The following is a 71,690-nucleotide window of genomic DNA, read 5'->3' as shown; positions in this document are numbered from 1 at the left end:
AAGCCAAATCCTGGATTCGGTACATCCCTGCTCTAGAACAGGGTCAAACTCAACTTCTACCAAGGGCCAGGCATGTTTAGTTTATGGACTTGCTTTTAATTAAGAGAAAAAGTAAAATATCTTTGACTATTTTTTCTAGCTTTTTTGGACTTTCTTGTTAAAATTAGTCACTTTTTGCTACATTTCAGTTGCTTTTCTGTCACTCTTTCTACTTTTGTCACATTTCTGTTGACATAAAGCCCTACAGAAATCTGCAAAAACGTCCTTAGCCATCATATAATCAAGCAAAAATGTACAGCATGAATATGAAAATTCTGATTCTCAGAGTCGGTAAATCTGCCAAATTCTGCTTTGAGTGTCGCGTCTTTTTTGGTTTGGCGGGCCGACATTTCTCATGAACCTAAACTGAAATGCCCGGGGCTGGATCACAATCTGCCCGCTGGCCTTGATGGGCTCTAGAGACAGACTCTGAGTTGTAAATATCATACTTTTTATTTATTTACAGAGACTAAAGAGTGAGCAAGTGGGAGACAAATACTATTTTCACCATTTTAAATCACTATTTCATTATATTTTGAAGGATACAAAAACAGCTGGAATGGCTTACTAAATAGTCTCCGTAACATGTAACCCTGAAACATTCACATACACGTACACTTACATGTGAATTTTGAACCGCTGCTTCCTGTTTACACCTTCCTGTTTGTTATCATCTGGCAACAGTGAAACTCCACAGACATACTATCTTTGGTGTCATTCTAACAGCTTCGTTAGTTTGTACTTTGCATCGTTCTACACCAGACACAAGCAGTATTTGGTATCAAAAGGATTGCATAGTTCTGTCTGACGCACACATGTAGTCACACATAACATTTCCTATACAATATGACACATGCTTTTGGTGTGGTGGGGGAGATCTGGGTTTGATTCCCACTGCGATACATCAACCAATGTGTCCCTGAGCAAGACACTTAACCCCTAGTTGCTCCAGAGGCGTGTGACCTCTGACTTATATAGCAATTGTAAGTCGCTTTGGATAACAGCGTCAGCTAAAATGACATATAATGTAAATGTAAAACTAAAATGAAATCCAAAAAGTGAAAAATAAAATAAAAACAAATTGAAGATTAAAAACTATAATAAGCTTGATTGAGCCTGCAAAACTATTGTGTTGTGGTCAATATTTTGTTTTAGATATGTTTGAATCTCAGATTTCAGAGAAGTGTGCACAGACATCTCTACCTTAAAAGGTTACTACTGTTTCTTTCAACCCTATGTTCCTGTGTTTTTGTGTCTAAGTGACTGATGGGAACAACAATCTTTGACATTGGTCCAGTATTAAGAGAGATCGCTGCAGTCAGCAGCGGAGAAACAAGCTACAATGTAAGTTAATAGGACAATTGTCCAGCTTGTATTTATCTGACAGGCTCAGATTAATATTCTAAGTGTCTGACAACATTATGGAAAGGATTTCTAAGGAGGTCGACCTTTCTGTTCAAGAGTAAGATACTTTTTTTAAACATAAAAACATCTGCGAAATTGTGTTCGCTAAACCCACCAGACTCCATGTAAATAAACAGTCATTTTAGCATCGTAAAATACACTTCATTCAAAGTCGACAGAAACAAAATAAAACTATGAAAGGCCGTTTTGGGTCGTCTTTCCACTTTTCCAACCATCACAACTCTAGTTTTGGTTGAAATAAACATATAGTTTACCGATTTACATGTGAAAATATGTTGGCTCTATACACGCTAAAAGTATTGTTTTTTTAAATGGAGTCTGGTGGGTTTAGCTTTAGCGACCTCAGAGCCGTTTCTGGTTAAACAGAACGGTCTTAAAGGAGCTGCTCCCCCCGCGACCTGACACCGAATAAGCGGACGAAGATGGATGGATGGTCTTAAAGGGGTTTTAAGAAGGCCTATCTCTGTAGGGACCCTTTCCATAATGTTGTCAGACACTTAGAATATTAATCTGAGCCTGTCAGCGGCAAAATAACTTTTAGTGGACGCAAACTGACGATGCACATTTGCCCCGTAGGGTTACATTGCAGCCCGGTTACAGCGTTCACGCTTAATACTGGACCAATGTCAAAGATTGTTGTTCCTATCAGTCACTTCCACACAAAAACATAGGAACATAGGGTCCAGGTTGAAAAAAACGAAATTACCCTTCAAGGAGAGGAATGTTAAAACACCTCTCTAGTGAGAGTGATACAAGTCAGTATAGCCACTGTATGACATTTTAGGGGACAAAAACAAACAAAAAAAATTTGAGTGGAGGGGGACTTTAAGGAAAGAAACTGAATACTTCCTCCGCCTCTGGAGTGTCCTCTGCCGCCCATCAGTCCTCATCCTGACTGGTTACAGTCTCTTTTCCAGTGGGAGGGGTCTCCACAATTCCAGCATCCGTGCCTCCGTGATCCTCTGCTCGGACCTCGCCCTCCGTTTCTCCATCCGTTTTCTGCCTGCAGAGCTTGAAAGTACGCCTTCATGAGCCTTTCCTCCAATCGAGCTTTAGCTTGCTTTTCGCTTGTCATCCAAATCTCTCAGAGTTTCTTCAGCACGGACGGCGTGTGCTAGAAAGGTTGACAGGGGTCCCATCTCCCAGAACTGCAAATGTTTGCGTGCCTGGTCTTTGATTCGTTTATCCAGGCCCCGCAGGATATAGGAGCTTAGCATAGAGTCATACGGGGACGTGTTTGGGTCAGCTGCTGGCACCAATCCGCTGTTTTCTTCAAAGACCTTCGTCAATCTGATCAGATAGTCTTCCACCGTTTCGCCAGGCTTTTCCGTGCACTTTATCGCCTCCATTCTCACGATGGCTGGGAACGTTGTTTTAATTCTCTCGCAGAGCGCCTCTACATGTTCACGATATCCAGCGCCTGGTGTCCAGTCGTAACGCGTGTCTCTCTCTGGCCAGTCTCCTTGTACTTTGCCAAATTTCAGTTTCAAGTTGTGGATTAGGAGGCTCCGGATTTCTCTCAGACTCGGTTTGAATTGCTGCACAATCTGGGACAGTATTTCAACAAATGCAACCCCTCCTCGTTTGGCTATATCTGGCAGTTCATTGGCAATGAGGCGCAGCTCGTCTGGCGTCCAGACTTCGTTGGCATAAGGCACCTGAACTATTTGGATGATGCTGTGGGTTTTCTGTGTTCTTGTTGCTCCGTAGAAGACATCCATCGCCCCAGCTCCAATATCTCTCGGATTAGGCCCGTCAATACGGTACGCGGGGGTTGTCTGTGATCTTCTTGTCCCTGAATCTCGTGTCCCTGCTCTGTAGACATCCATCACACCAGCTCCAATCTCTCTCAGATCACGCTCCTCGATAATTTCGATGCCGTTGGTTGTTAGTGATCTTGTTGCCTGTGAATCTAGGGTCGAAGCTTCGTAGGGATCTATCTCCCTAGCTCCGGTTTCTTTCAGCTTGGGCACCTCAATTATTTTGTTGGTGGCGGGGGTTGTCTGTGACTTTCTTCTCCCGGAGACTGGGCCGACCAGCACGTCTTCTGCGGAGGGGGAGGCGGTGGCACTCTCGCGATGTGCTGGGGTCGGCTGACCTCGGACCTCCCGCTGTGGATTCACAGGCTGATGTGCGGCCGAGGCAGGGAGAAGATTCAGGTCTTTCTGTGGATGTGAGGGCTGAGGACACAGATTTGTTTCCCCCTGCGCCTTCTTGCGCCCCTTCTCTTGCCCGTCTCTGTCGTTCCTCTGTCTCCTCTTTCCACTTCTTAAATGGTTTCCAGTCTGCGCTGCCGTAACCCTTTTTCTCATAATCCTCCAGTTCCTCTTGCCGTATCTGTATCAGACGTACACTGAAACTACCATTCTCCGGAAATCCTATTCTTTCCTATTTATATTCTGAAGCTATATTCAGAGGGCTACATTTGTTCATATATCATTTGTAACTTGATTAATACAACAATAAGTCCATAAAAGCATAGAGAAAATGAATTTTTTTTTTATGTCTGTTGATATGTTTTCTGATTCATGGAGTGAAAAAAGACACTTAACCCCCGAGGTTTCTATATTTTGGAGGAGCTATTTAATTCCTGTCAGAGGTGTCAAGTTTAGCTGTTGGGAGGACTTTTCTCTCCCCGAAACAAAGGCATGCACACACTTGAAAATGAAAGCACCAAAAGTTGGAAAGAAACTCCCGCAGAACAGAAATATACTTTGCACGTCGATAACGTGAGACAGGAACAACAAGTGGCGTGGTCGACGGGAAGACAACACAAGGGTTACATGTTGTAATGACAACGAGAAGGATACAAACATAATCATTCCCTCCAATATCGCAATCGTCAAAACAATGGCAAATAGATATTTTCCTCATATTGTGCAGCAGTTACTGGCTAATGCAACCCCCTAAAACCTATTATATTTCCTTTACATGTCTTTATTTATGTAAAGGAAATATAATAGGTTTTTAGGGGGTTGCACTGGCCAGTTTTGATCCCCTGTCAGAACAATTATGAGACATCCTTTGTCTCCGATTAGTATTAAAACTGTTTGCATTATAACAAAACAAAACACTGTTTGCTGCTGTCGCCATCTGGTATCTGGGAGCCACTGTCCGTCCTTGTCTGGAGCACGGTGTGCGGTGAGGAAAGAACAGGCGCTCCTTGACTATTGAGATAACTGACGACGTCGACTCTTTATTACGACTATAGAGTTTTATCACATTCTATGTTGTATTACAAAAGCTGTTGTAGAAAGCTTATTGATCAGTCACTTTCTGTACTTATGCTGTGAGTGCTGTAAACTGACCCCACTTGCGAGTAAACAAAACTCTGATATAACTTCAGCGGTTTCCGTCTATCCTTTGATAATATAATTATTCCAACATCCCCCCTGTAACTATATATACCCAATCAGCAGAGACGTGTATGTTAACCCGTGGTAATGAAAAGGCACAGCGCTTGCGCACACAATAAGGGCTGCATCCCATGTCCCTTAAGGTCGTGACACTCTAACCCAATAGTCGGCCGTCGGACAGTCTGGCGAGGTCAGTGACTCGAGGAGCCGTCGGCCTTCATTTTGGCCGATTTGACATGTTGAAAGTTGACTTTCAACATGTCAACAGTACAAGTTTGACTCGGGTCCATTCACAAAAAGCAAGACAAAGGCAAGACTTACGCTTTAAGGAGCTTCAGCGTTGGCTTCACCTATCAGAGCCGGCAGCTTTATTATTTTTGCAGTCTGTGTTAATTATATTAATGTGAGTTATTACTTGAGGTGTTATACAATCATGTTACCATATCATCAAAGTATTATGATATGCAGACAAATTAGATTTGGTTTTATTTGCACCGGTTTGATTTAGTTTACCACAGTAATGTACTGTTGACTTTAGCAAACGAAACACACTGAAGAACATGAGGAAGGAAATGCAGAAATGTGGTAACTCCCCTCAGAGAAGCGGAAGAACATAGGTTATAGACAGATGTGTTTTGCTGATCTGAAAACAGATATTCTTCCTCTCGTGTGTTGATCTGTGAACATGGAGAAACTGACCGGGTGTTGGTTGCTGTTGGTGGCGCTGAACTTCGCTCTAGCTCAGGACAAGGTAACAACGAAATACTTCAGGGATGGCGGGGAGCTAACGTTGGATCTGAGGCCTCCTCCTCCTGAACCTCTCGGCGACATCCTGTGGAAGATTAACGGTAACCTGTTAGCTGAGTGGGTCAAAGATCAAGTTCCTGTGACTTATTACAGAACCTTTATAGGCCGCACAACCCTGGATGTAACCACTGGACGTTTGGTAATCAAAAACCTGACTAAAGCTGACACGGGTGTGTATTCAGTGGAAGTCAACCGCAAGGTCCAGAATGAGCGCTATAACGCTGTATGGATCCAAGAAGTCCCCCAGCCTGAGGTAGAGCCGAGACCGTTGACATGTTCCCCCGCTTCGGACAGTTGTACGCTGACCTGTGAAGCGGTCATCACAGACGCTGGACCCGTCACCTACAGCTGGAAGATGGGAGACGGAGAGTGGAAGGAGCCGGGAAAGGACGTGGACATCACCAAGAATAGGACATTAGATGTGAAGACCTTCACCTGCCGGATAAAGAACCCAGTCAGTGAGAGAGAAAGTCAACCCAAAAGAAACCCGCTCTTAGAGGAGGAGCGAGAAAGCTCTGGAGTTGGGGGGCTTGTGGCTGGCATCATTGTGACCCTCGCTGCGGTTGCGGCTGCGGTTGTAGCTGCGTTATGACATTTCAAGAAAGGCCTCTTCAAGACTCGAGGCGGCGGCCCTCATGCTCCAGGTGAAAATGGACCGCCAACTAATACTTCTGTTAAGGATACAGACAAGACAGAAGAAGAGAACAAGTTAATGAAGTCAGACGACGACGTAAAGGTTTAAGTGCTTAACTGTTTCTCATGGAAATATGATCTCCTACATCCTTTTTTTTTTTTTTTAAGCATTCAGCTGTGTTCATCATCGATTGTTACTTGACGCAGAGACCTTAACATACTGGCAAAGTCCAAAGCAAGGTTTCTTTTTTTATTGCTTTTAAAACAGCTTTGCATAAGTTCATGTTCAGTGCTGACTGATTTGAACAATATATCAAAGTTCAGTTTAGGCTTGATGTATTTACATTTGCCACAATGTTTCATCTTGTTTTGACTTCCTTATTAATACTGCTGAAGTTTGACGTGTAATATTAAAGGGGTGATTGAATGCAAAACTGATTTTACCTTGTCATAGTTGAATAACGACAGTTCGGTGGGTAAATAGGACATACATAGAAGCTCAAAATCCCATTGATCATCACATTTTGAAACTGCCTCTGAAAACCATAGACAGTATATAAGAATGGAGCAACAGATCCCGTGTCTCTGGACGGAGACCAGTGAAGGACATTAGAAGCTCTTTCCCGGTGATGGCTGAGCGTTACTGAGCAGCCTCCAACTGAGAGAGACGACGTAAATGTGACGTGAGCAACGTGTCTTACCAATTAGCCATCAATTTTGGTAAAACGGCCCATATTTGAGCTTTATATAGTTGATTTCTCGCTTAAAAAAGTCTCAGAAGTGAATTTAATAACGAAATAGCCCGACAAACAGTGCCGTTGCAGTGTCTGAAATATGAGACCTGCTGTCTCGTCGCCCATGTGTTTCTATGGGGTTCACTCAAACCAATCAGCGCGCAGCTCATCTAAATATTCATGAGCATACCATATTTGGAAGAAAAGCTCTTGTTCCAAATGGAGCCATATTCACAGGGTAGTTAAGGACCCATAAAATAGCATTCGGGCAATTTTCAGCCCAACCAATGTTACATACCCTATTAGGAGACCTTAAGGAACACTGTGGAATACCAGCAAATACAGTCTAGGAGTTGTAGAAATATTTAATTAACAAAATGTGTGGTTGTACTCATTACTAAAGACTTGTGTGTAGTCATTAAGGAAGTTGGTTACAAGTTCTCCAATTGAGACACATCTGTACTCTCCATACAAAGAAAGACTTGACGCACAGATGGTTTGCTTAAGCTTTTACTATAGTTTATACCATATATAGATAGTGTTGTTCATCACAGAGTAGCAGAAAAACAGGAACCGGATGTTATTGTGTTCGTTAGACCGAAAGAGGAAGACAAATAAAGTCTGAGGGAAAGGATAGATCTGAGCTCACAACTGGACAGAGACTTTGCTAACCAGAGCTCTGACTCCTTTGTCTGAAGCTAGGGATACATATGGCGTTTTTCCATTACATGGTACCTGCTCGCCTCACCTTTTTTGGTTTTCCATTATGAAAAAACGTCCCTGGTACCTGCCAACAGGTACTTGTTTTAGTACCATCTCCGTCGAGGTTCCAAGCGAGCTGAGCCGATACCAAAAGGTGACGTGAAAACCTGCAGACTACTGATTGGTCGGTACTGATTGAGAGAATCGTCACTAATCACTGCGTCATCATTGCTATAGCGACAGATGGGTGTGTCCTGAACAAACCCGCCATTTTTTAAATAGTTTAGCCAGCCGTGGGTTTTTTGTTGCTGCCTCCAGCTTCTTTTGAAACTAAACGTGTCTTCTGGCAAACGGCCACATGCCGAGAATCAAAAGCAACACACCTTCGACGTTCTGTGCGTGTGTCGCGTTAGGTAACGGCAGTTTCCTGCGGCGTCACTATGACGACCAGCCACGCTCGCCTCACGCATGAGACGGTACTTAATCTGTAATGGAAAAAGGAGGACGGGGCACCACGGCTGAGTCGAGCATGTACCACGTACTGGAAAAACACTATTTATAAGTCCCATAAAAGAAGGCGCGGAAATTAGTGAATTGGAGTCAGATCTTTTCTGGCCTTCGGGCCTGTGTTTTTGCCAGAATTCCCTTCAGGGTTTATTAATTAATAAAAATGAATTAATGTAGCCTGTCATTCACATGAATAAGTGCCACATGCACATTTACTGAGAGTACTTCCCCAACAAGATGCAAAAGAGGAGGGAGGAGTAGATCATGCCTACTAGTGTGTTGACTCAGCAGAGATAACATTAAATGAGAAAATCCATCCATCCCTCCATCCATCCATCCATCCATCCATCATCCCTCCATCCATCATCCATCCATCCACCCACCCATCCATCCATCCACCCATCCACCCATCCACCCATCCATCCATCCCTCATCCCTCCATCCATCATCCATCCATCCACCCACCCATCCATCCACCCATCCACCCATCCCATCCATCCATCCATCCATCTATCCATCCATCCACCCATCCACCCATCCACCCATCCACCCACCCATCCACCCATCCACCCACCCATCCATCCATCCATCCATCTATCCATCCATCCACCTATCCACCCATCCACCCATCCATCCATCCACCCATCCACCCATCCACCCATCCATCCCACCCATCCACCCATCCATCTATCCATCCATCCATCCATCCATCCATCCACCCATCCATCCATCCATCCATCCACCTATCCACCCATCCACCCATCCATCCATCTATCCATCCATCCATCCATCCATCCATCCATCCATCCATCCATCCATCTTTGCTGTTTTTTTGTTGTTTCTTTCACTTCTGCTTAAAGTGTAATGGCAACAATTACATTTAAGCACTGTTCCTTTTAATTCTTATGTTTTCATTAGCACATAGCCTTTTCTCAGCATTATTGAAAGACAGTTTATCCTATTTTATCATGTTGATTCGATCCTGCTTAACTGCTGAGACAGAGAGTCTGGAAGACGAAGAGTAGGCCCTTTGTTTAAACTGATCAACTACAAGGCCACTGTAAACCACCTTCCTTCCCAGATCCGTTCCTCCCTTGTCAGTTACGATGTACGGGAATGTGACCCCAGATGTGAAAGAGGGGGACAGGGGATTAGAGGAAGTGGTTTTATGACACTTTCTGTAGATTTAGAAAAGTATCTGGCAGGATCTGTATCTTTATGTGCGTGTTTGGCTTTAATCTTCTGACCTTATCTTTATGCTGCCTGTGAGAAAATGTAAAGTCCTGTTTAGAACAGATCATGTGTGAATTGTCACTCCCCTTTTCCCAATGTGCATTTAAGCTCAGTGTTCCCTTCACTCATTTGAAGAATCAGTACTCACTGAGCTGTTTGTGCTTCATGTGAATCTGTTATTCTTCCTACATTTGCAAATATATCTTAATAAAATACAAAACCCTAACTTGGTTTAGTTCTCCGACTGTCTTATTTGTTTCATTCACTAAACTTTGAAAACTCTACCCCTGCTGCAGCAGAAACTTCCATTACAAAAGCTAAACAAAACTACACTTTTACCACAATCAATAACATGACGAGCAACCAGTGAAGGTTAAATGTTCCTGTGACCCTTTAAAAACTTTATTCTTTGTACAAATGACGTAACTCTCTTTCTGAAAATCTTTAATACATGTTTATCAGATCTCAATCTCTCACCACATTTGGGGTAAGCCACCAGCATGACGTCGTCCTCTCGGGCCTCGATGTTCTGCAGAGCACCCTACACCCCGTTGTACCTGTACAGATTTTCCTCTTCCCTAATCTCAAAGTCTCTGCTGTTCATATTGATTCAGCACAGTGTGAAGCTTCACAGATAAACAAACAAACTCAGAGGCAGTAATCCAGAAGCAACTGAAACAGGAACGTTTAAATAGTGTAGGAGTATTTAAAACCAGACACCTGTTTTACTACACACACACCTGGCGCTACCCGAGCTGGCTATGTACTCCAGTAAGAGAGTCGCTGCAACCTTTGGTTTCAGTTCAGATTTATTGACATCCAATTCCAGCAGGTGAATACAGTGCTTGTTGCTTGCAATAGTATGTGTTTGTGTGTGGGTGTGGTTTTCTGTAAAATGAGGAAATACAGAATATGTAAATATAACCTGTACATAACGAATGCACATATATAGAGATTAAAGAGAAATAAGCAACAATCACTCTGCAATATACATAATTGCCATGCAATAAATCGTGCTATGCAAACAACCAAACAATACTGGATAGTAATGGAAATTAACACAATCCAATGTAGTAAAGAATACAGGTTATTGTGCAGTTACATATATTGGCTACTAGATGGCCCTCTAAGACCACAAATGAACATAACAGCAACATGCAGGTACAATAGTCACGTGATAGACACCATCGCACCACTCCCCTGAACTAATCCTCAGCACGATTGTTGTAATTAACGAATATACAACACTGTACTAACATGCATCCATGAATCAAAGTATCAACTATTGCTTCTGAAGGATATATTTTGCAGTAAGTTCCTAGCATTACAGTAGACATGGGAAGGAAATGGGCAAATGCGTGAGTCCAAGGAGTGATGTAGACTCATCAGTCTAGCAAGGAGTTTTCCACAATATATATATATATATATATATATATATATATATATATATATATATATATATATATATATATATATATATGGCCAGAATCTGCCTTTGGGGGAGGGGGGGCATATCATAGTGGGGGGTCTGGGTGTCCTCCCCCAGGGACGTTTTGAGCATCAATGACTTCACTTTCTGTATTCGGATACACTTTTACGCACCAGTTTACGGTGGAAATCCCTTTATGTAGCCTATGTGAAGAAGAAAAACACGGATGACAATTCAAAATATATCAAAAATATAATAGAAAGTATGTTGTTGTATGTCATTGGGCATTTGTAAGTGGGTATATAGAAATCCTGGAGCTTTCTTAGTGGGTATACTGCGTATACCTGCGTATCTCGTAGACTACACCACTGCTGCTGGGCAATGTGTGTGCTTGCGTGCGGGCAAGATGATACACAACTTGAAGAATATCTGTGTTCAGACCAGCAAAACAACTTGACAGCTCTGTTTTTCTCATCTGTTCTGAGGGTGGGAGGGGAGTTACCACATTTCAACATCTCCTGATGTTTTATAAAAAGTTTAACTGTTTAGTAGGGTCCACACACTCGACTGAGCACTAAACTCATCCTACTGAGTGTGTTCAACTAAATAAAACCTCTGCGGGGCTGTACTTAAAATGAAAGTAAGTAAGTAGATCACATTCAAACACAGCTTATGCTGAACAAAGTGCTGAACATAAAATACTAACGCTTTAGCTACATTGAACGTGTAACGTATGCGGAGCGTTCGTGGAGCGTATGTGCCGCAATATGAACTGGCTACACCTGCTGGGCACACATAGTGTTTAGTTTACAACACTCAGTGGAATACATTTAGTGCTCAGTCGAGTGTGTGGATCCTACTAAACAGTTCAACTTTTTATAAAACATCAGGAGATGTTGAAATGTGGTAACTCCCCTCCCACCCTCAGAACAGATGAGAAAAACAGAGCTGTCAAGTTGTTTTGCTGGTCTGAAAACAAAAATAGTCTTCCTCTCGTGTGTTGATCTGTGAACATGGAGAAACTGACCGGGTGTTGGTTGCTGTTGGCGGCGCTGAACTTCGCTCTAGCTCAGGACAAGGTAACAACGAAATACTTCACGGATGGCGGGGAGCTAACGTTGGATCTGAGGCCTCCTCCTCCTGAACCTCTCGGCGACATCCTGTGGAAGATTAACGGTAACCTGTTAGCTGAGTGGATCAAAGATCTAGTTCCTGTGACTTATTACAGAACCTTTTTTGGCCGCACAACCCTGGATGTAACCACTGGACGTTTGGTAATCAAAAACCTGACTGTATTCAGTGGAAGTCAACCGCAAGGTCCAGAATGAGCGCTATAACGCTGTATGGATCCAAGAAGTCCCCCAGCCTGAGGTAGTGGCATCATTAACATGTTCCCCCGATTCGGACAGTTGTACGCTGACCTGTGACGCAGACACCACAGACGCTGGACCCGTCACCTACAGCTGGAAGATGGGAGACGGAGAGTGGAAGGAGTCGGGAAAGGAAATGACCATTACCTGCCGGATAAAGAACCCAGTCAGTGAGAAAGAAAGTACACCCTCAAAACACCCTCTGTGAACTTGTTTTGACTAATGAAGTTAATAACATAGACATTATTATTCAGATGTTATGCTGCATGCAGATATAAGAACCCAATTAAATGTTGCTTGAGAGATTTATTTTGCCTTCATTATGTTTTGTGTGTAATTTAAAGGTGCTCTAAGCGATGTCACGCGTTTTTCAGGCTACAACATATTTTGTCACATACAGCAAACATCTCCTCACTATCCGCTAGCTGCCTGTCCCCTGAACACACTGTAAAAAAAAACCGCGGTCTCTGTAGACAGCCCAGGCTCCACAAACGGCAACAAAAACAGACTGCAGCAACCTGCACCACCAAACATAACAAACAGTCTTCCAGCCAATAACTGACAAGAAGGATTTGGTGGTGGGGGGGTTAGTGCGCGGAAGGGAGGGGGAGGGGACGGGATGAGAAGGAGGGAGGGGCGAGCTAGCCGCCGTTTTGTTTGACAATACTTCGAACATCAACAAGAAGTGACGTCCCCCAACATCGCTTAGAGCACCTTTAATTGCCTATACATCTGTAGAGACTGTATAGGCTCTATAGAGAAACCTGCCAGCAAAAACAGAGAAAACAGTGAAGAAATGGCCAAAACTGCATAGCGCCCCTTTATAACACAGCAGGTAATATAACAAGTGTAGATACATATAGGCTATAAGAAAGAATCAGGTTATTAAAAGTAAAAATCAAAGGTGGTGGATTTTGAATGAGTCAAGAAACACAATTCTGAACTGCTGCACTTACAGCACAGTTCAGACAAACGTTGCTTCCATTTATACTCATTTATACTTCAATTTAATACATTTAATAAGCAGAGTTTGTACTTTTTACAACTTAATGTTTGGACTGTCTTATTATCTGCTTGTCAGTCAACAGTAAAGGACTTTAAATTGCACCAACCTGTATGAAAAGTGCAAATAAAGATTGATTGATTAATTGTGTGAGTGATTGATTCATTTATAACCAACCCATGAACTATCTACAATCACCAATATTGTATTAACAATACATTAATCTAATAGGCTATAATACCGGCAGGGGCATTTTTCTGCAGGAGTACTTTTACTTTTGATACTTTGAGGACATTTTGGTTCTAATACTTATGTGTTTACTTACTTGTTTCTGCTCTGTGCCCTCCCTCGCCGTTTTGCAGCGGATCATGTGTAGGTTTTAAGAGACTAGCGGCCTCTCCTGAGTGTGTTGATTTGAACGTGAACACAAATTATAACTGAGCCTTTCGGCCCGTAGTCACCAAAGTAAGTATTGGAGCCATTTTTTTTACAAGCCACATATTTCCAGAACATTCTGACACTAAAATGACATTTTTTTTCTGTCTCAGGAACAAGATCTGGCCAACTAACACTTGCCAACGCCCTGACAAAACTAATATTTGTAATGCTAAATATGTCTTTAAGCTGTGTAAAAATCTAATATCAGCAAAATAAAATATTGATAAATTATACAAGATTATGCTGCGTTCCAGGGACGTCAATCAAACCCGCAACTTACTACCCGTGAACTGGTACCAGATGGTTGTACTCCCAGTTACAGTTGTTGACGTCACACACACATAAACAACAATGGCGCCCCCTGTTGATGCTGTACAGACGCCGCTGATTAACGGTGAGAAATAGAAATAAATAGACATAAATAGGCAACGTAAAGTAATTCCGCACATTGTAATCAAAACAATACACATACGATTGTGTACTACTACAGGTTATGTTTATTAAATGAAGCCCAAAATATGTCGCCGACTAGAAATCGCTAGTATCAGCTAGCGCTAGCTAATGTCAACGTTAGGTAGCCGCTAGCTAACGCTAACGCTAGCTAACGCTAACGCTAGCTAGAAGGGTTTGTCGTGACTTTGCCTGGAACGCTACCAAGTCGTGAGTCGTGACTTGAAGTCGTAACTTAAGTGCTAAAAATTGTGTCTGGAACGCAGCATAACTTTTCAGCCATCCACACGATGTTCACTTCACTTTCAAACGAGGCCATGCCCCTTTAGGTCATAAAACAAAAACGTGTCCAGATTAGTGTGGGGATGACATAACTACCCCAAACAATATTTTGAAGTTTGACTCATTAAATAAGCAGTTGCAGTGGGGTCACATATTCTGACAACTTACCCAATGTGCTGGTCCATTAAATATTTAGTTATTTCTGTCTTTACTGTAGAATATGATTATTTTAAGTTTTAAATGCAGACATCACAGACGTTGGACCCGTCACCTACAGCTGGAAGAAGGGATACGGAGAGTGGAAGGAGTCGGAAAGGACTTGGACATCACCAAGCTTGAAACCGCTCATGATCACACCTTCGCCTGTCGGATAAAGAACCCAGTCAGTGAGAGAGAAAGTAAACCTATAAACCAGTGGTTCTCAAATTTTTCAAATAATGTACCCCTTGTTAAATATTCTCTGTGCCAAGTAGCCCCTGACCAGCGCAAAGCATTTTAGCATTTGTTTTGAAAAAAAAGCCTGTAGAAAGAGGTAGATTACAGCGCTGCACCACCACTGTCTGATTGACTAAACAGAACTTAATACATTTTTTCAAACTACTTATTACAACGTTTTTATTGTTTGTTTTAGAAAACTGACAAAGCAAGCTTTTCATTGCATGGTGTATGTTGTCTTTACTGTGAAAATGACAATAAACCTCTTGAATCTTGAATCTTGGCACCACACCTGTCAGCAACAGCACCAGCAGAGCGAAGCTCTACATCTGCTGTCTGGCAGCGGCCTGCCGTTGCTGCGCCACAAAGCCATTCCCTTCCAGTCAATCATCTCATCACATTTATTACTTTTTTGCATTTTCCTTTCATTCTCCTCATGTGGCCCAACCCCAGTCTCAATGCAGTTTGTGAAATAGTCACATAATTAAATGTATTGATTAATGAACGCTGGCGATTGATGATTTTCCCGTTTATTTTTCGTGATACTCAGCCATTTTTAAAACTAATGTCTTTCAATGCTAGTTAGCTGTGTCCACGTCACCTGTTACAAGAGCCAGAATATCAGAGACAGATATTGATCTAAAAACATTTATATGAATGAAAATCTTTGGGATTTATGGGTCAGTCAAACTCATTTTCATAAGGGCCACACCGGAAAATGAGAATCACATCAAGGGCCAGACATGTATAGTTTATTGACATGCTGTTAGAATAATTACATTATCAAGAATAGACAGAAACACTGAAGAGTCTCTCAAAGTTCATTTTTACTTGCAAAAACAAGGAGCCATTGCTTTTAATCTTTGATGTAAAGCACTGTGAATTGCTAAAGAAATAAAATTGCCTTGCCTTGCCTTGTACAGCATTGCAGTACAGACATACACATGTCTACTATAAATGAGCAAGATTGGTGAAAAAACATGGCTGCCATCCTTCAAAACACCTGTATTGTTAGACCGATTACGTAACATGTCATTATAGGATTGTCTACCTCAAGGCAGTGTGATAAGCCCGCTACTTTTCACCATTATTATCAGTTATGTCTTTTAAATGTACCAGAAGATATATAGTGTAGGTAGGTCACTGTTTGTGGAGGATGGGGCCCTGTGGAAGAGAGGAAGGAAAGTGGAGCATGCAATCAAGAAAGTTTGGTTTAGGAAAGTTTACTTTGTAGTTTATATGCAATCATGTCCTGGAGCAGGTTTTCAGATGTATGCAGATGATAAAGTTACATATATATGTAGCTGGTAGAACAACCCTGTCTGTTTTTACCAAGCTGTCTGATCATTTTGAGTCAATAGCAGCATGGTTTCTTAAAGTCGTGTCTTTCAACAACACGTTCTCACTCCCAGCGCGTCAAAAACAGACGGTTGGTCAGTTGCCTTTGGCGTTAGTTACAGACGCAAAACGTCTCCTTTATGCTCAGTCAGATTCAGGGGGGCTTTCAAGTTATTCCAATGTAATCCTGTCATCGGCGTGGGTCAGGGTGGGTCAAACAACACAGGACCTTCACCCAGGAGACCGGGGACCCAGAGTGTCAAAAGTGACGCCACGAGTCCCGACCAAGCACGTTTAGATATGAATAACAACGCCAAAGGCACATGCCCAAGCGTCTGTATTTTATGCGTTGGGTAGTGAGAATATGTTGCCCATACAGATGCTAAAGTGTGACTTTTGCGTTGGTATCTGATGCTGAGAGACACTGAAAGTATTTGACGAGTTGAGAATGAGAAGAGGGTTGCATACATCACTGCTGCTGCTCGCTGTCTTTGCACATTACTTTGCACTTTATTGTTTGTATTATTAGTGATTTTATGTCTTTAATTGTTGTATGTTTTTTTGCCTCAGGGAACTGCCACCCAAATTTCGTTATATTGTTGTCCAACCCCTCAATATAATGACAATAATTTCATTTTGTAGAATTATTAGATTGTATCTTTGGAGCAAGTTTCAACGACACAACAAAGGTTGTGCATTTTTACCCACATCATTACCACATGTTGAGTTATTTTAAATGGCAGTCACATAATGGTACATAAAAGACATTAGATTGTTAGGTTTAAAATGACTTTATTAGCATTTTATTGGTTTGCTGACCTTTATATTTTCTTTGCTGAATCTTTATTTTTGGGAAAATAAACCCAACTTTTGTCATCTTTAAAGCTGTGTTCCTGTGTTCCTTGACTGCTGGGTCCATGACAGACTCAAAGGATCTTACAGAGGGGAACTACTACTGACAGTACAGCTGGTAGTTGAGTTTGTCTCCCAGCCTGGTTCCTGCCAGGTGTTTGTTGAAGGCTTCGTCCATCTCTCGGCTCTGTTCTGGTGTGAAGTGGTTCTTCCAGTCCCCGACCTCGCCTGCTCGGGGACAAAAATATCACACAGTTAAACCCTCTGATGTTCTCTTGGATTTTATTCTCAAAGTGACAAAGTTATATTCTGTATCTGCACCACTCGAAGGTTAATATCAATCTCATGTTTTAAGATATAAAGGCCAAATAAATCATGCAGTTATGGTAAATGCAGGTCGTTCTCATGAACCACTCGTACATATAGCTACAAAAAGTAATGCACCGCACTTCGTATCTATTCCGTGTATTTAATACTGCATGTCCCACAATGAGAGCTGCTGTATGCATTGTATGTGCAGTATTAATGCAAATTTCTGTTTAGTTTTAAACCAATGCATTCAAGGGATAAAACGGTTAATTTGAGTAAAAACTAAAAAAAGATTTGTTGTACAAACAAATTATTTGAAGCACCTTTTCTGAAAACAATGTTTCCCGTGACCATGTTGGTGTAGTTCTCCTTCATGGCGGAGAAGGTGCTCCCCTCTGCGATCTGCTGCACCTGATCCTCCGTCAGGCTGAAGCCGAAGAAGGTGGAGATCTGACGCACGCCCTCGCTCAGGTCCTGCAGGACAGGAAGCAGATTCAGAGCCGTTACAGACGGACACTTCTACTCAATGTTGACTGGGACTGGTTGTCTCCATGCAGCAAGGTTGAACTTTCTGCAGGATCATTTTTCATAGAAATGGACTGTTAATGTGACCTTTAAATATAATATACTTTATGTAATGTTATACATTTAAAAAGCCACAACTTTCTATCAGGTACAAAGAAACAATGAGTGTGTGATGTATACCTGTCTGAGCTCTTCATAGGTGACAATCATGACGTTGGGGTCGTCCATCCTCTTCTCCCAGGCCAAAGCATGATCAAAGTATGATCCGAAGACAACTACACACACACACACACACACACACACACACACACACACACACACACACACACACACACACACACACACACACAGACACACATACACACCACAACAACAAATAGCTCAGCCAGAACACGTTTATTATTTAATTGGCATCCGCCTCACTGTTTACCATATTCTGCTGCTATACATTAAAAGCATACAACCGTTTCAAGCTTTTATTGTGAAGCAGGATTACTGTAATTTTTAGAATACTTTGATTACAATGCAGCGCCCCCACACACTGGGCCAATTTAAAAAAATGTTACTTCCATCAGCAGGGCTGTTGTACTTGACTCCGGACTCTGACTCCAGACGTTTTTCTATTGTCTGTTGCCAAATATTCCAGTTGGTCCGACCGAGTCCAGCACTATATACTTTTTTATAAGTATTAACATCCTCCCCCAAGACAGAACCATTGATGAAGCGCGCTTGTTCATAAAACAGCAATTTACTTGTGAAATAAGTAATTGTTGTTTATAAGTTTACTTTTTAAATAAAGATGTATATTTGAGCATATGGCCTTAGCAATAAACAAGCTGTTCTTTAATAAGCTATGCATTCGAACATTGGAAAACACAATAAAGTAGTTAAAATGATGACTTGAACCCTTGAGCCCTGCAGACCTCTTTGGTAATATATGCATGCTTGAACCATCATCAAACGTGGTTCAGCAGTTAATAATAGACAGTGCTTATTCAGTTAACACTATTAAATGCTACTGTCGATGTTTTTTGGGGTGGGGATAACATGCTGATGTGTGTGTTTTCTCACTGTCTCCACTCAGGAAGTTGGAGTAGAAGGATTCCCAGGACTGCACAGACGGGAGGGTTGGCATTTTGTCATAGAAATGATAGAAGGAGACCAGAGCGTCTTTAGGGTTCCTGAAGATCACCAGCGTCTGTACAACACATGAAAAAAGAATATGGAGAGAAGAAAATCAAAACGTCATAAAAGAGAAATAAAAATCATGCCTAATCAACTGTTTTCATGCCTGATAAACTGCACTATAATATGATAACAATACTTTGTTTTTCTTTCACTGTGCAGAGGTGTTGAAACTTACTTTAGTTTTCTTTGCACCGAAGGATTTGGGGATGTTGTCGGGGAGCAGGTGAGTCCCCAGTAACCTCGGAGAGGGCGTCTCATCCAGGACCTGAAGGGGGAGATCATCTTTATCTATTACAATATACTTTTATATGCTGCTAGTCATCACACGCTTTGTTATTGTGAATTAAACATGATCAGGACGAGTATGATTATATGATCAACCAAACTTTTAACTGTGGTAGATCATCACTGGCTGTCAGATCAATGTAGTGAAGTAGAAAGTGGCATGAGAAGAAAATACTCAAGTAAAAGTACTTCAAATTAAAACTTAAAGCTTTAGTGTGTAACTTTTTGATATTAATGAACGTCTGTTACATTCAAGCCGTTGCCAAATGAGTTGCTACAAAGCTGATTAAGACTATCAGCTCCACACAACTCTCTCTGGATCTCTCAGTATGACTATGTTCAGAAGATTGTGGCGTCCGGTGAAGATAATGACCTCTTCTGAAGAGTCCATCATGTTTTTATAATCCTCCGTGTCCTCCTTGGCTACTAGCAACTGTGTGGAGGGGGCGTGGGGGTGGTGCGGCATCACAGAAGGCTTGTATCATGTGGACGCGCCGACAGTGTTGTTGTCATTACTTAGAATTCCTCATAGGACAGAAACTACGCACTATAGCTTTAAGTAGATACATATATATATATATATATATATATATATATATATATATATATATATATATATATAGATAGATAGATAGATAGATACTTTATTGATCCCCAAGAGGAAATTCAAGAACTCAAGTGCTGTACTTGAGTAAATGTACTTACAGTTAGTAAGTAGTTACATTCCACCACTGACACACACACACACACACACACACACACACACACACACACACACACACACACACACACACACACACACACACACACACACATCCAATGAGTACCTTTGTGACGTCCGGTCCAAAAAACTCGATCAGCGGTGGCATGTTGGATTCAATTTTCATTCCCGTCGCCTCTGCAATGATCTTCCTCAACACTCCCACCATCCAGTTAAAACCTGCACACACACACACACACACACACACACACACACACACACACACACACACACACACACACACACACACACACACACACAGTTAACAGATGGGGAAACATCAGTCTTGGTAATTTAAAGGGGTAAACACATTGTTTAAAATGTGACTCAGGTCACTATCAATGCAAACAAAAGAGTTGTAAGAGATGTCTAAAATATTGATATATTTAAAGGAGCATGTTCTCCCCCCCCCAAAAAAAGGCCCCAATAAGTCGTTTGTACAATCAGACTCATCATGTTTTCTTGTTAGGCGGCACTGCCCTCCAGTGGCCCTAGTAATTATGATGGGAGCATAAAAGAGCGTAGGGAACAGTTAAGTTCAGACAGCAGGAACGTCACACTTTTCTTCTTTCAAAAACCGCACTGTGAGCTCTTTGTGTCTTTAAGAGAAAGACATTAAATAAAATAAATCATCTCCACATTAGTGCATGGCACTTAGAGCTGCAAAGATGACTCCAATCACCTCCATCCATCACCAACAATTTTGAAAATCAATGAATCGGTTTGAGTCATTTATTTATGAAACAAAGTAAAGGTATTTTTACTTTACCTGAATATTTACATTTTTTGCTACTTCATAGTTCTATGTTGCCCCAGAAAGACCACAGATAATAGAAATAATATCTCGAGGCCACGAGCTATATTTTGTAGCCACAAGATTATTAAGTTGTGGCCATGTGTCGTTAGAGCGTGGGGAAAAATAAGACGCGCACACGCCTTAATTATCAATGCCTCGAGATATTATTTTTTCTGTGTGTGATCCTTCCGGGGCTCTGTATTCTTCACCACATCTCAGATGGAAATATTGTACTTTTTGCTGCACCACATTTTTTTTGGACAACTTTAGTTACTTACTTTACAAATGAATTCAATCTAATTATATTTGCAGTGTCTAATCATAACAAAAGTTATCTCAGGACATATTACACAAAACCATTAATTCACAAACTACCCAGCAGTATTTAAAATGATCTCAACCTTTACCAGCTGCAACATTAAAGGATCAATGAAAAAATAATGCATCATCAATAATTATAACATGACAATATAATATATATCAATCTGTACAATGAGTACTTTTACTTTCGGTACTTTACGTTTATTTAGATGCTGCTGATACTTTAGTTCCTTTTTATTTCAATACAGTTTTAAATGCAGGAATTTTACTATGTAGTATTAGGCTACTTCTTTTATTTAATAAGAGAGCTGAGGACTTCTTCCACTTCTGCTTAAAGCTAAAGGAACATCCTTTCACCACAATCATTAACATTAAAAGCAACCAGTGAAGGGGGGAGTCAGAGGTTAAATGTTCCTGTGAGACTTTTTAAAAACTTTATTAATCTTTTGTTTTTTTAAACAAAGGACGGTGTCTGAACATATGTAATAAATGTTATCATATCTCAATCTCTCACCACATTTGGGGTAAGCCACCAGCATGACGTCGTCCTCTCTGGCCTCGATGTTCTGCAGAGCCTGGAGATTTTCCTCGGGGCACAAGACTTGCGGGTACAACACCCCGTTGTACCTGTACAGCTTGTCCTCGTCTCTAATCTCCATCTGCATCCTGGACTGCATGTTGGTGACAAAGTCGTTGCTGTTCATCCTGATTCAGCACAGTGTGAAGCTTCACAGATCACAAACTCAGAGGCAGTAATCCAGAAGCAACTGAAACAGGAATGTTTAAATACTGTAGCAGTATGTAAACACAGCTGTAGGGAAATGTGTGTGTGTGTGTGTGTGTGTGTGTGAGACACTGATGAGTGATGCCTGTAGGCCTTCAATGTTCACCAGATAGAAGGTACGAGTGGGATCTCTCAGGGGTTTTCTCCTCTTTTTTTTTTTTTATATCTTACATGTTTACGATGAATCCCTTATGGAAATAATTCTTCAATAGTTCAAAATGAACTCCTCCTCAACCATTTCCAAAACAGTAAAATCCTGCTTTTACAGTAATGCACTGTGAAAAAATAGAAAATGTTGAGCATATCAAACACTACATATCCTGCATTCTGGTGAATTTTTGCCTTTTCTGCATCAAGGTATGGTGCAAATGTCTTTATTTATGTAAAGGAAATTGTTTACTGGCCAGTTGTGATTATTTGGGGGTTGTAACCTCCCCCATCCCCACCTGTAAATGACGTCTTTGTCTGTACTTAACTACAGTTAACAACAGATGGATGTGTCTTGTATGTTTATGAGTTTTATGTATTTTAATGTGTCAATGTGTAGTGTTTGTTTTATGACTGTTTAAAAGCCCTTTTAGGGACGGGCATTTGAAACTAGCATCAGCTATAAATGCTGTGATGCTGTACATGTCCTATTCAAATAAACATGAAATGAAAAATAAACCCTATACATAACTAATTTCCTTTCTTTCTACATCTCAGATGTAAAGATTGTACTTATTTTTTTTGACTTCGGTAGGTGTTAACGCTCTATACATTCAACAAATAAGACATGTAAATTCAGTAGACAAATAGTAATATAGACACATACTGTACAATAGAGACAACAACATACATATAGGCACAAATCAACATAATATAGACAAATACAAATAAGACATGATATCAAGACAAGTACACATGGAGTGGGATGTAAAGTGCAAAACGTATTAGTGCAAAGTAGTGTGCTTTTAATACTTGAACTACATTTTCATGATTAAACTGACTGAGTTTACTGAAGTCACATTTCCAATGCAGTAATTTACTGAAAGGGATTTATTTATTTATGTATTTACGGGGTCAACAGGGGTCAGGGATCCCTGGTGCAGTTACACGCAGTGACCAGCAGGCGTCACCGTAAACTGTCAGCGAATGAAAACTCCGGGACTGAGTTTGTGGTGGTGCTGGAGGCATGACGTCATTGTTGGGGTATTTTTCAAGATGGCGCTGGTCTGTGGCCGGGAATGCCGCTGATGCAGCCAGCTAAAACGTTCAGTGGATTTAAATAATCTGCCCGGCGACGACGTTAACTTCGCAAGAAAGAAGGAGCAGATATTGTTATTTTAAGACACCAGAAAGTAACATGTTCCACCCGGTGAGTGTCAGGTAACGTTGAGGGCTAAAATGGTAGCCCCTTCCTCCGAGAACAACAAAACCTGCTGCTGCTGCTGCTGCAAAGCCGCCGGGCAGGAGGACTCGTTCCAGGATTCTATGGCCGGGGCCGAGGCTCGTTCGACGGACTGAGTCGTCATGGAAACGGCGAAAGAGAACGGAGGGTCGTCTGCCGTTGACTTGAACGAGAACGAAGAGGAAGGAGGAGGTAATACATCTTACATCGCGTTCAAAGACCCCGGCACGGCGCTGCTATCTGGTGTCAGCGGGGGTCAGGAAGCTGGGAAGGGTCATATATACGTGACCGGTAACGGGAGGAATGTAAACAGAGACGCCTCGGTGCAGCCGCCCCCGCAAAACAGGGAGATCATTTTGGATTTGGTCGCGGCGGAGGAGTATCTCCCCGGGCAGTTGACTGGCAGCTGTGTGATTTCGGGGGTTTGCGGTGACCTGAACGGATTTACTGAGTCATTCGGTCAGGAGGAGCCGACGATGGTCGGACTGGAAGGAGGAGGAGGAGGAGGGCTCGGCCTCACAGGGACTACAGTGGCTTCCTGTCCAGCTGTGCTCGGGGGTCCGGTTTCAGTTGAGATGCAGCAGCACCCTGCAGGGGAAAGCGAAGGGGAAACCCCGGATTCCGACGAAGTTATTCCGGGAGAAGAGACAACCAGCGGTGACTGCATCCGGACTTCTCTCCCCCTTGATCGGCTGCCATTCACGGGGAAGCACCAGCGGAACTGCGCATGCCCCGCCGCGGCCCCCCACTGTCTAGATGTAAACATGCCCAACGGGGATGTTGACAGGCCGGAGTACTGCGGTCCCGGAGCGGATATCGCTTTCTGTAAACAGACAGTGTTTTCCAGCCCGGTGCTTCTGGGCCAGAGACTCGGTTTATGCGACGTGGACTGTGAGGAAGTGAACGTTGCCAACGGTGGTTTACACATCGTGACCACCGCCAGAGCAACATGTGACTGGCCCGACTCAGACTATTCCCACGAAAACAACTCAGACATAAATTTCGACCTGGGGGCAAAGCAGGAAAACGGGGCCGGGTCGGGATTTTATCTGAGGAGCCAAAGCGACTTCAGCGGGACATTGTTCTCTCAGTGCCCGGGGGAGGATGCGCCACATGCGGCAGAGCTCCCTCTCTCCGCCCCGGTCGCATCCAAGGACTCCCCCACCCTGGGATCAAGTGCCAAACCCCCCTCACCCCGCACGTCAACCCTCTCCAACGTGAACGGCGACAGCCCGCTCTCTGAACCCAACATCAGGGAGGATGATGAGGATTTCAATGAGCTCAGTTTACCCGTCAGGCCGTCAAGTTTAAGGACTAACCCCAACCTTGTGGTGTCCCTCAGCTGTGATGCCACCCCGTTGTCTCCCGACGGGGATGGGTGCTTTTATTTTGGAGACGAGGAGGACTTTCGGAACGTTTTGGAAGCGGGTCGCAGGCAGAGCGCCCCGGACCATCTGCCGGACCGGAGCGAACAGACATACAGCTCGGACACCAAGCTGATGCCAAAGAGGTTCGGCATCGCTGATTTCTTCACCAGGTAAACTGAAGTGCTCACTCTCTCTCTCTCTCTCTCTCTCTCTCTCTCTCTCTCTCTCTCTCTCTCTCTCTCTCTCTCTCACACACACACACACACACACACACACACACACACACACACACACACACACACAGTCAACACGCAGTTCACTGATGTGGTAAACAATTAGCCCCAAAGCTATGACTGCCAGCAGAGCAAACAACCACAACATTTAACCCAAACATACTCTCCTTACCTGATTTATTTGACCCTTTGAGGACCTGTCCTCATGCACTTTAGACTGCTCATGCATTCCACAACTGGAAAAACTATACACCTTTTATATCAAATATCTTATTGTTTGTTTGTTATTGTTGTGTGACTCACTGCCAACATGCAGCATCCCTCATATTCTGCTGCTCGGTGTATTTCCCCATAAACAGGGATATAAACAATCCAACTAAAGGACAGGCTAGGGTTAAGTTACCTCAAGCTCAAACTGGAAGAATTGAAGCCGTTTTTGGCCTAGTATTTCCAGCTCCCGTCTCAACTAGCCACCGTAAAAACCTCCATCTGGTCCGGATGTCATTAAACACACAGTTGGAATAAGGATCTGGCATTTCGTTCAGCAACTGGACAGCTTTTGCTAACGTGACAAATTGAATTTATTTGGAGATATTCGTGGTTTAACTGTTCCTGGTTTTGGTCAGCGTTGAGCTCTGTCCAAAGAGATCAGGATGATGGGGGGGGGGGAGGTATAGATGGTAATATGTGAACTTGTTCCACATAGGCTACCAATGTCACCTTGGTTAATGGGTGACTGACTGTAGTACACACATGCTTTCCTCACTAAACTGTCTTTTTTCCCCCGTTATGTTGAGAATAGATGGAGGTTTTAGCTGATTTGGAAAAAGGGAGAGAGACGTTTACAAGCACTGGGAATTTCCTGTTCCAGTTAAACGCAGAGCTTTATATTATTTATGTCATAGACTTCTGGATATAACCCAGTCCATGACTGTGTTTGTATGTTGTGTAATAAATGACCTCCATGACAGTGTAGATACCTGGATTTTAGAGAGTAACATTCACTACAGCGAGGCAGAAGCAGCAGTGGAAATGATCTAATTTTCAAACCCTTTGATTTGATTGTTTGAAATCTTCTGTGCTTCCAAACTTTGTTTAGAAAGATGTCAGCAACTACTTAAGTTCCAAGCAAAGTCACGTTAATGTTAGCTAGCGGCTACCTAACGTTGACGTTAGCTAGCGCCAGCTGATACTAGCGATTACTAGTCGACGACATATGCTTCATTTAATAAACATAAGCTGTAGTAGTACACAATCGTATGTGTATTGTTTTGATTACAATGTACGGAATTACTCTACGTTGCCTATTCATGTCTATTTATTTCTATTTCTCACCGTTAATCGCCGGCGTCCGTACAGCATCAACATTAACATTGTTGTTTATGTGTGCGCGACGTCAAAAACTGTAACTGGGAGTACAACGATCTGGTACGAGTTATGGGTTTGACTGCCGTTCCAGGGCGCTTTCAGGGGCAGAAGGTTGTGAAAACACGAGTTACGGGTTGCCTGGAACGCAGCATAACTGTCACTAACCCCCACCCCCTCCCCCAACCATCTTGTCGGTGATTGGCTGGAGTGGTTTGTTGTATTTTGGTGCACAGCCTGTGCCCCTAGTACCCCTGTGTTGTCTCCCGAGACCGGGCTTTTTCACGGTGTGTTCAGGGGGCAGGCAGCTAGCGGGTCAGGGAGAGATGACTACGATGAAATTGAGCTGAAACCATGCAGGAACCTTTTAAACGTGACGTTACTCTCCAATCAGAGCCCGTTTCCATCAGTACACGAATACACAGGTATTCACATCAAATGCAATCGGGAAAAGAGACTCAAACAGAAACAAACCGCAAACACACAAATATTTATTGGACTTCCTTAATGCATACAAACCAACTTGAGTGCACACAGAGTTTCAATGCTGTCTGAACACCGAGGATGAAAAGGATTGATTAACACGGTCTGCATGTTACGTAACAAACTAACTTACTCTCTAATCGTCTTTTTTTCCTCGCCACATTTGTTGATTCGTTCTCATCAGAAGCTTTTTTGCGATCATGGACACTTCCAACTGTTTATATGTTGTTTGACAGTTGTTTAGCAGCTAAGAGATCTAACTGATTATTTTGTCCTTTCTCATCCCTCACACCAGAAATGGAAACGAGTTTCTCATATATCCAACAACGATTTGCTGTATTTTAGCAGAATACCGAAAGCAGCAGAACTGAGTTCACTTTTTAATATCTGTTTATTTATCTGTTAATATCGTTACCGCGATTTTCGACAACATTATCGCATATTTTCCTCATGTGGTGCAGCCCTAACATGAACCTGCAAAACTTTGCTTCCGCAGCAATAGTTCTTGGTTTCTAAGTCTCCGACAAGAGAAGGTAGAGATACTGTGGGTTCATTCCATATTTAATATTCATATCTGTTCTCATAGAGGGATTAAAGAGGATGTTAGCCGCCCGAGCTACTTGACCATTTGACACACATTGGCTTCTTTTCATAGCCTCTCAGAGCTGCATTCTGCGGCCTATAACTGTGTAATAGCATGCAACTTGCATGCTAATCGTGCCCCAGTTGAGTGTGTGTGTGTGTGTGCGCAGTAAGTCATACAGCAGGGCTTAGTGAGCATTGACTCATCGCAGCCTCTTTCCTCAGGCCTTTAGCCCACATTCACTGCTCCCTCTGCTTTCTATTTCCGAGGCCGATTCATCACTCCGTTTAACCTCCGCACAGCTGCCATGCTGCAGCAGCTGAGATGAAGCGACTCTGCCCCTGTCAGGCGCGAACACGTTTGCATTATCTCACGCTACATCTGCACTTGGGTGCGTAGTGATACATAGCTCTGGATCGATGTATCCATTCAATGATCCAGCTATCCAATATTATCGTTGCAAAGTGAAAATATCGATCCATATTGTCTGTAACATGCCCCCTTTTTTTAGATTCCCACTTTCTATTTATTGTTTTCATTAAAAAGACTAGTTTGTTTTTTATTTATGTATGTCTGAAAGAGCTTAGTAATAACATTGTTAAATCATATTGTAGAGACTTTAAGATATCAGCAAATATCGTATTGTTGTCCAAAGAATCAATATATCGTATCGTAGTGTGATAAAACGTGGGATTTACACCCCTATCTAGACTACTACGTTTTGGTTTAAAAACAAATACCTTTTTCCTACATTTACACCCTGCGTCCGTGGTGTTTCCGAGCCCGTAAAAACGGAGACCTTTGGAAACTCTGCTGCCCCCGTCTTTGGTTTGAAAACTCCGGGGTTGCTTTGTAGTCTGGACGGACACAAACGGAGACCTTTGGAAACAAACATAGTACAGTATTGGAGACAGGTGGTTGGAACAAGAATATTATAATTACATCTGAAAGGTATTTTTCTTTGTGTTACTCATGGCATGTACAGAATTTGATATCACCTTTTGAAGCCGGAGAGGAGTAAACAGTTAAGAAGTATTACACGTTATTCTTATCTTTGATTTCCCCAAACAGTGGGTTATCCTAAAACAAACTAGAAAGTAAATCAATTATGGACAGATTGTCTAACACAGCTATAGTTGCCACAAGTTCTCCTACCACACCTTTACCTCCTTATCAATACGTGATTGTGGGTCCTATCTTACACCCGCGCAGCGCGGCGCGAAGCCCGACGCAAGAGTCTTTGCTAGTTTAAGACCGACACAGTTGTCCAGTTTCCCATCCAGCGTCCAGTGTCCGACAAGAGAAGGTAGAGATACTGTGGGTTCATTCCATATTTAATATTCATATCTGTTCTCATAGAGGGATTAAAGAGGATGTTAGCCGCCCAAGCGACTTGACCGGAAAAAAGGGTCCCTTTTGGATTTAGACACACCCTAAACACACCTGCGCCAGGCGCTTCACGCCGTGCGCTTAGATCGGTAAAATAGGGCCCTGTACCTTTTATTGACCCAACCTTGTTCCGTTAAGCGTACACTTAACATAGCGGGCCAGCAGTTTTAGGTGTAGCAGATTCAGACTGCCACACCAGGAAGCACATGGAGCGAGATCGACATCGGCTTTTTAGGAGGGAGGGAGGGAGGGAGAGTTCCGGCTGCTTTTACAGCCACGTCTCTGCTACTGTGTTTACATCCGGGGCCAAACACTAGAACACTGTCTTAGCAAACATGACAACAAGAAGCCCAGAAAATAAAAAAACAAACATTTACATGCTAGATTTTGGCTCAAAAAAGGACATTATAAAAAGTTAATAGAATTTCTAAGCTCATTAACCTGTATTCCCCCTCTGTTTAAAATACTCCATTTTAGCGTCTGTCTCTTTAAAGGCGCTGACACACCAACCTGATCATCAGCCGTCGGACAGTCTGGCGAGGTCGGTGACTGGAGTCTGTTCCGTGTGTTCCGTGCCGTCGTCCGTCGGAGGAGCTGTCGGCCTTCATTTGGGCCGACCTGACATGTTGAGGGCGGGCAGTCGGACTCAGTGACCAATCTGATTGGTGGAGTGCTAACCCGGAAATGGCGAGCGGGATGAGTGACTAGAGCCTCTCAAAATCTTTTAAACTGACCTTTGACCTATTTCTCTCTTAAAATGTTTTCAGAAACACGTTTCGGTGAACTATTTTCGTAAAATACGAGATCGTATTTCGAACAAGCCGCCATTATGGTCGGCTGGAGAAGCCAGACCCACGTGATGCGTTCGTCATTTCCGGTTCAAATTTTTTTGGGCGACAATACAGATTAGCGCCGCCTGCTGTTATGGAGACGTATCACGTCTCGTGCACGCGCAGAACGTACGCTCAAGTCGGCGTCGCTTCGGTGTGTTCCGAGGCACTTTTTGGACCTCGGGGATTCGACTGATCAGTCCGACTGGCTTTTCTGCCGACGGTTGGCCGTCGGGTTGGTGTGTCAGGGCCTTAAGGCCCCGCTCCCAAAATAGCCTAGTCTGCTCTGATTAGTCGGCATTTCTGGGTCCTTTGCATCTTTGCGCTCGGATGATCTGCACCGTCATTGCAGCCGGGGAATGACTGCAACGGCACTGTGGCGACACTATGTAGTGTAGGTGTTAACATCACAGCCGTACAGAAGGCTCGTTTAAAGGCACAGCTGTTAACAGGATGTTTTAAGCAGACGTACAGGAAGAACAACTCTTGAATCGACATACCTTTTCAAGCGTATGTATTGTGCGATGTATATTTTCGTGCGTAAGTATTGTGTCGATTGAAAATTGCACTATTAATGAGCGAAATAACAACCGCCGCCTCCTAAACACGGCTAACATGAAATCAGACTGAACGTTGGAGTACATTGTATGTCATTCTTTTTGTCATGCTACCACCACACAGGTTGAAACAGCGTAAATGGTGGGGCGACCTCTAGCTCACCCAGTAGGAGCGAGCGCCCCATGTAGGCTGAGTCCTTCGCAGCGGCCCGGGTTTGAATCCGACCTGCGGCCCTTTGCTGCGTGTCACCCCCATCTCTCTCCCACCTTTCCTGTCTATTCACTGTCACTCTGAAATAAAGGGAAAAAAGCCCCCAAAAAAGAATCTTTAAAACAGCGTAAATGAGGCCTACAGTAAATTGCAAAACTATTTTAGATACTGTAAGTTTTACAGCTGAAAGGTGGAAAAGTTTGTCTGCATCAGAGTTGTCTTTTAGTAGTTTTTAATGATATCTTGTGTCATATTGTGTGCTCTAAGGAAGGCTTCAGTTTTGAATTAGATTGTACAGTTTCTTATAATGCCTTTTACTTGAGTTGGCGTCTTCATCCCGTGCCACTTAAGAGTTCAAACGTTGGAGAACAATGTAAATATTTGCTCGCCAACATTACAAGTTCCGTGCAGAGAAGTGAGTGGAACTGCACCCTGACAACATTCCTGAGAAAGATGTACGAGGAAGTGAAAGAGAATACGTGGAGTTTTGGAGAATTTGATTACTGAAGCAGTGAAATCCTGTGTGATTGGCAGGCGTAGCAACATTTCTGTTTGTTAAATCTCCGTTTGGAGCCTCGGCAGCTGGCTCGGAGGTCACGCTCAGAGGAAATCCAGACCGGCGGGGAGAAAAAAACCAGCCCTGCTGGAAAACGTCCACGCTGGCTGTTTGCAGCACAGTGCTGAGGGTCAGTGGCACAGACAGCCAAATCCAATCTGCTGCTTTATTTAAACTCCCAACTGTCGGCCTGAAGCCGTTTCGCAAAACAAAACGTTCAACTTTTCGCTCCCAGCTTTTGCCTCTTGTTGTATTAACATTTCTCAGAGGTTATGACTCAAGGTCTTAAAGGGACAGTTCACCCCTAAATCAAAAATACAGATCTTTCCTCTTACCTGTAGTGCTATTTATTTATTTAGCAGCACAAGACAGGCGAGGGACATAACAAAAACTACAGTCTACAAAGAATACATTATGTGATAGAAGATAATACATGTGTATACAACTTAGACACTAAAACTATAGGCAAACAAAAAGAAGAGAAAAAAATAAATTGCATTTTGGCACAATGCATGTTGAGGGTGTGTGTGTGTGTGTGTGTGTGTGTGTGTTATTAGGCCTGTCACGATAACACATTTTTCTGAACGATATATTCAGAAATGATTGCGATAAACGATAATATTGTCGTTCTGAGACCATTTTCATCTAATAGAATGATAATGGCATAATAATGCAGGTTCACCTTTTCAACGATCAATACACTTTAATTTCTAAAGAATATTTAAACACTGGAACTGCAAGTCATTTTAAACATCCACACTGAAATGAACAAAACAACCAAAAACAACATAAAATGGACTCTCGGTCTCTGTTAACGAAAAATGCACGGCAATAAAAACCAAACGCAAACCAAAAACAATAAATGAAATGGAATTTTTTTCCCGGCGGCGATAATTTCCATTTAAAAATGATCGAGCTCATTTTTATTTATCATGCCATTAATTGATTTATTGCATATTGCGACAGGCCTATGTGTTATCACGTAAACATACACGCCCACTTTCTAAAGCCAAGCGGCGTGTTATCTGCACGCAGTTTGAGCGCCGTATACAGCGGACGGGTTGGGTTTAGGAAAAGAAGAACCAGTTGGGTTTAGGAAAACGGGACACGATCCCCGGTCTCCTGGGTGAAGGTCCTGTGTTGTTTGACCCATCCTCTCCCCCCCCCCCACCCAACCAACCTCCCTACGCGGATTTTCGCCCTGTCATACTACTCGCTACGGCGTCAATTGACACGCAATCACATGGTAACGTAAGTCAATGGAGGCCAAACGGCGTTGATAAACGCGCTAAAAAGCGAGTATGCGTCTTGATAACACGCCAATAATGGCGTACGAATCGGCGTGTCATACATACGCCACGTCATGAGATCAGCCTGAGAAAATAATAAATGTATGAAACCCATCAGCAACGTCCCTTTCCAAATGTCTTGACAGCAACCCGTTTCTGGTTTGTCCTCCCTAATTACGCTTTGTTCCATTGCCATTCATTTACACACGCACTCACGCACGCACGCACGCTTCGTGCTTGGGAATTAAATGAGCTGTAATCATCTCCGTGGTTAATTATTGACACACACACATCCTGTGCACTCCACTCGGGGGAATCAGGTTAGATCCTATCACACACACACTCACATTGTGTCTATCGCATTACATCTCACGGCTTCGTTTTTTCCTTGCTTTGCTGAACAAAACCAAAGCAACGGTGCCCTCTTACATTTTAAATTAGCAGCTACAGGTTTCTGACAGCGGCGGGAAACCAAGCTGCTTCTGATCAGAGGAAGCGCTTGATGTTACCGACCCAAAGGGAAACTAACGTTTTATGTTTCACCTGCTGGGAGTATGAGTAGTGACAACCTAACCTGTTGCATCCTAAAGGCTGAAACATCTATTCACTGTCTTTGAGCATTTCTCCACATCCGTCTGGCTGATACTGTAGCAGGTTCACTGTTCAGTACTCTGTTTTTCAGATTGTTTTCTTTCCTTTTTTAGGCTTCCCACTAGAGCTGCAACGATTTGTTGACAAATTGATTAGTCCAGTGGTTCTCAACCTTTTTCTCAACCAGCGCCCCCCTATTCATATGGATATCGTAATATCGTGATATGGCATAAGTGTTGTCTTCCTGGTTTTAAAGGCTGCATTACAGTAAAGTGATGTCATTTTCTGAACTCACCAGACTGTTGTAGCTGTTCTATTATTTGCCTTTACCCACCAAGTCATCATATCCACATTACAGATGATTATTTATCTAAAATCTCATTGTGTAAATATGTTGTGAAAGCACCAATAGTCAACACTACAATATTGTTGCGGTATCGATATCGAGGTATTTGTACAAAAATATTGTGATATTTGATTTTCTCCATATCGCCCAGGCCTAGTCCTATTATTGTTATGATAATTATTATTGTTGTTATTAGTCCTATTATTGTTACTATCGTTATCAAAAGATAAATGATGTTAACGTTTAATATAGACTATAAAGTTCACATCAAGAGCGATTCATAACGCTGCAGTACGGAGTTTATATAAGATGATACTCTGACATCCTGTTCCCATGAAGGCAGCACGGAGCTGCACCACACAAAGCCTAATATAAAGAAACACTAAAGGCCCAGACACACAGAGTCGACGGCCAAACGTTGGCAGAAAAGCCAGTTGGACTGATCAGTCTCCCCGAGTTGGTCCAAAAAGTTCCTCAGAACACACCGAAGAGACCAGACGTAATACGTCTCCATAACAGCAGGCGGCGCTAATCTGTATTATCGCCCAAAAATTAAAACTGGCAGCTGATTGGACGAACGCGCCACGTGGGTCTGGTTTCTCTGGAAATTCACAGCCAGACTGTCATGGCGGCTCGTTCAGAATACGATCTCATGTTGTACTAAAATAGTTCACCGAAACGTGTTTCTGATGATTTTACAGATAGAGAGAGCCCCCCCTACAGGTTTCTCTATAGAGCCCCCCTACAGGTTTCTCTATAGAGAGAGCCCCCCCTACAGCTCCTAGTTTACTCGTGTCAGACTCCTCTCTCGGTCAGTCTTCCGTTTCCTCTTTCTCTGTTCCTCCGACAAAGCTTTCCTAGCTTTCTTTTTTGCCGGCTCAGCCATGACCATAGTGTGACAACCTCCATCGCTACCTTGTTCTTCTAGCCAGCCGGTTCCTGGATGTGCGCAGTGCCGTGAAGCAATTCGTTACATCCAAAGTTGCGAGGGTGGCTTTTCTGCTCACAGGCGCTAGGGAGACGCGAGACGACCACCATTCAACCCGAAAAAAAGTCATATAACCATTCCAATGACTCCGAAGCTGTAAATTAAGCTAAAAAACCCTGTATAGTTCCCCTTTAACGTGGAGTGTGACTCTGTTTCTATAAAGAGCAGCTCCCTCTTGAGAAAGTTGAGAAAATAACTTCCTCTTTTCTATTTCTGATGTGTTGTTTCACTTGTTGCACAGCAACTGTAACAGCGCTACGCTGTATATTTCTACTTCACTACATCTGGGACAGAGAGACATCTCACATCTTTAGGTACTTTCCAAATGAATATTTTGACACACAAAACACGTTTTCTGAAAAGGCTGTCGTCCGTCTTTTAAACAATTTACATCTTAGTGTCCACATAGAGTTTATTATGCATTAAAAAAGTGCAAGCTTGTAAGAAAAAAGGCGACACTTATTAAGTTGTTATTATTTGATTACTTGATTAGTTGTCAACTGTTAAAATAATCAGTTTAAATCATTTTTTTTTATTATATTATTATTTGATTCCAGCTTGTTAGATGGGATTATGTTCTAGTTCCTTCTCTCCTCTGTGACAGTAAACTGAATATCTTTGAGTTGGGGACAGAACAAGACGTGAGGACGTCTTTTGGGAACAACTAATGGACAAATCGAGAAAATAATCGACAGATTCGTCGACATTGGACAATAAAAGTAATCGTTAGTTGCAGCCCTAGAAAACTGCCCACAAATCAACAGAATGATATGGCACATTCATATACAAATCAATTCCCTAAACTCTTACTGTGATATGAACTGGTCCCAGTGTTGGTTTTTAGAGAAAGCACTTGACTGGAAACTAACACAAAGACTTCAGAGTGAAGAAAGTTGATCCTGCAGAGAGGAGGAATAATATTTGCTTGGCTGTCTGCGTGGCCCGCAGCGTGTGTGTGTGTGTGTTTGTGTCTCTCTGTCCATGTGTCCGTGTCTGTCTGTGTGTGTGTGTGTGTGTGTGTGTGTGTGTGTGTGTGTGTGTGTGTCTCTCTGTCCATGTGTCCGTGTGTGTGTGTCCGTGCGTGTCCGTGCGTGTGTGTGTGCGTGTGTCTCTGTCCATGTGTCCGTGTGTGTTCATGTGTGTGTGTGTCTCTGTCCATGTGTCCTTGTGTGTGTGTGTGTGTGTGTGTGTGTGTGTTTGTGTGTCCTTTGTGTGTGTGTTCGTGTGTCTGTGTGTGTGTGTGTGTGTGTGTGTGTGTCTCTGTCCATGTGTCCTTGTGTGTGTGTGTGTTTGTGTGTCCGTTTGTGTTCGTGTGTCCGTGTGTGTTTCTGTGTGTCTGTGTCCCCATGTGTTTGTGTTTGTGTGTGTCCGTGTCCGTGTGTGTGTGTGTGTTTCTGTGTGTCTGCGTGTGTTCATCTGTGTGTCTGTGTCCCCATGTGTTTGTGTTTGTGTGTGTCCGTGTGCATGTGTGTGTGTGTGTGTGTTCACTTCCTTCTTATAATTCCTCCCGTTCATCACCCTCCTTCCCTCTTCTCCCCACCAGCTGACCAGCAAACTGTTGATCTGGCAGCTTTTCTTTCCCTCCAGCATCTTAAAAAACTGCTGCAGCTGCACGACTGCGGTTAGAATGACGATGGGGGATTAATTCACTACATTACGTCTTCACTCTCTGTTTCTTCTCTCCGTTTGTTTTTGAGGAAGTGAATTATTTTTTTCCGCAGCTTTTGCGTGCGAGGATCAAGAACGTTACATTTCAGAGGCCACTTGGATGGTAATGAAATGCTCTGATAATGACAATATATTCACAGAATGGGAGTTTTTATAGGCTGACTGGGCAATAAGGATCATTTACAGACGTTAATGACAAGAGGGAAACCGTACGTATATATGTATTTTGGAGACTGTCCTCCCCCCGAAAAACGCTCCCAGAGGTTGTTTCTTCAAGGGTTACGACTCCTATTTACGGGAGAAAAGAAGGAATATTATACATATATTATTTAAATATTTGTTAAAGGCCAAATATGTGTCAAACTGTTCTAAAATGAAGTATTGTGGTGCTGCAGAGACGTCCCGGCCTACAGATCCTATCCCACAGACGAATGAAAACATCTTGGTTTGGTACAGATCCTCGCAAGAAAATCACACTTCAATCATTTTTTTTACAAAACTGATCATTCTCTCCAATATCGTGAATCATATTGCAATGGCATTATCAGTCAAAATAATCGCAATTAGATATTTTCCTCTATCGTGCAGCCCTACTTGTTGGTAATTCCAGAAGTTCCAGAGAAGATATTGTAGTTCTGAGTCAGGAGTCCAGTTCTCTCTCAGTGTAAGAATATCGTTTTGTTAAAGTTCAGGATGGCAGTATTAATAATAAAAACCTATTGTTTCCGTCTCTCTTTTTCAGGAGCCTGTTTTCTAGGAAACCCAAAGAGCCCAAGGCGTCGTCCCACAATGCAACAGGGTGGCGTCTGTTTGGCAAGACAGCAGCCAGAGAGGACGATCCAACTACAGACCCCGACTCCACATTGTCCACACAGCAGGTTGGCTCTTTAAACACACGCGTCATCTTGACCGGGGGGGGGGGACATGTTCAGGCTGTGAAGGCTAGTCGCTGGAAGTCTGAATGAAGGAGGTTTTTTTTTCTGGTTCAACATTCTCTCTTTCAAGTTTTGGGTGGATTTGAAGCTCTTCTGGTTGAATTATCAGAAACAGAAAAATGAACAACAATTAGGGCTCTTGGAACCTGCTGAGCATTTGTGGCATTTACGTTTGAGTGATGTTTTTATACACGGTCGAAGGTAAAATCCAGATGCTGCATTGCATTTCTGAAGTTAAAGGAACACGCCGACTTATTGGGACTTTGTCTTATTCTCCGTATCCCCCAGAGTTAGTCCATACATACCCTTCTCATCTCCTTGTGTGTCGTAACTCTGTCTGACGCCCCCACCGCTAGCCTAGCTTAGCACAGATCCTGGAGGTAACTGGCTCCATCTAGCCTAGCTTAGCACATATCCTGGAGGTAACCAGCTCCATCTAGCCTAGCTTAGCACATATCCTGGAGGTAACCAGCTCCATCTAGCCTAGCTTAGCACAGATCCTGGAGGTAACTGGCTCCAACTAGCCTACTGCTCCCAATAAGTGACAAAATAACGCCAACATGTTCCTATTTACATGTTGTGATTTGTTACTTGGGCGGAGTGATTTGCTCGCAGCACCTGAGAAGCCCCGAGGTGAGGAGCAGAGAGTTCATCAGTTGCTGCGAGCAAATCACTCCGCCCAAGTAGCAGTGCTTCGCCTTCTGAGAATATAGTTCCCAGTATGTATACGGTTAGAAGATGGCTGTGTGTCATGTGACCTTGTTATTTGTACACTCTGTGACTATACAAATCACAACATGTAAATAGGAACATGTTGGCGTTATTTTGTCACTTATTGGGAGCAGTAGGCTAGATGGAGCCGGTTACCTCCAGGATCTGTGCTAAGCTAGGCTAGATGGAGCCGGTTACCTCCAGGATCTGTGCTAAGCTAGGCTAGATGGAGCCGGTTACCTCCAGGATCTGTGCTAAGCTAGGCTAGATGGAGCCGGTTACCTCCAGGATCTGTGCTAAGCTAGGCTAGATGGAGCCGGTTACCTCCAGGATCTGTGCTAAGCTAGGCTAGATGGAGCCGGTTACCTCCAGGATCTGTGCTAAGCTAGGCTAGCGGTGGGTGCGTCAGACAGAGTTACAACACGCATGGAGATGAGAAGGGTATGTCTGGACTTATCTAACTCTGGGGGATACGGGGAATAAGACAAAGTCCCAATAAGTCGGCGTGTTCCTTTAAAGCCTAGAAACACAGTGAAGTACAGCAAGTTATCAACCCTGTGAGGGGTTTGATTGGTTGGCTTGATGCTCCAGAGGCTTTCAGAGGCTAAAGCCTGTCTGTTTACACACAACATGGTGCATTGAAGAGACTGTAAAATGGATGTACTGTGTGTGTGTGTGTGTGTGTGTGTGTGTGTGTGTGTGTGTGTGTGTGTGAGTGTATGTGTGTTTGTGGTCTCTGGTTCCTGGTTGAATTTAATTAGATGAGGATTGATTTTCATATCAGGCATCAGTGTGTGACACAGCTGCTTCCAGACAATCCTTCAGATGGAGCTCTTCTTGGCACAATCCCATCTTGCTGAAGTAGCCTTGCCGTCTTCAGGCAGGACGTCCCCTACTCTCCCTATTCCAGCCCCAGGGTGGATGTCTGACCTTACTGTGTGCAGTGTGAGGGCAGAGGAGACTAAGAGCTAACAGCAAACCGCCTCTGACAGCCGTTGGCCTCTGCGCTCGCTCTGCTCACATGATGGCAGCCAGAGTCAGATGACTCATCAGGAAAGGAGCCGGCCATATGTGGTTTGGATATAGTATATAGTTGGTTGACACGTCAGATACAAAACTGTAGAGGAGAAAAAAGGAGGAGGAGGAGGAGTGGGAGGGCTAACTTTGACAGTTTCCCTTTGAATTCAGTTTGTGCAGCAACGCAGGAAATAGCTCAGAGGCTTTGAGGGACAAACAGGGATTACTGCCAAAACGATCATCCTAAAACTTGACTTACAGTTCTGCCTTGAATCTACGCTGTACGTACACGTAGATATGGACACTACGCCATGAACTGACGTACATATCTCGGCGACGAGCCTACGAATTCCTTTTAAAACTAATTGCTGCAGTTTGCTCACTTTGTCATCTTAATGTGACTCCTCTGCTAACCTCTATGTAACACACTCTAAAGACGCTCTTTGAAAAACTGCGATACTGCACTCAGGGATTTCCTGAGAAGTTCTTTTTTTATTGTTGCCTTTTGTGTTCAGTTCAACTGAATTCAATCAGAAAATATCTTTTTGTAATTCAACAAGCAGTTTGTTGTCTTTTACACTGAAAGCAGCAGGAAAGGAAGAACTGAGTATACTGAAATATCTGTTTATGTGTCGCAAGTAAAATCTTTTTAATCACGATATTCAACAGAGTAATGGCGTATTTTCCTCATGTGGTGCAGCCCTCGCCAAAAGCATGTGGACCTCCTGTCGACAGGGACCAACCAGAGACCCGTGCAGCACAGTGATGCCTATAGCTTTATGTTCTAAACCAGGGGTGTCCAACTGAACTTCACTAACAGCCAGGATGTCTACAGTTTATTGTCAAATATTCTGACTGTATTATTGCATGTCTCCATAGTTTTCTCACTTAGTTTGGTTCTCATGAAGCCCCAATAAAGTCAGCAAAAAAGGTCCTTAGCCATCATAGTAAAAAGCCTATTTTCTTTTAGAAAAAAGGGCCGAAAAAGGTGAAAAAGCAACAAAATTGTCTAAAAAAAAAAAAAGCCCCAAATGTCTAAAAAAAACCTAGAAATGCAGGCCGGATCAAAATCTGCAATGGGCCAGATTGGGCCCGCGGGCCTTGAGTTTGACACACGTGTTCTAAACTGTTGAAATGTTGCAGATTTCATTGTAAAAACTCTGTAGATGATACAGATCAGCTTTCACGACGCAGTTGAGTCACTTAAATGACGGCCTCAGTCACGTGATTTGACACATACATGACTTTCGCCTCAGTTAAGCACCAGTTTGATCTTTCATCTTCGGAGTCAAACAGTGACCGTTGTCTCCCTCTGCTGGTGATGGTGATGGGGACACTCAGAAATCAGTGTATAAAAGGCTTGTTGTGTTGTTGACCCACAGCTGCCCCGCTCCTGTGAATGGACTGTTTATTGTGCATTGCTTTCTCGACCGTTAGACCTCAAATATATTCAAGTACACACTCGCACACACGGACACACACGTTGGCATTCACTAAGCAGCTGAGATAGGCCACACGGACATGCACTCGTAAACGACGTATACACACACACACACACACACACGCACACACACAGTCATCCACACAGTCACCCACAGACGGAGAAACCAACGCTTCTCTTTGTGCCGAACAGAACAATTACCCCGTGTGTGTGTGTGTGTGTGTGTGTGTGTGTGTGTGTGTGTGTGGGCGCCTGTTGTTTAGATGTTTGTAGATTGTCGTTTGGTATGACACAACTTTAACTATTGTTAGTATTTACATCACACAAAACAAACATTTTGTGACAAAGAAAGTCTGAGTAAACATATTTGATAGTAAAACAGTGTTAACAAAGATGACAGTAACTGTATAATAGTAATAAAGTTTAACAAAAGAAAAAAATCCATATTTGTAACTGTTTTCCATCTTATTATGCATTATATGTATTCTATTTCCATCTGATTTTATATAAACGGCACACAAAGATCTTATCACAATGTCCATTAGTAGCTTCGCTTCACACGTCTGCAGTTGACGTTTGCCCACTTGTCGTGGAATTGTACGGCTGTGTCTCATTCCGCATACTTCCGTCAGTACACTGCTAACGTGCACCGGCCACTTCCTGCCGTAGTGCCTACTTTGGATGGTTAGTATTGTCCCAAAAGGAACACTTAACGTTAAAACACTTACCGGGAATGACGAGCGGTCGGCTCGGCTCGCCGCCTCTCAAAGTCGGACGAAAATCTCTTAAACTGACCTTTGTTGATCTGAAATGAAGACAGATTCAGCAACTGCACGGCCCGTTTCTCTCAAAATGTTTTCAGAAACACGTTTCGGTGAACTATCTTCGTAAAATACGAGATCGTATTCTGAACTCTGTTGTGAAATCCGGGAGAAGCCAGACCCACGTGACGCGTTCGTCCAATCAGCTGCCGGTCCCTGGTCCCTCCCCGTTCTGCTTTGTAGTCAAGATGGTGTCCATTGTTCCACACTGAACTTTTTGACCGTTTTTAAGGGGTCATCCTGGTACTTTCAGTGCTCTGACGTTTTGCGTTATCTACACGATATACTTCAAACTAAGTGTTTGAAGTGTGAAAGTAGGCGCTTTGAGACACAGCCTATGTGTTTATAATTTAGAAAAATGGAGTTCTTTAAACAGTTTTTGTTCGTGTTGGCTTAAAAGTCAAGATTGAAAGATCACTGTTGATCTTGGAAACCGCAGTTGGCAAAAATGAACCTCCCTACACGATCCTTTTAGAGTCTGTTCTGGAAGAACTTGAAAGTTTGGGAAAGGTTATGGAATTTTGTTGTTAAATGAAATGAATTGTTACCGTAATCTTCCGTGGATAGCCATACAACCTTCTTTTCTGTCGCTCTTGACCTACCACGTACGTGTCTTCATTTTCATTCCATCTCCCCCTCCGTTTGTGCCAGCTAGCTGACATTACGTGGGAATGAATGTTTTGAAATTGAGTTTAAATCTGATATGTTTGAAATAAATGTAATATTTAATGGCTCTCTAAAAAAGTGATTCACATTCGAATCGTGATTCAAGCTCTACCGATTCAAAATCGATTCATAGAATTCCAAAAATCGTTATGGAGTCGTGACATTTGTGGGAACCCTGGAACAGAAAGATGGCTTAAAGAAACCCTTCCAGACGCTAAAGGAACATGATCTAGGTGTCTCTAACAGCGTCCGTCTTTGTTTAGTGTCCTCCGGAGAAGCAGGAGACGGACTCCGATGTGTCCCCGTGTCCTCAGCTCCCCCCGGCTGCCGGCAGGAGGAAGAACCTGGAGTTTGAGCCGCTTTCCACCACGGCTCTCATCCTGGAGGACCGGCCAGCGTGAGTACCAGTCAGATACACACACACACACACACACACACACACACACACACACACACACACACACACACACACACACACACACACACACACACACACACACACACACACACACACACAGACATGGACACACACACACACACACACACACACACACAGACATGGACACACAGACACACACACACACACACACACACACACACACACACACACACACACAAAGCTAAAATATCATCTATCACTCGTTACATTTTATATTTAATTGATACTAACTGAAGCAAGAACCTGAGCTGATAAGATGGCTTTAAATGAGGCCTTTTTATTATTAGTTGCATTATTATTATGTTAGATGAGTTGTATTGAAGATTTTCAGTCCCCATGCAGCTATACTGCTCAAAAAACTACATTGTTGGGATATGTTCTTACCTCTAGTGGGGAGGAAATGTAACGTTGGCGCCAGAATCAAATGAGCTTATGGTATGGTGGCCTTTTTAACGACATCTTAGAACCACAATAAACGTAATAAATATAATATATAAATAGAAGAATACTTAATAAACCTGCATGGCCTGTGTATGTGAAGGCTCATGTTAACATGCATCGTCAGGCGTGTTAATATGGACAGAGATTAGTTCCGCTACTGGAGCTACAACTCCTGTGTGGACGGAGATAGTTTTTTTTTGTCTCAAAACCTTCAAAATGAAAACGTAGTAGATGTGGATGGAGCCTAAGTGGCTGACTTCCTGTCTGACTCTCAGATTCTCTGTCCCTCAGGAACCTGCCCGCCAAGTCTCTGGAGGAAGCTCAGAGACACAAAATGGAGTACGAGGAGATGGTTGCAGGAGCCAAGAGGAGAGGTAAACACACACACAGAGAGAGAGAGCACAGGCGCAAGTGTCTGAAATGACCTCTTTACTATACTTGTCAAAAAAACTGCAAAAGAGTTTGTTGGCAAGGACAATTTTCCACACTTTGTCTGAGAGCCTGACATTCTGCTTTGATTTGATCGGCTCGGGCAGATATACAGACTTAAGCGCAAGCAAAACGCAGTGCCGTCTCACTCAATCTCTGTCTCCCTCTGTCTCCCGCAGAGATGAAGGAAGCCCAGAGGAAGAAGCGTCAGATGAAGGAGAGGCACCGACAGGAGGACAGCATCTCCAACGCCATGGTCGTCTGGAACAACGAGATCCTGCCGCACTGGGACACCATGTATGTCTCCTCAGCTCTCTGTGTGTCGCGGACACAGTCCCTGTGGTCATTTGGGGTCTCTTTGTAGTCGGTTTGTGTCTCTTTGTGGTGGTTTTTGTGTCTCTTTTTCACACCACTTTCGACCGTTATTATCACCATATCGGTGTCTAGAACGTTGAAAAAGCTAGAGCAGATAATGCATAAATAACACTCAAAAAGTTTAAAGACAAAAGTTGCTAATGAAATTAAACTGCAATCATTAGATCTGAGAAAAGTCTTTTAGTTACATTCATTGGGTTTAGCTGCTGCCCAAAAAGACTCGGGTGCTGCACCCAAAACCTTATAATGGCGACGGAAACCTGTTGTCTAACATGTTTATTTTGCTCATTGTGTGTGTGTGTGTGTGTGTGTGTGTGTGTGTGTGTGTGTAGGAAGGGAACGAGGAGGGTCAGGGATCTCTGGTGGCAGGGACTTCCTCCCAGTGTCCGAGGAAAAGTGTGGAGCCTCGCCATCGGCAACGAGCTCAACATCACACCAGGTACAAACTGACGCACACACACACATACACACACAAAGAAGGTTTTGTGTTGTGATGGAGTTTGTTATGAAAAAGCCAGCTGTCCCCTCAATCATGCTGAATGACTTATTTCCAAGAAACCTTTGAGCACATCTCTCTGACACAAGTGGTGCTTTTGCGTGATCCTCTTTTTGCAGATCTGTCGATTAAATCAACTGATTGATTAGTCGACAAAACCATATGAGTGTTAGTCGACTAGGACAGCCTTAGTGCAGACTCAACAATGCATTGATCAGTGTGTGTATCACAGCCTGATGTATCATCAAAACAAGTGACGCAAGTGTTGCAAGTGTCTTTGCTGGTTTAAGACCGACGCAGTTGTCAGTTTCCCGTCCAGCGCCCACGTCGTTTAAATAGCAAATGCACCTGCGCCCATCTCTGCACCCATGGGCGTGCTGGTCTTACAGGGAGGTGTGTTCAGGTGCATTCTGGGCGTATTGCTATCTTGAGGCAGCGGGAAGTGATCGCCCCATTGACCAACAAAAACCTGGTCTAAAGTCAATAACGCAGCATTTCATTGTTATTTTAACAGAGCATTAGTAAAATGCTCCTAGGCTCGTGCACAGCGCGTGCACACTATGCTTGTTACACACACAGGGACGCACAGCAGCACACACACATGCAGAAGATTACTAATATAAATATTACGGTGCAAAGCCTCCATCATAACAGCAATGCTCCAAGGTCCAAACACGCCTGGCTTTTAAAGGGAATGGGAGATGATCTCTGATTGGTTGATTGCATGTTACGCCCAAAACACACCTCTGATTAATGAAGACACTAAGGTCAACCCTTTTGAACCATGCGCCCGGCGCACGGAGCCTTTTTGCTGCCGTCAAACTAGCAAAAGTGGATTTGGACACAAACTAAACACACCTGCACCAGGCGCTTCACGCCGTGCGCTTACATCGTTAAAATAGGGCCCCAAATGTGGATTCATCCACTGCTGAAAATAGTCCCCAACAAATGCACTATTTCCTTCTGTTTGTTTGATAAAAACTACAGCAAGCAGCTGTTTTAGGCAGTTACTGAGAACGTTTTAAAACAGGAAACTGTCTTTAGAGATATATGACTTCAGTGGAGCTGAGAGCCACCGAAGACGTTTTGGTCTTCTCATGGGATTTGTTGACAAAAGAAACAAACACAGAACCAGACGTATCCTAAATGTAAAAATATGAAATTGAAATATGTATATTTGTGTCACATGTCAAAGTTAAAACCGGATTAATGGGTTGTGTGTTTGTCTTTGTGCAGAGCTGTATGAGATCTTCCTGTCCAGAGCCAAAGAGAAGTGGAGGAGTTACAGTGAAACCAGTTCAGTCAACGACAGTGAGAGTGGTACGACACAGCACCAGTCTGAACTCTAACCCTCATTCCGCTGGGCGCGTCTGTGCTGGGTTCCGGTTTTGTTCCGTCTTCCACCGCGCGTCATACCACACCGGGAGCGTCTCAGAAGCAGAGCGTCTTGCTGCCCGTCTCGCAGATTATATTGTCTCTACGAGTACTTTACAGAACAACCCCGTGTTTATTTAGCTAGTATCTACCTTCCACTCCAAGCACTCCTGCAGTTAAACTCCATGCCTTCTCTTTTCTGGCGTTGTCTTTATCTTAACAACTAAAACACAGCCACACATCTTTGATCCGCGTCGTTCATAACGACTACACAGAAGTAACCATTTAACTACGTAGACTCCTTACTTTGATGGTAGAAGCACAAATATCCAGGAAAAATGACCAAAACAACGGAATCTGCACACTCCCTGATACACTCCCGGTATAGCCTCGCATTGCCAGACTTTCCTCCACAATGCTGCGGAGGACGGTCTACTAGTCCACACAGCATTCTGGGATGGGAGAAAAACGTGCTCTGGTTTATTGGCATTTCTTTAAACCAATCACAATCGTCTTGGGCGGCGTTAAGCGCCGGATGGAGCCACGGTGCCTCTGCAAAATAGTCTCGGGAAGGAGCTTGTTTTGGTGGAACATGTGTACGATCAAAAGTAGTTTTAGTCGTGCAACAGAAAACTCAGATTGGACAGATAGTCTAGCTAGCTGTCTGGATTTACCCTGCAGAGATCTGAGGAGCAGCTAACCATAGTCCTCAGAAATCTACCAGAGGTTAGAACGCCAACACAGAGACAGAGGAAGGGGACGGACATTGGGCGGAATTTCCGGCAGAACGAGAGCAATCCCAGAAGTGGAACGTCGTGGACAATGACTACTCCCGGTGTGGCATGACGCATGATGACGAAAGAAAACCCACAGGAACGGCTAGAGTGAGCTTCTACCATGGAAGTCTATGATAGTTTCTGTACACAGTCATGTACCTTTTGCCTTTTTGCCGTTTTTTTTGTTGTTGTTCCAAATCAAATGTTTTATGGTCATGATTCCTCCTGTAGCTCGTTGGCTTGGTTCCAGACTGAAAACTCTTTTTATAAGCAATTTTGAAAGTCAATGGAACAATTGAACGGGGAAAATCCCTTCCAAAAACCAGAGCTGTTAAAAAAGTGGCCGGTCACTATGGAGCTCTATTCAGGTCTGAAATAAGCCTCTACAGCACTGTTTCTCAAGCTTTTTTCAATAATGTTCCCCCTTTAAACATGTCCCCCCTTTTTTAAGCCATGTACCCCCTAACCAGCACAAATACTTTTTGGTAGAAAATAAAAGTCTCTATAAAGAGGAAGAATACAGCGATGTCAGCGATAGATTTACTAAACTACAGCCTTGGACCTGGAAAACATCATTTAAATGATGAGAAAAAAGAGACAAAACCTTGGAAAAAGACGGCAGAAAGAAGGAATAAAGGCAAGAATAGGTCAAAACAAACGACAAAACCTTCAAAAGAAGACAGTAGAACAGCCTTGTAACTGAAAAACATTTAGCAAAAAATGTCACGTACCCCCTGCAGTCCTCCAAAGTACCCCTAAGGGGACACGTACCCCCTGCAGTCCTCCAAAGTACCCCTAAGGGGACACGTACCCCCTGCAGTCCTCCAAAGTACCCCTAGGGGGACACGTACCCCCTGCAGTCCTCCAAAGTACCCCTAGGGGGACACGTACCCCCTGCAGTCCTCCAGAGTACCTCTAGGGGGACACGTACCCCCATTTGAGAAACACTGGTCTACAGTATAACATTCAAACTTTTCTCGTGTGCGTTTTCCTGTTAGACGGAGGAGCGTCTCTGGCTGACAGAGAGTCCAGTCTGGATCTCATCAAGCTGGACATCTCCAGAACCTTCCCCTCTCTCTTCATCTTCCAGAAGGTACTTGATCTGTAACAGGTGCTGTGTGTGTGTGTGTGTGTGTGTGTGTGTGTGTGGTGTGTGGTGTGTGTGTGTGTGTGTGTGTGTGTGTGTTCTTGTTTTCTATCATTGTGAAGACCAGTTAGTTTTAGAACGTTTTGCTCTCTGTCTGTTAATCCTACCAGCCTATCTTTTCTCTGTGCAGGGCGGCCCCTACCATGACCTCCTCCACAGTGTGCTGGGGGCTTACACCTGTTACCGACCTGACATTGGCTACGTGAGTTTGATGTTTCCTCCACCCTCAATAGTTGATATTTAGTTCGTTTACAGTCAGAATTGTGTTATATTTCATCTTTGAAGTGGTTTCCTCATGTTTGTCTGTTCACATTTTCAGTTTTTTATATTATTGTCATTTTGTCTTTTAACGTAGTTTTATTGTGTTCTTTTTATGTTTTTCTTTAATTGTAAAACACTTTGGTTAAAGTGCCCATATTATGAAAAAAAAAACACTTTTTCTGGGATTTGGGGAGTTATTTTGTGTCTCTGGTGCTTCCACACACATACAAACATTTAAAAACCCACCCATGCTGTTCTGAGTGAGATACGGTTTCTGAATGTGTCCTGTCTTTAGTCTCTGGGTGAGCTTTTCAAAATCTGCACGGCTTTCTACGTCACTAGCCGAGACGAGGGGGCTAACCGTAGCATGCTAGCTAATTCTCAATGGCAAAACACTGCTACAACACACACTAGTTCACCATAATCTACAAAAGAACTACTTCCATGTCCCTGTTCTGCAGGTATTCCACGCAAAGGTGGAAGTGCGCCCTCGTTTAGAAGAAGTCTAAGGAAGGAAATGCTAGCTAGCTCATGTAGTCCTTACCTAGCTACTGAGCAGGTAGTCCTTACCTAGCTACTGAGCATGTAGTCCTTACCTAGCTACTGAGCATGTAGTCCTTACCTAGCTACTGAGCATGTAGTCCTTACCTAGCTACTGAGCATGTAGTCCTTACCTAGCTACTGAGCATGTAGTCCTTACCTAGCTACTGAGCATGTAGTCCTTACCTAGCTACTGAGCTTGTAATCCTTACCTAGCTACTGAGCGTGTAGTCCTTACCTAGCTACTGAGCGTGTAGTCCTCACCCTAGCTACTGAGCATGTAGTCCTTACCTAGCTACTGAGCATGTAGTCCTTACCTAGCTACTGAGCATGTAGTCCTTACCTAGCTACTGAGCATGTAGTCCTTACCTAGCTACTGAGCAGGTAGTCCTTACCTAGCTACTGAGCATGTAGTCCCTTACCTAGCTACTGAGCGTGTAGTCCTTACCCTAGCTACTGAGCGTGTAGTTCTTACCTAGCTACTGAGCGTGTAGTCCTTACCTAGCTACTGAGCATGTAATCCTTACCTAGCTACTGAGCATGTAGTCCTTACCTAGCTACTGAGCATGTAGTCCTTACCTAGCTACTGAGCATGTAGTCCTTACCTAGCTACTGAGCAGGTAGTCCTTACCTAGCTACTGAGCATGTAGTCCTTACCTAGCTACTGAGCATGTAGTCCTTACCTAGCTACTGAGCATGTAGTCCTTACCTAGCTACTGAGCATGTAGTCCTTACCTAGCTACTGAGCATGTAGTCCTTACCTAGCTACTGAGCATGTGCGACTGCCAACAAAGATGTTCCAGCAGTGAGAGGTCTCACTCTGTAGCTAAAACAGAGACCTGAACACAGGGTGAAAAGAGGAGCTGCAGCAATGTGCAGTACAACAGAAATATGGTGTTTTTTTTTTAAAATTAAACCATGTAAACCTATTCTGGTAAAACCTCTAAATACAATTATGAACCTGAAAATGAGCGTAATATGGCCACTTTAACACTTGTTTTTAAATGTGGATTTTTCTTTGGATCCTTGCTAAAAACAAACTACACAAACGCACGTTAATCCAAACGCCAAGTCTTCCCTGCTGATCTGGAGTCTGTGTCGCCGTTGTGTTTCAGGTCCAGGGCATGTCGTTCATCGCTGCTGTGCTGATCCTCAACCTGGTGGAGGCCGAAGCCTTCATCACCTTCGCCAACCTGCTCAACAAACCCTGTCAGATGGCCTTCTTCAGAGTCGACCACGAACTGGTACACAAACAGACACACTCATTAGTTATTCACGGTACTCCGTTTGTTCACTTATGGCACACGTAGGGCTGGGCAGATAAGGAGAAAATCAATCATCACCATTTTTTTGACCAAATACATTGATGACGATATTGCGGGGATGTTGTAGGGATGACTATTGGTGCTTTCACAACATATTAACCCAATGAGAGTTTTGATAAATAATCACCAATAATGTGGATACAATGACTAAGTGGGTAAAGGCAAATTATTAAACAGCTGGAACAGTCTGGTAAGTTCAGAACATGACATCACTTTACTGTAATAATGCAGCCTTTAGAACCAGGAAAAACCAAAAACACAGAGAAAGAGGCTGCACCTGCTAGATGCACCAGCACTGGGAAGCTTGCCCACCTCTAACAGAGAGGGGAGTGAGTAAAGATGCAGAATGCATACAGAAAACTAGAAAAAAAAGGGAAAAGGGGAGTGGAGGTGTGTGTACAGATAAAGATAATGAGAGTGGGAGGGGGGGAGAGGATGAGAAAGCTCTGCAGTGGCAGATGGATCGGAGCAGAGGCACAATGCAGGAGCAGTCCCTCACTCAGCCCCGCCCACTGCACGACATCAGAGAAGAGACTGGGGGAAGAAGAAATGAGGAAGGAGAGATGGATTATCAAACCAAAGACCACATTTAAGAATGTATTTAATGCCATGTTTAGTATGGTCCGAATTGCAATAAATTGTCTTATATTTGGGTGATATCCAAAATATAAGACGATATCTAGTCTCATATCACAATATGGATTTATATTGACGTACTGCCCAGCCCTAGGCACATGGGGCCAAAACCAACCCCGTGCAAATGTGGATCCGGCTCGCCTAGTTGTGTGGGCCAAACCAAAAAGACAGGAAACTCTTTTTCAAACTGCAATTATGCGACCCTTATGACACATGCCAGAGTTTTTCTATTCAGGCTGTGAAGCAGGTTGCTGTGGTAGCGGCTTCTAAAAATGTGATCTTTGTTTTGCCTGATTTGCTAAATTCTATGATGGCTAAAAAACGTTGTTCCTGACTTTTTTAGGGCTTTATGTCGACTAAACTGTAAGTGAGAAGACTATATGCAATAATACAGTAAAAAATATTTGACTTTTTCAATAAAATATAAGCATGAAAATAAACTGTACATGTCTGGCCCTGGATGTGATTCTCAGTGAAGTAAGTAAACACCCCTGACTTATGGCTTTGTCCTTCATCCTCTCTTTACTCTGTCTGCCTGTCTGTCTCTCTGTTTGTCTGTGTGTGTGTGTCTGCCTGTCTGTCTGTGTGTGTGTGTCTGTCTGTCTGTCTGTCTGTGTGTGTGTGTCTGTGTGTCTGTCTCTCTCTCTGTCTGTGTCTGTCTGCCTGTATGTCTGTCTGTCTGTCTCTCTCTCACTGTCTGTCTGTCTGTCTTTGTGTCTGTCTGTCTCTCTGTCTGCCTCTCTGTCTCTGTCTGTCTTTGTGTCTGCCTGCCTGTCTATCTGTCTGCCTCTCTCTGTCTTTGTGTCTGTCTGCCTGTATGTCTGCCTGCCTGTCTGTCTCTCTGTCTGCCTGTATGTCTCTCTCTGTCTGTCTGTCTGTGTGTCTGTTTTTGTGTCTGCCTGCCTGCCTCTTTGTCTGTCTGTCTGTGTCTGTCTGTGTCTGTCTCTCTGTGTCTGTCTGTCTGTCTGCCTGTCTCTCTGTCTGTCTGTCTTTGTGTCTGCCTGTCTCTCTGTCTCCCTGTCTGTCTGTCTGTCGGTCTGTGTGTCTGCCTGTCTCCCTGTCTGTCTCTCTGTCTCCCTGCCTGTCTCCCTGTCTGTCTGTCTCTCTGTCTCTCTGTCTCCCTGTCTGTCTGTCTGTCTGTCTGTGGCAGATGTTGAAGTATTTCGCAGCCTTTGAGGTTTTCTTTGAGGAGAATCTGCCTCGACTCTTCAGCCACTTCCAAACCAACAACCTGACCCCCGACCTCTATCTGATCGACTGGTGAGTCTCAAACGCTGCTGTTTAGATGGGACATCAACAGAGGTGGGAGAAGTATTCACATAGTTTACTTAAGGAAACGTAGCAATACTACACAAAAAGTCCTGCATTTTTAAAAAAGTACCCCATAATTGTACAGCACTTGAGTGTATGTACTTAGTTACTTTCCACCACTAAGAAACAGCCGGGCACCAATTAATCATTGGCGCCGTTGAGTTTAAAAATGAAACATTTCTGAGCATTAATAGGTTGTTGGTCAACTACAATCACCGTACAGTTTATAAAGCTCTTCTACAATTTGTCCATGGCTTGGAAGCACTCAACACAGATTTAAAAACAGTTTGAAGGATAATTCATAACTCTTACTTTTGCAGTTGTGTCTGTCTTATACACAGTTAAAAACAAGTTTCCATGTACAATGTAATTCTCTCTTTTTCCTCCTGCCTTGAATGCCGTTTACAAAAAGGAAACAGGAAAGTGCACACACAATTGAAAGAAAATATTGTGGGTGGAGGCAAACCGAAGCAGATTTAGTCATGGCAGCCTAAAAACTCACAGGAAGCAGTGAAGTAAAAACCCCGAGAGCGGATAATAGACACCTGAGTGATCAAAAACTCACTTTATTCTCCTGTGATTGAATTAATTATACACAAAAAAATGAACTTTGAATGAAAGCCTTTTGATATTTTTGGAAAAGTAACAGTGGGTTTGCGTGTGTCTCTGTCCAGGATCTTCACTCTGTACAGTAAGTCTCTCCCTCTGGACGTGGCGTGTCGGGTGTGGGACGTCTTCTGCCGGGACGGGGAGGAGAGTTTGTTTCGGACTGGGCTCGGCATCCTGCGTCTCTTCGAGGACGTCCTGCTCCAGATGGACTTCATCCACATCGCTCAGTTCCTAACCCGGCTGCCGGAGGACCTGCAGGCACACACACTCTTCACCGCCATGGCCAACACACACATGGTCAGCAGGAACCGCCGCTGGGCTCAGGTCAGCATCACACTCCGAGTTCAGGGCAACGTCAGTCAATGAGTACGTTCACATCCACACTAATATTCCACTAACATTCAGAATATGACAATATTCCAAATTTGATACAGGTCAGCTAAACAGCATATTTTTAATTTGCTCTTATATTTTTGAATAATTTAGCGTTTTACAATTACGTCATGGCATATGCAGGTATTATTCATGTATACAGCACATTCAGAATCTGCGTCATTGTGTACTGCATAGGTTATGTGGAAATTTGTCATTTATGCAATACGTAGGCTATTTGGGTTGGGCAATATGTTAGTTGTGCAATACGTAGGCTATTTGGGTTGGGCAATATGTTAGTTGTGCAATACGTAGGCTATTTGGGTTGGGCAATATGTTAGTTGTGCAATACGTAGGCTATTTGGGTTGGGCAATATGTTAGTTGTGCAATATCTCATTGTGTAAGGGCTGTGCTACACTGGCGGAGAATGCAGCCGACAGGGTTGTTCAATCAAAAACTGCCACTGAAAGGAGTTAATGTGTTTACAGTATACAGTGTAGGTACCTGTCCAATGTATATGAGAGCATGTTCTGTGTTGCATGAGAGTATGTGTTACGAGATGCTTATTTTCTATATTTTGTGTTGTCTTTGTAAAGAACGGACAGAGTCCAAAACTAATTTCTCTTCGGGGACAATAAAGTATTTCTTATCTTATCTAATCTGGGTTTTTATAGTCTCACATTGCCAGACCTTCCTCCACAGCGCTGCGGAGGGGGGTCTGTCTGGTCCACACAGCAATCCGGGATGGGAGAAAAACGTGCTCTGGTTTATTGGAACTTGTTTTGGTGGAACATGTGTACGTTCAAAAGTTGTTTTAGTCGTGCAACAGAAAACTCAGATTGGACAGATAGTCTAGATTTACCAAGGGGGTAAGCGTCTGTCAACAACCCGTAGATCCTATGGCGCCATTTTGATGCTACCTAGCTCTCACCGGCCGTTAGCATTCCATTGACTGCCATTCATTTTGACGTCACTTTGACAGCGCATAACTTTACATCTGGATATGGATATGCGCAAAACATCACAACGGAGACCTTTTCAAGAAGCTGGTTGAAGAAATCAAAGAGGGACGCTGCGTTCACACGCTCTAACAAGTCCGCCACTGCTGGAAAACTTTGAAAAAATCCTATTTTGCACAGCTGCATGTAAGCGGGAATATTAGTGGAATATCAACTTTAATTAACCATGAAAACAGCTTTGAGGAATCTTGCCTTTTTTCGGAATAAAGGCAAAAGAAACGGATTATTATGTGCATGTAAACGTAGTCAATGTGTTTCTGACTCTCACTAAATATGAATTCAATCTGTTTTCTCTCAGGTGTTTTCCGCATTGATGAAGGATGGAAATAAAGAGACGGACAAAAACGCCAGCCCGGCTCTGAGAAGCTAACGCTAGCCAACCATCGACGCTGATGCCCATCTTTCTTAAAAACTAATCCTCAAAACTAATCGAGCTGTGAATGATGGAAGCTCGCGCTAGCCTGCCACGACTAAAAGGGCTAGCTGTGCAGCTCGAAGCCTCGTAGCCCGAAGCTAAGCGCTCACTCCAAGAGGCTACGGCGCTACGAAGCTTGGAGCGACCGCGAGCCAGCCAGGCCCTCGAAGGCAGAAACTGAGGTCAAGACTTTTGGCCTGAGCATCCAGTCCTCTGAAGGAGCAATCTGTGGTTGGTTAGTCCCAAACACCAGCGGCAGTTGTCAGTATTTCTCCGGAGAAGCCAACTTGTTGTTCGAGCAGCTGGGTGTCTCTACTCTACCAGCCCACTGAAGCTGGGAGATTAAAACAAACTTTGCAGATAATATTCTGTGTTCTTTCCGATGCCGGCCGGGAGGGAGAAGTCACTCCCTGCCTCCACGTCGGGACACAAACAACCACTGAACACCGAGCGTTGCGCCCCGTGTAATTCTCAGACTCACATTCTTTCGGTGCTAATGAGTTCCTAGAGGCTTTTTAAAAAAAAAAAAAGACCTCTGTGGTTTAATTGTTAAGTAGGTTCTTGTAGGTTTTGAATACACACTATTAATAATTTGCTGCATTTTTAGCTTGATCTCTTCGATTAAAAAAGAATTCAAAAAAATGACGGGCAGTACCATGGCTCGTGCTAATATGCTCATTTGTAGCTGATACATTAGCCTCCTTACGTTAAGCTCCTAGCTTTTTAAAAATGTTCATTTGTGGGCAACAAAACCCCCCAACAGAATATGGGGAAGACACGCGGAGAAATGGAATCATTTTGTACCATACAGTCTTTCTAATTGAACTAAAACACATCTCATCAGTGATCCTAACGAGCTCCAGCGGGCTAAATATTACGTTTTTACAAGAAACTAATTATTCCAAGGTCCACTGGGCTCAAGATGTCTTTTCTACATGTGTTGAATACTTTAAAATGTTATCCTGAATATAAAAAAAATCTAACTGTTAAGGCTGTGTTCACACTCGGCGTCTTTTTTTTTAAGCTGCCAGCGTCTGTTTTACATTATAATCCTGTGGAGTAAACCGTGTTTTCAAAAAAAGGTCCTGAGCGGTTTTTCAAATGCCGTCGCCGACTTTTTTTCCTGCAGCTCGGAAAAGTTTGAAGTTTTTCTGAAAAAAAAAACAAAAAAAAAAACACCCTAAGTCAAGCGCATTTTTGACAGCCGACCAACGACAAGCGGAGTAGCCAGACCTGTCGCTTCATGACAACAAGAAAAAATGGAGTCGGAGCACAGCGAGTTATACGGTATGACTGGGTCTCCCTGTACAGGGAACTCACGTTGTTTTATCTAACGTTAGCATCTCTCTCTCTCTCTTCTTTCTGTAGCTCACTCCACCACTTTGTTTTATCTAACGTTAGCATCTCTCTCTCTAGCTCACTCCACCACTTTGTTTTATCTAACGTTAGCATCTCTCTCTCTCTCTCTCTCTCTCTCTAGCTCGCTCCACCACTTTGTTTTATCTAACGTTAGCAGCGATCCACATAACGCTCTAGTATACTGTAGCAGTAGCTGTTGTCTTAACGGGTTATAACAAAAGACGCTCACGGCTGCTTTTTGGAATACATTACATGTCATTTAGCTGACGCTCTCTTACAATAGCTATATATGTCAGAGGTCGCACGCCTCTGGAGCACCTAGGGGTGAAGTGTCTTACTCAGGGACACATTGGTTGATGTATTGCAGTGGGAATTGAACCCAGATCTCCCCCACCAAAGGCACGTGTCATATCCACTGCGCCATCACCATGCTGCCAGCTTTTTTTTTTCACTACAGAAGTGCCCTAGTCAGCTTTTTCTTTAAAAAAAAAAAAGACGCCAAGTGTGAACATAGCCTGGGGGGGGGGGGATTTAGAAATTCACTGTCAAACTGATTTAGTTTTTTTTAGATGTTTTTAGAGTGGGAAAAAAAAAAAAACGAAATCAACATTAATTTATGAAATGTGGATTGATATCCAAAAGGAGCTAAAAAAGAAAGAAGTGTCGGTTTTTGATAATGTCGTTTGGGTCAAAAGGATCCATAAAACTCTTGTGGAAGAACCACGGCAGGCCGGCAGTAAACGTAGGAGCACGGGGCCGTTTTTTCAATCAGTACTTTGAAAGATCCAGATTTATCAGAGCACTTTATATACGCAGCACTGAAGCTACATCATGCTGGCTTTCAGAGGGGCAGATCTGCACACAGCGAGCTCAAACTCAACGAACGGGGCGTTAAGTGCCTCCTTGTTTCAAATGTGACCAGCCACTCAATATATTACTATTGGTTTCTTTTTGGATGGTGAGTGAAGCAAATCTACCAGCTACTTGTATATTTTACCAACATGTGGCTGCACACAGATGTCGTTAAAAACAAGTGTTCTAAAGTAATGACTATAGCTACGGAGATCTTGATTATTATCTTTTATAGAGTGTCATTCTGTCGCCTGGTCACGTGTTGCGACCTGTTGAAGTGCTTTACTCTAGAGTGCGGATCGGGCCGCATTTTTCTGTCCGAGCCCGGCCCGCGTCAGACAGAGCAGTAACCGAGCCCGGCCCGCGTCAGACAGAGCAGTAACCGAGCCCGGCCCGAGCCCGACAGGCATTACGATATTTATGTCGAGCCCGACACAGTTAAAAGCACACGGGGCAACAAGTGCACGTTACCACTACATAATAAGCTGTTATAAATGTTTAAAAACGGTTAAAATGTTCAATGCCTTATCGCGCTGATGTGACCGAGCCGACCCAAACCCGGACACCATTTCTAAATATCTGTCTGAACCCAGCCCGGTCCAGACGGGCTCGGGTCGGTTATCCATCCTCTACCCCCCGACAGTCTCCGCTCTGTCACTTTGTAATCAACACTCCTTTGTTTTTACAAACTACAAGTGTAACTCTTCACCTCCATCTCATCCCTACCTCTCGATGACCAACACTTACTAACCTGCGAAGGAACAAGGCCTTGAAACGTGCACCAAGCGGCCACTTTCGTAGTGTTCTCAAAGCTGGAGGGACGGAGAGAAAGAGAAAGACAAAGCCCTGGTCACACCTAATGACTCCATAGAGAAGGGACCTCACCATCCCGGTGTATTGTTTGTGTCGATGTTTGTTCATTGCACCACTCAAACAAGTGGTTTAGATTCAGCGGAGGGGATTTATATTTATATTTTGCTTCAAGGTATAAGTACAAGTTCCTTTTAACTACAGAAAACTCCTACAAATTCTCTCCTACTTTACACTAATACACACCTCATAACCGCTCAGCTATTTAGGAAGTTAACTGAGGAAGTGATTCAAAGTCTTTTCAAAGTAAAACTTGACAATAAAATATAGAGACTGGGAATTATTGTAAATGATTTTTTCACCAAACTGAGTCAGTGTTCCAGGCGTTGGAAGCAGCAGTTAAACATCACTAATAAGCACATGTATCATCCGATGCACGTCCTTCAAGTCTACGAACGAGCATCAGTTAAAAACCCCAAAAGTGAAAGATGAAAATGTGCAGTTTCACGCAACAACATTAGATGGGTTTCTCAGTTACAAACAGCACCCTGTCAATTATTTCTAGCTCCGTTTGTTCAAGAAAAAACACCGCGGGTGGATCAACAAACTTCTGTTTTAGTTAATGAAGATGATCTAGGCTACATTTACATCGCTACGTTTTGAAAAGACATATCTTCTGCTCCGTGTCCCCCTCTCATTCCCCCTGCTCTGGCGTCTCCCCCTCTCATTCCCCCTGCTCTGGCGTCTCCCCCTCTCATTCCCCCTGCTCTGGCGCTTTCCCCTCTCATTCCCCCTGCTCTGGCGTCTCCCCCTCTCATTACCCCCTGCTCTGGCGTCTCCCCTCTCATTCCCCCTGCTCTGGCGTCTCACCCTCTCATTCCCCCTGCTCTGGCGTCTCCCCCTCTCATTCCCCCTGCTCTGGCGTCTCCCCCTCTCATTCCCCCTCTCATTCCCCCTGCTCTGGCGTCTCCCCCTCTCATTCCCCCTGCTCTGGCGTCTCCCCCTCTCATTCCCCCTGCTCTGGCGTCTCCCCCTCTCATTCCCCCTGCTCTGGTGTCCCCCTCTCATTCCCCCTGCTCTGGTGTTCCCCCTCTCATTCCCCCTGCTCTGGTGTTTCCCCCTCTCATTCCCCCTGCTCTGGTGTTTCCCCTCTCATTCCCCCTGCTCTGGCGTTTCCCCCTCTCATTCCCCCTGCTCTGGCGTCTCCCCCTCTCATTCCCCCTGCTCTGGCGTTTCAGAGCCCCTAAACCGGAGACATTTAGAAACCCTTCTGACCAGTTTTGGTTGTGTTGCAGTCTCGACAGCCGCAAACGGGCGGAGTCTCCACGCTGCCTCCTGTTGATGCCCAGTATACCAGAATGTTGATGAGAAATGAGGTTTGGGCAGAGGTTGAAAGTAACGAATTACTCACGTTACTGTAGTTGAGTAGTTTTTGTGGGTACTTTTACTTTTTAAAGTAGTTTTGAAGATCTGTACTTTTACTTAGGTATGTTTTGTTAAGTATTTAACTTTGCTACGTTTTAAATCTCATCCGTTACTGAGTAAAACGTAGTAAATAAAAACGCTCTCTAAAGTTTTGTTTCCGTCAACAAACTCAAATCCAAAGTGGCTTTGTGCGCTAATCAAATCACAAAAGACTGCGATAATTAAATAAGTATTAATAAGATATTAAATAAGTATAAAAATAAAAAAAGCTGTTAAAAAGTAACTTAGTAACTTTTACCCTGAGTACATTTTAAATGATCTACTTTTTTCCTTTATTTGAGTTGATTTTTATACCGGTAATTTTACTTGTACTTAAAGGTGCAGTAGGTAAAACGGACTGCTGAAACTGACCCTAAAACGTAGACCCTATGAAGCAGGTCATTAAATAAATAATAATAATAAATAATGTGGCTCCTCTGGCTCCACCTACAGCCTGTAGTGTCCACCGCTCCCTGTTCAGATGCACCAGTCAGGGCCAGGGGGGGTTACTAACTGCGTGTCAATCACTGCTCATGCACACGCATTCATTCTCCCTTGTTAGGAGAGTGTTTTGGGCTTTAGCAGTAAGGGGGGAGACTGAGATGTCAATGTTCAAAGTTTTTGGCTAAGTCCTGGATCTTCACAATCCTACCTACGGCACCTTTAAGTAAAAGTTCATGAAAGTAATAGTACTTTTACTTAAGTAGAATGTTTCTGTACTCTTTCCTCGTCTGCGTTTGGGCGTGTTATCTTAAACGGAGATTAGTTCTTCTACTGGAGCTCAAATTGTGTGCACGGAGATCGCTCACAAACCAAAACCTCAGAGAAGGAGCGATAACATAATTAGCACATTTGTGAACACAAGTTCTTTTTTGGTTTTTACAGCCTCACTAATTCCACTGACTGAACGCTCAATAAACTTGCCGTAAAATGGGAAGAAACAGACTTGTTAACTGTGAGTGAAGTCATTTCCCATTAAGACAGGTTTGAAGGTAACAGATTCACATTAATGCACAGGTTTTATCCTCAGTCCACCTTAAATCTGGTCTCCTTACACAAACCAGATGTGACTCTCCAACACATTCTCACTCCCATCGCGTAAAATACGGACGCTCTGTCAGGTGTCTTTGGCGTCGTTATTGACGCTAAAGTTCCCTTTAGGGTCAGATCTAAACGTGCTTTATCCAAACGCGCTGGGTCGGGACTATTGGTGTCACTTTTGACGCAGTTAGTTTTAGGAAAAAATCGTGGGTGGGCTTATAAAAGGTATGTTTCCGTGACACGCGGGACAAGAAAGGTTACAGTTGGGTTTAGGAAAAGAAGAACGGGACAGTTGGGTTTAGGTAAAGAAGAACGGGACAGATGGGTTTAAGTAAAGAAGAACGGGACAGTTGAGTTTAGGTAAAGAAGAACGGGACAGTTGAGTTTAGGTAAAGAAGAACGGGACAGTTGGGTTTAGGTAAAGAAGAACGGGACAGTTGGGTTTAGGTAAAGAAGAACGGGACAGTTGGGTTTAGGAAAAGTGACATGCGGGACACAAACCCCGGTGTCTGCGGGGGGAAATCTTGTGTTGTTTGAATTTCAGCCTTTCACACTCTCTACTGTTGTCTCTCTGCATACTACTCTCTACTGTTGCCTCTCTACATACTACTCTCTACTATTGTCTCTCTACATACTACTCTCTACTGTTGTCTCTACATACTACTCTCTACTGTTGTCTCTCTGCATACTACTCTCTACTGTTGTCTCTCTTAATACTACATCATCTTACAGCGCCATGTAGCTGCTGCTGCTCTGCCCGGTACGTTCTACACACACGCTAATGATATGATCATATTACGTTGTATCTGACGCTGAGAGACACTGCCCAAGCGTCCGTATTTTACGAGTTCGGAGTGAGAACGGGTTGGACTCTGTGGTTGATTTTTGTATGAAAACACTTTTTTTGAATCCTTATTTCCAACACATCTGTGAGTGTAATGTCTTTGATCATTGTGCGTTAACTCGGTTCATTAGAGCTTGAAGGGCTGTTAGCAGTTTTCAGTTTGTCTCATGGATCCCGGGAAGGTTTTTCTAATCCTGAAAAATAATCTCAACCCTTTAAAATGAAACATGAAAAATGGCCACAATTGGGGTTACATGGATCTTAGACAACAATGACATCCATTCGCCACCCAAAAACTCTTCATTCTGCATCAGAAAACACAATTTATCACAGCAAACAAGAATGTTTAATTCAGTCGATTTTTTAATTGGTTTTGACCAAAATCAGGTTTAACAGCCAAAACTGGAAAACGTATAACCTTGTAAGTTAAACCAACATTTTCTTCATGTTAATAGCAGCCACATTTAATTATTTTATTTTTTTCGGACCATCGATCCTGAGTTGTTAAGGTTTTTGTTCCAGTATTATTGTACTATACGCTATCTGAATGTTTGTTGTCATGCCAATTAAATACAAATACTCTGTTCCTAAATGTAATGCCAGTGGAGAGGTTTCTGAATTATGTTTTTTAAACCACAATGTTGATTTCACAGATTTAATCATTATAATGTCGCACAACTGAGCAAATTATGAATTAAATCTCGTCCTGTCGGGCAGAAACCTTGTATCTCCATATTTGGTTGTCTTAATTTTTTTTTTTTTTACATAAATCAGTGCTATCGGTCGTCCTTTACGTCTAGCTGTGGGTTATTACGAATAATTATTTTGTTTAGATAATGTGTTTGGGCATTTTTAGGCCTTTATTTCCACAGGACAGATGAAGAAAGGGGAGAATGACACGCAACAAAGGGCCGCAGGTCGGAGTCGAACCAGCGGCCCGAGGAGTAAACCTCTTTATATGGGCGCCTGCTCTACCAACTGAGCTAACCCGGCCACACAGGTCTTTTATAAATATTTAAATGGTGACGAGGCGGTTTCATCGTAGGCCGTCGAAGGTAACTAGCTCCATATAATGTTTTCAAATTAGTCTTTTTTTCATTTCCTGAAATACAGTGGTTTTGGACGTACAAGGTTTTCGCCCGACAGCAACGATATGTTCCTCAGCTGTCGAAGTATATTTAGAAGTTAGAGGATATCCCAAAATAGACACAATAGTGTTGCAGAAGAGCTGCTATCTGTGTGTTTGTACTCATCTTCACTCTTTTAGACTCCTAAGTATTGAAGATAAAAAAAAAGTGCAATATGGTCTTGTTACTAGGTAGGAAACATGTCACACACACGTGACAGTATTTCAGTGTACTTACCCAGAATCCTCAGCAGGTTGGCTTATCGGTCCCTCGTCTCACCTCACTCCACCCCTCATTGAAACATTCAGACGGAGGGAAGATGAGATGTGACATTTCCCCCTCATTTGTTCCATATTATTCATTTTATTTAAGTTTCATCATCGCTGTCAGTTGTATTTCATACTGTCATGTAAATTCATTTAGCTTTTCGTGTTTGTTTTTATGTTTTATGGTTTCCTTGTCAAATTTAAGTGTACAGTTTTTTTTTCATAATGCCTTACAGGTGATGTAAATAAACTGTAAAAATGTTTCTTTCTTTTCATATAATGGCCACTAGTTGAATGTGTAAATAAATATCTCAGCAAACTGACTTCTGTCTGTCTGTTCATCCTTAACCTTGGAAATAGTAGTGATTAGTTATAAATCTATGATGGATGGGTCATGTAAATGACCAGACACGAGAATAAATGTTCATTTATTAATTCAGTCTTTTAGTAGTTAAATGGAGTTTGCTTACTGAGCAAGTGAAAGACAAAAAAATTCATAGTATAGTATATCGTAAAAAAAATCATTAGTATAGTATGTCAAAAAAGTAAAAATAAATAACATAGTATAGTATGTCAAAAAAAGTAAAAAAAAGTCATAGGATAGTATAATGAAAAAACTCAAAAAAAATCATAGTATAGTATGTCGAAAGAAGTTTAAAAAAATTCATAGTATAGTATGTCAAAAAAAGTAAAAAAAAAAAAATCATAGTATAGTATGTCAAAAAAAGTAAAAAAAAGTCATAGTATGTCGAAAAAAAAATCATAGTAGGTCAAAAAAAGTAAAAAAAAAAATCATAGTATAGTATGTCAAAAAAGTTAAAAAAAAATCATAGTATAGTATGTCAAAAAAAGTAAAAAAAAGTCATAGTATGTCGAAAAAAAAATCATAGTAGGTCGAAAAAAGTAAAAAAAAAAATCATAGTATAGTATGTCAAAAAAAGTTAAAAAAAGTAATAGTATAGTATGTCAAAAAAAGTAAAAACTCATAGTATAGTATCTTCTCCGGGAACCATCACCTTATCGTGGTGGAGAGGTTTGTGTGTCCCTATGAACCTGAGGGCTGTGTTGTCTGGAGCTTTGTGCTCCTGGTAGGGTCTCCCAAGGCAAAGTGGTCTCAGGTGAGGGGCCAGACAAAGAATGGTTCAAAAAATCCTATGAAAAAATCGAGGAAGGGATGAAGTGACCCTGCCCGGAGGAAGCCCGGGCCCCCCGCCTGGAGCCAGGCCCAGATGGAGGGCTCGCCAGCGAGCCGCCTGGTGGCCGGGTTTGCCACGGAGCCCGGTCGGGCACAGCCCGAAAAAAGCTACGTGGCGGACATCCCTCCATCCCATGGGCCCACCACCTGTGGGAGGAACCGCTGGGGTCGGGTGCGCTGCCACATGGGTGGCAGTGAAGGTCAGGGGCCTCGACGGACCAGACCCGGGCAGCAGAGGCTGGCTCTGGGGACGTGGAATGTCACCTCTCTGTGGGGGGAAGGAGCCGGAACTTGTGCGGGAGGTGGAGCGCCACCGGTTAGATCTGGTGGGGCTTACCTCTACGCACAGTCTTGGTTCTGGAACCATACTCCTGGATAGGGGTTGGACTCTTTTCTTCTCCGGAGTTGCCCAGGGTGTGAGGCGCCGGGCGGGTGTGGGGATACTCACAAGCCCCCCGGCTGAGCGCCGCTACGTTGGAGTTTAACCCGGTGGACGAGAGGGTCGCTCCCCTACGCCTGCGGGTTGTGGGGGGGGGGAAAACTCTGACTGTTGTTTGTGCATATGCACCAAACAAGAGTTCAGAGTATTCGGCCTTCTTGGAGACCTTGAGTGGAGTCCTGCATGGGGCTCCAGTCGGGGACTCCATAGTTCTGCTGGGGGGACTTCAACGCGCACGTGGGTAATGATGGAGACACATGGAGAGGCGTGATTGGGAGGAACGGCCTCCCTGATCTAAACCAGAGTGGTTGTTTGTTGTTGGACTTCTGTGCTAGTCATGGATTGTCTATAACGAACACCATGTTCGAACATAGGGATGCTCATAAGTGTACTTGGTACCAGAGCACCCTAGGCCAAAGGTCAATGATCGATTTTATAATCGTTTCATCTGATCTGAGGCCATATGTTTTGGACACTCGGGTGAAGAGAGGGGCGGAGTTGTCAACCGATCACCATCTGGTGGTGAGTTGGGTCAGGGGGTGGGGGGAAGACTCTGACAGACCTGGTAAGCCCAAACGGGTAGTGCGGGTAAATTGGGAACGTCTGGAGGAGGCCCCTGTCCGACAGACTTTCAACTCACACCTCCGGGCGGAGCTTTTCGTGCATCCCTGTGGAGGCTGGGGGGCATTGAACCCGAGTGGACAATGTTCAAAGTTTCCATTGCTGAAGCTGCGGTGAGGAGCTGTGGTCTTAGGGTCTTAGGGTGCCTCAAGGGGCGGTAACCCACGAACACCGTGGTGGACACCGGTGGTCAGGGAAGCCGTCCGATTGAAGAAGGAGTCTTTCCGGGATATGTTATCCCAGACGACTCCGGAGGCAGTTGCAAGGTACCGAAGGGCTCGAAGGGCTGCAGCCTCTGCCGTGAAAGAGGCAAAGCAGCGTGTGTGGGAGAAGTTCGGAGAAGACATGGAGAAGGACTTTCGGTCGGCACCAAGGTACTTCTGAAAAACCGTTCGCCACCTCAGGAGGGGGGGGGGAAGCGGGGAACCATCCAAGCTGTGTACAGTAAGGATGGGACGCTGTTGACCTCAACTGAGGAGGTAATAGGGCGGTGGAAGGAGCACTTTGAGGAACTCCTAAATCCGACTAATACGCCTCTATGGTAGAGGCAGAGCTGGAGGATGAGGGGGGGGGGATTGGCATCAATTTCCCTGGTGGAGGTTGCTGAGGTAGTTAAACAACTCCACAGTGGCAAAGCCCCAGGAATTGATGAGATCCGTCCCAGAAATGCTTAAAGCTCTGGGTGTGGAGGGGTTGTCTTGGTTGACACGCTCTTCAACATTGCGTGGAAGTCTGGGACGGTGCCTAAGGAGTGGCAGACTGGGGTGGTGGTTCCCCTTTTTAAAAAAAGGGGGGGGGGACCAGAGGGTGTGTGCCAATTACAGGGGTATCACACTTCTCAGCCTCCCGGTAAAGTCTACTCCAAGGTGCTGGAAAGGAGGGTTCGGTCGATAGTCGAATCTCAGGTTGAAGAGGAACAATGCGGATTCCGTCCCTGGTCGTGGAACAACGGACCAGATCTTTACTCTGCAAGGATCCTGGAGGGAGCCTGGGAGTATGCCCAACCAGTCTACATGTGTTTTGTGGATCTGGAGAAGGCGTATGACCGGGTGCCCCGGGAGATACTGTGGGAGGTGCTGCGGGAGTACAGGGGTGAGGGGGTCCCTTCTCAGGGCCATCCAATCTCTGTACGACCAAAGCGAGAGCTGTGTCCGGGTTCTCGGCAGTAAGTCGGACTCGCTTTCAGGTGAGAGTTGGCCTCCGCCAGGGCTGCGCTTTGTCACCAATCCTGTTTGTAGTATTTATGGACAGGATATCGAGGCGTAGTCGGGGTGGAGAGGGGTTGCAGTTCGGTGGGCTGGGGATCTCATCGCTGCTTTTTTGCAGATGATGTGGTCCTGATGGCATCATCGGCCTGTGACCTTCAGCACTCACTGGATCGGTTCGCAGCCGAGTGTGAAGCGGCTGGGATGAGGATCAGCACCTCTAAATCGGAGGCCATGGTTCTCAGCAGGAAACCGATGGAGTGCCTTCTCCAGGTAGGGAATGAGTCCTTACCCCCAAGTGAAGGAGTTCAAGTACCTTGGGGGTCTTGTTCGCGAGTGAGGGGACAATGGAGCGGGAGATTGGTCGGAGAATCGGCACAGCAGGTGCGGTATTACATTCAATTTATCGCACCGTTAGACGTAAAAAGAGAGCTGAGCCAGAAGGCAAAGCTCTCAATCTACCGGTCAGTTTTTTGTTCCTACCCTCACCTATGGTCATGAAGGCTGGGTCATGACCGAAAGAACAAGATCCAGGGTACAAGCGGCCGAAATGGGTTTCCTCAGGAGGGTAGCTGGCGTCTCCCTTAGAGATAGGGTGAGAAGCTCAGTTATCCGTGAGGAGCTCGGAGTAGAGCCGCTGCTCCTTTGCGCCGAAAGGAGCCAGTTGAGGTGGTTCGGGCATCTGGTAAGGATGCCCCCTGGGCGCCTCCCCTAGGGAGGTGTTCCAGGCACGTCCCAGCTGGGAGGAGGCCTCGGGGGAGACCCAGGACTAGGTGGAGGGATTATATCTCTAACCTGGCCTGGGAACGCCTCGGGATCCCCCCAGTCGGAGCTGGTTAATGTGGCCCGGGAAAGGGAAGTTTGGGGTCCCCTGCTGAGCTGCTACCCCCGCGACCCGACCCCCGGATAAGCGGATGAAGATGGATGGATGGATAGTATAGTATGTTGAAAAAAAGTATAAAAAAAGTCATAGTATAGTATGTCAAAAAAAGTAAAAAAAAAGAAAATCATAGTATAGTATGTAAAAAAGTAAAATAAGTCATAGTATAGTATGTCAAAAAAAGTAAAAAAAAAGTCATAGTATACTATGTAAAAAAAAGTAAAAAAAGTCATTAGTATAGTATGTCAAAAAAAGTAAAAAAAAAAATCATAGTATAGTATGTCAAAAAAAGTAAAAGTCATAGTATAGTATGTTAAAAAGTAAAAAAAAATCATAGTATAGTATGTAAAAAAAAAAAAATCATAGTATAGTATGTCAAAAAAAGTAAAAAAAAGTCATAGTATAGTATAATGAAAAAAAGTCAAATAAATCATAGTATAGTATGTCAAAAAAAAAAAAAATCATAGTATAGTATGTAAAAAAAAGTAAAAAAAATCGTAGTTTAGTATAATGAAAAAAAAAAAAATCATAGTATAGTATGTCGAAAAATAAATCATAGGTCGAAAAAAACTTAAATAAGTCATTAGTATAGTATGTCGAAAAAGTAAAATAAGTCATTAGCATATCCATCCATCCATCTTCATGGATGGATGGATATATGGATGGATTTTATCGAAAAAAATCATAGTATGTCAAAAAAAGTAAAAATATAAAAAAAATCATAGTATAGTATGTCAAAAAAAGTAAAAAAAATCGTAGTTTAGTATAATGAAAAAAAAAAAAATCATAGTATAGTATGTCGAAAAAAAGTAAAATAAGTCATTAAGTCAATAAGTCATAAGTCAAAAAAAGCAAAAAAAAATCATAGTATAGTATTTTAAAAAAAAAAATCATAGTACAGTATGTAAAAAAGTAAAAAAAAGTCATAGTATGTCGGAAAAAAAAATCATAGTAGGTCGAAAAAAAGTATAAAAAAAATCAGTAGTATGTCAAAAAAGTAAGAAAAACAATCATCGTATAGTATGTCAAAAAAAGTAAAAAAAATCATAGTATAGTATGTCAAAAAAGTAAAAAAAAATCATAGTATAGTATGTCAAAAAAAGTAAAAAACAAAATCATAGTATAGTATGTCAAAAAAAGTAAATAAAAGTCACACGATAGTATAATGAAAATACTCAAAGAAATCATGGTATAGTATGTAAAAAAAGTCGTAGTTTAGTATAATGAAAAAACTCAAATAAATCATTAGTATAGTATGTCAAAAAAAGTAAAAAAAAAGTCATAGTATAGTATGTCAAAAAAAGTAAAAAAAAAGAAAATCATAGTATAGTATGTAAAAAAGTAAAATAAGTCATTAGTATAGTATGTCAAAAAAAGTAAAAAAAAAGTCATAGTATGTCGAAAAAAAAATACTATGTAGAAAAAAAGTAAAAAAAAAAAGTCATTAGTATAGTATGTCAAAAAAAGTAAAAAAAAGTCATAGGATAGTATAATGAAAAAACTCAAATAAATCATAGTATAGTATGTAAAAAAAAAAAAAATCATAGTATAGTATTTTGAAAAAAGTAAAAATAAAAATCAAAGTATAGTATGTTGAAAAAAGTAAAAAAAGTCATTAGTATAGTATGTCAAAAAAAGTAAAAAAAAATCATAGTATAGTATTTTGAAAAAAGTAAAAAAAATGTCATAGTATAGTATGTCAAAAAAAGTAAAAAAAATCATAGTATAGTATGTCAAAAAAAGTAAAAAAAAAGTCATAGTATAGTATGTCAAAAAAAGTAAAAAAAAAAAAATCATAGTATAGTATGTCAAAAAAAGTAAAAAAAAGTCATAGTATGTCGAAAAAAAAATCATAGTAGGTCAAAAAAAGTAAAAAAAATCATAGTATAGTATGTCAAAAAAAGTAAAAAAAAGTCATAGTATAGTATGTTGAAAAAAGTAAAAAAAGATCATAGTATAGTATGTCAAAAAAAAGTTAAAAAAAAGTCATAGTATAGTATGTCGAAAAAAGTAAAATAAGTCATTAGTATAGTATGTCAAAAAAAGTTAAAAAAAAGTCATAGTATAGTATGTCAAAAAAAGTAAAAAAAAAAAAAATCATAGTATAGTATGTCAAAAAAAGTAAAAAATGTCATAGTATAGTAGGTCAAAAAAAGTAAAAAAAGTCATAGTATAGTATGTTGAAAAAAGTAAAAAAAGTCATAGTATAGTATGTCAAAAAAAGTTTAAAAAAGTCATAGTATAGTATAATGAAAAAACAAAAAAAATCATAGTATAGTATGTCGAAAAAAAAATCTAGTAGGTTGAAAAAAGTAAAAAAAAATCATAGTATGTCAAAAAAGTAAAAAAAAAAATCATAGTATAGTATGTCAAAAAAAGTAAAAAAAAGTCATAGGATAGTATAATGAAAAAACTCAAATAAATCATAGTATAGTATGTAAAAAAAAAAAAAATCATAGTATAGTATGTCAAAAAAAGTAAAAAAAAATCATAGTACAGTATGTCAAAAAAAGTAAAAAAAAGTCATAGGATAGTATAATGAAAAAACTCAAATAATATTATAGTAAAAAAAAATACATATTATAGTATGTAAAAAAAAAATCATAGTATAGTATTTTGAAAAAAGTAAAAAATGTCATAGTATAGTATGTTGAAAAAAAAGTAAAAAAAGTCATAGTATAGTATGTCAAAAAAAAGTTTAAAAAAGTCATAGTATAGTATAATGAAAAAACTCAAAAAAAATCATATTATAGTATGTCGAAAAAAAAATCTAATAGGTTGAAAAAAGTAAAAAAAAAAATCATAGTATATCGAAAAAGTCATACTATATAATGTCGAAAAAAAAATCATAGTATAGTATGTCGAAAAAAGTAAAAAAAAAAATCATAGTATAGTATGTCAAAAAAAGTAAAAAAAAATCATAGTATAGTATGTCAAAAAAAGTAAAAATAAAAATCATAGTATAGTATGTTGAAAAAAGTAAAAAAAAGTCATAGGATAGTATAATGAAAAAACAAAAAAAATCATAGTATAGTATGTAAAAAAAAAATCATAGTATAGTATAATGAAAAAACAAAAAATGTCATAGTATAGTAGGTCGAAAAATGAATCATAGTAGGTCGAAAAAAATTAAAGTATAGTATGTTGAAAAAAGTAAAATAAGTCATTAGTATGGTATGTCAAAAAAGAAGAAAAACAATCATAGTATAGTATGTCAAAAAAAGTAAAAAAAAAAAAATCATAGTATAGTATGTCAAAAAAGTAAAAAAAAGTCATAGGATAGTATAATGAAAAAACTCAAAAAAAATCATAGTATAGTATGTAAAAAAAAAAAAAATCATAGTATAGTATGTCAAAAATATTTAAAAAACAAATCATAGTATTTTTTTTTTTTTACTTCTTTTGACATACTACAGTATACTATGACTTTTTGAATTTTTTGACATACTATGCTATTTGTTATGATTTTTTTCAAGATACTATACTATTTTTTATGAGTTTATTCGGCAGGGACAATGCACAGTTAGCTATAACTCATTTCCATCCCATCGTCCATCGGCAAGAAAGGGAGGGACATCTAACGCTGAAGTATAAAAACAGTAAAACACCACCACAGCAACCGTACCAACAATAAAATAACAACATTGGGACACCACGACAACAGTAGTGCCTACTTTGTTATCGTTTATTAGATTATTTGTATTTTCTATGTATTTAAAAAAAAAATGCAATGAAGTCAACGTTGGGGTTTTTGTTTAAACAACGTGAGCTGAAGAGGAGACCATTATCTTGTGTGTTGACTTGTGTTTACCTCAACAGCAACTACAGCTGTCAACTACTGTTACTTCAATTACAGTAATACAAACATTCAAAAACAATGAAACATTAATAAAACATCAGCACAGTCAACATTTAAAAGGACAAAAATCAGAAATGAACTAAGATCAACAGTTCAAAACGAAAGATGCTGTTAAAGGTGCCGTAGGTAAGACCTATAAAACTACCGTTCTGTCATATCAGCTGGAACTGACCCTATGTTCCAGTAGAACTACATGAAGCAGGTCATTAAAACAAGGAGCAGGACCACACACACACCCCAGTCATGGACTGTTCTCCATCCTCCCGTCTCTGAGGCGTTACAGGAGCCTTAGGCGTCACACCAGCAGGCTCAGAAACAGCTTTTTTCACAACACCAAGACCCAACACTAGCCCCCTGTCCCTGCTCCGCCCCCCTCTCCTTTTGCACATAGACTATGGACTGTCTGACTACCTCTGATCACTTTGTCAATGCACCTCAACAATGCACCACATATGATCATGCTGCACTCTGCCTCTACTACTACTCTACTACTACTCTACTACTACTCTACTACTACTCTACTACTACTCTACTACTACTCTACTACTACTACTTCATTTGCTAATGCACTTTAATAATGGACTAACACGATCATACTGCATTCTGGGTTTTAGCTTTGTTTTTAAGCACTGCTGTAAAGAAAAGAGCACTTTTAATGATTGCACTACTGGTTAGAGGTTAAACCTCTGCTGAGACACACACAGAGACACACACACACACACACACACACACAGAGACACACACACACACACACACACACACACAGACACACACACACACACACACACACACACAGAGACACACACACACACACACACACACACAGAGACACACACACACACACACACACAGAGACACACACACACACACACACACACACACACAGAGACACACACACACACACACACACACACACACACACACACACACACACACACACACACACACACACAGAGCACACACACACACACACACACACACACACACACACACACACACACAGACACACACACACACACACACACACACACACACACACACACACACACACACACACACACAGAGACAAACACACACACACACACACACACACACACACACACACACACACACACACACACACACACACACACACAGACACACACACACACACACACACACACACACACACACACAGACACACACACACACACACACACACACACACACACACACACACACACACACACACACACACACACACACACACACACACACAGTATTTCATTGTACTGGTTGTCCTTACTTGTGCAATGACAATAAAGTTGAATCTAATCTAGAGCGGTTATTTGTAAATTACAAGAATGTATTATTATTATTATGTTACTTTCTCACTGGTTACTTCATATTTAATATTATACATATTTTATGTTGATATAGAGATATATACACTATGTATGTAGGTTGTACACTTTATTCTACACTTGTATATACATTCTTTTCATTCCTCTAAGTATGTTTTTCAGCAGTTCTGGCATTTTGATCTTTTGTTATCTTGTTTTATCTAATTTCTTTATTATCTCATTCATCTTATTAATATTATATTTCTTGTACTTTCTGCATGTGTGTCCCTCTAACTTGCTGTAACAGTAATTTCCCTGTCTGTCTGTCTGTCTGTCTGTCTGTCTGTCTGTCTGTCTGTGTAAAATGTAGTAAAAAGTGAATGTTATTGTTGTATAGTTGTGCTGCGTAGACTGTCGACCACTAGATGGAGTCTGATGACCATCTGTAAGCTGACAGCTTCATTCTCATTCTTTGGTCATCAGGTTCCTGTGATGATCACAGTTTATATTTAACTATGGAACTTTTCATATAGCATCCACACGAGGAGAGGAATACGTGGAAGCTATAAAAATGCAGTTCAACGCTTTGGGAAATGGTTTTCTGCTTGATTTCAAATGTGATAAAGCTCCTTTTAGATTCATGATTACACATATCTTCTGGAGTCCTCATGTTAATATTATTATTTGTAATTTTGTAAGCAATTAGCAACAACATACCCTGTGTGTCTCAGCCCATGGGACACTTCTTAGAGCTGTAGTTGAATAATAATAGGGTTTTATCTTCGCTAAAATGAGGATGTGATTGAATTTGACTGTCCAGTCCAGCAGGAGATGCTCATAGTTGATTGTAGTTCACCTCCTGCACAATTACTCTTGGTAAAAAAAAATTATTTGGTTTTATTCATTGATAGAAGCACAAGAAAAAGTCTTCGTCATTAGCAGCATCCGTTAGGTTACATCCTAGAAAAGATAAAATCAGTATCCCAAACAAATATCTGATTT

At 42.4% G+C, this 71,690-nt stretch overlaps 3 protein-coding genes and 1 long non-coding RNA gene across 9 annotated transcripts; 3 read left to right on the top strand and 1 right to left on the bottom strand.

Annotated features, from left to right (window-relative positions):
- The first annotated feature begins 5,463 nt into the window (after positions 1-5,463).
- LOC144532584 (CD48 antigen-like) lies at positions 5,464-6,698 on the top strand. Its single transcript, XM_078273428.1, has one exon. It carries the CDS (start codon positions 5,506-5,508, stop codon positions 6,217-6,219), a length of 714 nt encoding a protein of 237 aa, XP_078129554.1. The 5' UTR covers positions 5,464-5,505; the 3' UTR covers positions 6,220-6,698.
- Positions 6,699-13,558: 6,860 nt separating this feature from the next.
- Positions 13,559-14,014, top strand: LOC144532402 (uncharacterized). Its single transcript, XR_013503346.1, has 2 exons — positions 13,559-13,703; positions 13,787-14,014. It is a non-coding gene; the product is annotated as an uncharacterized LOC144532402 (long non-coding RNA).
- A 2,939-nt stretch (positions 14,015-16,953) lies between these two features.
- On the bottom strand, positions 16,954-34,228 carry LOC144532400 (sulfotransferase 6B1-like). 5 transcript variants are annotated; one of them, XM_078273122.1, is made up of 9 exons: positions 34,107-34,228; positions 28,163-28,301; positions 21,732-21,984; positions 20,168-20,280; positions 19,231-19,320; positions 18,939-19,065; positions 18,048-18,142; positions 17,666-17,816; positions 16,954-17,261 (listed from the first exon to the last, which is right to left on the bottom strand). In XM_078273122.1, exons 3-9 carry the CDS (start codon positions 21,919-21,921, stop codon positions 17,134-17,136), a joined length of 894 nt encoding a protein of 297 aa, XP_078129248.1. In that variant the 5' UTR covers positions 21,922-21,984; positions 28,163-28,301; positions 34,107-34,228; the 3' UTR covers positions 16,954-17,133. The 5 variants fall into 5 exon arrangements, with proteins under 5 accessions (XP_078129248.1, XP_078129246.1, XP_078129249.1 ...); XM_078273120.1 differs by lacking the exons at positions 28,163-28,301; positions 34,107-34,228 and adding an exon at positions 25,395-25,518; XM_078273123.1 differs by lacking the exons at positions 28,163-28,301; positions 34,107-34,228 and adding an exon at positions 25,395-25,518 and having other exon boundaries at positions 21,732-21,888.
- Positions 23,193-56,242, top strand: LOC144532399 (TBC1 domain family member 12-like). Of its 2 annotated transcripts, none has more exons than XM_078273117.1 (13): positions 23,193-24,928; positions 36,590-36,725; positions 41,702-41,835; positions 42,610-42,692; positions 42,927-43,044; positions 43,455-43,561; positions 44,855-44,938; positions 46,767-46,861; positions 47,046-47,117; positions 48,832-48,960; positions 50,828-50,937; positions 51,663-51,921; positions 53,288-56,242. In XM_078273117.1, exons 1-13 carry the CDS (start codon positions 23,514-23,516, stop codon positions 53,357-53,359), a joined length of 2,814 nt encoding a protein of 937 aa, XP_078129243.1. In that variant the 5' UTR covers positions 23,193-23,513; the 3' UTR covers positions 53,360-56,242. The 2 variants fall into 2 exon arrangements, with proteins under 2 accessions (XP_078129243.1, XP_078129244.1); XM_078273118.1 differs by having other exon boundaries at positions 51,663-51,963.
- The last annotated feature ends 15,448 nt before the right edge of the window (positions 56,243-71,690 follow it).

Source organism: Sander vitreus, chromosome 17 (genome assembly GCF_031162955.1).
Source record: "Sander vitreus isolate 19-12246 chromosome 17, sanVit1, whole genome shotgun sequence".
Taxonomy (NCBI): Eukaryota; Metazoa; Chordata; class Actinopteri; order Perciformes; family Percidae; genus Sander; species Sander vitreus.
This window is presented reverse-complemented; position numbering and strand designations above follow the sequence as displayed.

Excerpts from the sequence above, each read along its gene's own strand:
- LOC144532584 (XM_078273428.1), top strand. The coding sequence starts at position 5,506 with ATGGAGAAACTGACCGGGTGTTGGTTGCTGTTGGTGGCGCTGAACTTC.
- LOC144532400 (XM_078273119.1), bottom strand. The coding sequence starts at position 25,220 with ATGCATGAGCAGTCTAAAGTGCATGAGGACAGGTCCTCAAAGGGTCAA. Across the intron at positions 19,321-20,167 it reads TTGGACCGGACGTCACAAAG|GTCCTGGATGAGACGCCCTC; the intron begins GTACTCATTGGA and ends CTCCCCCTTCAG. Across the intron at positions 19,066-19,230 it reads TCGGTGCAAAGAAAACTAAA|ACGCTGGTGATCTTCAGGAA; the intron begins GTAAGTTTCAAC and ends TGTGTTGTACAG.
- LOC144532399 (XM_078273117.1), top strand. The coding sequence starts at position 23,514 with ATGGAAACGGCGAAAGAGAACGGAGGGTCGTCTGCCGTTGACTTGAAC. Across the intron at positions 43,045-43,454 it reads CTGCCGCACTGGGACACCAT|GAAGGGAACGAGGAGGGTCA; the intron begins GTATGTCTCCTC and ends GTGTGTGTGTAG. Across the intron at positions 47,118-48,831 it reads ACCGACCTGACATTGGCTAC|GTCCAGGGCATGTCGTTCAT; the intron begins GTGAGTTTGATG and ends GTTGTGTTTCAG.